General features: G+C 45.2%; 1 protein-coding gene across 2 annotated transcripts; it reads right to left on the bottom strand.

The window, feature by feature from the left end:
* Positions 1-12,744: 12,744 nt before the first annotated feature.
* Rasgef1b (RasGEF domain family member 1B) lies at positions 12,745-47,635 on the bottom strand. 2 transcript variants are annotated; one of them, XM_052198285.1, is made up of 14 exons: positions 47,489-47,635; positions 37,302-37,484; positions 35,789-35,911; positions 35,167-35,304; positions 29,813-30,028; positions 29,253-29,327; positions 27,730-27,825; positions 27,521-27,623; positions 24,831-24,910; positions 24,116-24,211; positions 18,795-18,890; positions 18,207-18,330; positions 17,295-17,367; positions 12,745-14,128 (listed from the first exon to the last, which is right to left on the bottom strand). In XM_052198285.1, the coding sequence occupies exons 2-14, from the start codon at positions 37,476-37,478 to the stop codon at positions 14,104-14,106; spliced, it is 1,422 nt and encodes a 473-aa protein (XP_052054245.1). In that variant the 5' UTR covers positions 37,479-37,484; positions 47,489-47,635; the 3' UTR covers positions 12,745-14,103. The 2 variants fall into 2 exon arrangements, with proteins under 2 accessions (XP_052054245.1, XP_052054246.1); XM_052198286.1 differs by having other exon boundaries at positions 29,813-30,025.
* Positions 47,636-72,089: the final 24,454 nt, after the last annotated feature.

Here is a 72,089-nt window from a genome sequence, read left to right as displayed (position 1 = left end):
ACTTCCTGCTCACTCCTACATGATCCTACTTGGTTTCCAAAGAAAACGGAGTGCTCTCAGTATCCGTAGTGAGTATACCTGGAGATACATGCAGACGGTCACAAGATGGGCATCCCTGTCACACTGGAGATGAAGAGAAAACGTGAGGAGAGTCACAATGTTGGTGCAATGTTGGTGATTTGAGAACAATGTCAAGACTGTGTGGAGCCCCCCAATCTGCTATCCCCCCACACCCCACACACGAGTTAGCTTCTCATCTTCCACCTCAGTATGCTATTGCTTTGGTGATCAGTTCTTAGGTCAACCTTAGTGGAAAGAGACAATGGAGAGATTCAGGAAAAGCATTTAGGAGATAAAGAAAAGCAAGAAAAAAAAAGAGCCTTTCTGATATATAAGTAGCTTAAGTTTTATTGAGAAAAGGAGGTAAGTAGGTGGGTGGTGGACAGAAAGGTGGATGTTGTTCTGAGAGAGGAAGTGACCTTTGTAAAATCGCGTCGGTGTCTGCCCCACCTCCACCACCACCACCACCACCATGCCTGTACTTCAGGATGCTGTCCATGTCTCTGTCTGCCTTGCTACTTCTCAGATTGTATCTCGGTGCTGAGAGAGGCAATGCCTTGTTGGCACTCGCAACCTACACACTGTGTTTGCAGACAGTTATCATATCATTAGTCACTGCCTAGCAAGTCCCGCTTCCATGTTTCCACATCTGGGTCCCTCCCAGCCCCTCAGCTGCGCCTGCCCTGCTCTCTGATCTCGTTCCAACACTTCTTCCTTCTTCAGACCCCAGAGCTCTTCACTGACAGCGTCTCATCTCAGGTAAAAGATCAAAGTTATCAGGGGAGGATCGGGGGCGTGTTGTGTGGACTCACAGGAGAGTCGACACTTTTCACAACAGTTCTAAAGCCAGAGCCAGCATCAAAAAAAACTCCATTACTGCCCACCCCATTTTCACACAATGTCTAAACTCTTTTTAAAGTATGTGTCTACTGCAATTCAGACCCATATATTTTGAAAGCATAGCTCTAAAGTGGAATTGAATACATTTAGTGCTGTTCTTTCTCCTCATTAGAGGAAAATCCATCCCAGAAATCATAACTTTTGTAGAGCGAAGAGGAACAAGACCCAAAGAAAGAGGAAGAGGATCACAGGAAAAGACCTCAGCCTTGGGTCAGAAGACTCCACTCTCTAAGGCCTTGGCAAGCAGTCATACTAGGTGCAGACATGAGCCTGTTGGAATCCTCCTCTATACTCCACCCCCAGCCCCACCCCAGTCACAGTTCTGTACCAAACCTCACTCTATAACGCCATGGCTAAAACCTCCCCAGTAATGACCTTGACTATGAGGCAGAAATCACACTCTGTACTGGCTGGTTTTGTGTGTCAACTTGACACAGGCTGGAGTTATCACAGAGAAAGAAGCCTCCCTTGAGGAAGTGCCTCCATGAGATCCAGCTATAAGGCATTTTCTCAATTAGTGATCAAGGTGGGAAGGCCCCTTGGAGGTGGTGCCATTCCTGGGCTGGTAATCTTGGGTTCTATAAGAAAGCAAGCTGAGCAAGCCAGGGGAAGCAAGCCAGTAAGAAACATCCCTCCATGGCCTCTGCATCAGCTCCTGCTTCCTGACCTGCTTGAGTTCCAGTCCTGAGTTCCTTTAGTGATGAACAGCAGTGTGGAAGTGTAAGCTCAATAAACCCTTTCCTCCCCAACTTGCTTCTTGGTCATGATGTTTGTGCAGGAATCGAAACCCTGACTAAGACACACTCCTTGTTTTAATACAGAAGGCCTTTGATAAATTGAAAAAATAGCAACCCAATTCCTCCATTATATAAATACACTTTTTATATAGTGTGGTGGCTCCTATAGACTCATATATTTTAGTGCTTAGTCCTTAGGAGGTGGCTCTGCTTGACAAGGATTAGGAGTTTGCCTTGTTGAAGGAAATGTCTCACTGAATGAAGCCTTTGGGGTTTCAAGTGGTCAAGCCATTGAATTTTCAGCAACTTAAGAAATTCATTTGGGATGCAGGATCCCCGCAAGCTCAAGGCCAGCTCTGTCTAAATAGTGAGTTCAAGATCAGTCAGGAACTACATAGTGAGAGACCTAAGAGAGGAGACAAGGAGACCGAGAAACAGAGGCAGAGAGAGACAGAGAGAGGCAGAGAGAGACAGAGAGAGACAGAGAGAGGCAGAGAGAGACAGAGAGAGACAGAGAGAGGCAGAGATCAACCAGATTGCTGACCTTAATATTTAAACAAGGACAAGTAAAGCTCTGCCAAAGATCTGCCAGTGGCAATCCGTAACATTCCACCTGTAATACGCCCAGGTCAGGAGGATGCTGCATTGCCCTCCAGATCCTGGAGCATCACAACGCCATTTCTCCCCACTGGGATTCCCGTGAGATTGCTTTCTCCCTTGAGGTAGCTTGCTGGGGGCTTTTACCTCCCACCAGTTAACTCTTGACCTCTTCCCTGTTTGTGTTCTGAGTTCCTATGAAGCTCTATCTATCCCTCTAAGTTTGTGCTCTATCCATACAAAGACTTGACTAGTTGTTTTGAAGGAAGAGGGTCTCTCGTCTCCCCCATGAAGGCTGCTGTTAATGTTCCTCCCACAGGACATCATGTATGGCCTTCTATGTCCTGCACCAATCCTCTAAGCTCCTTCCCCATGCCTTGATGCCAACGGCTCATACCCTACACACAATCTCCAGAGAATGTCAGCGCCTGTCACACTAGAGGTTTTCCATCTTCAGTCTCTTCCACCAAGGTAGCTCAGCCAACCAGTAGGGGTGCAGGTACAAAAGCGAAGCAGATTGGGGTGTCCCACAAGCTCCAGAGCACGCTCGGGAATCCAGCTGCATCAGGAACGTCACCTACACCGTCCTCTCACTCAGATTCTTCCCATCTTACAGGATGCGCTCAGCTTCTGGTTCCTGGTTAGGAACGATTTTTAGCATATATTCTCTAGAGAAACTCTTACTATGTTTGTAAACTATATCTAATTACCCATTCAATAAAGTGCCCCTGACCACCTTGAAAGAGAGAAATAATCACTCCTTCCTCCCGCCACGGCTGATGTTCATTTGTAACAATGCCAATGATGACAATTAAGCAAATCAACATTCTGTAACTGACAAACTTCCCCTCATAGATCAGTGAAGGGTGTGGTTGTTATTATCTATTGGTATGTCTCCCACAACCACTAGGGATGAAGACCATATTTGTTGATCAGAAAACTTTTTGGTATTGACTTGAAATCTGCCTCTTTCTAATCTTCTTGCTGAAAGAAATTCAGGCCCTCTCACACAACAGAGTTAATTTCCCATTAAATTGGGAAGGTTGTAAGTCCTGACAACTCTGCATCCAGAGAGAACCAAGATTCCCCCACCTTCTCCCTACTCTAAAGTCTGTCAGTGTCTGAGATCCTGACAGCCAATACTAGAAATATTGTGATGATACAAAATAAATGTTTAACAGTCAACTGACTTCTTCATTAAGGCACATCTGGTTTTCTTTGCTTGTTTTCTTCACTGAGACTAAAATGCTCGAGGAAAACACCAGTGTGTGTCACACTGAGGGGTCTGCATAAAGAGGGCAATCAGCTAAACACCTCCAGGCTCCCTCAGGTAGACCTTTGGAGTCTGGTTTTTCTCCTGAATTAACAATTCATTGGGTCTGAAGCTGAACTGAAGGTTTAGCTTTGGCCTATCAGGCTGCAGCTCTGAATCTTGTTTTATTCATGATTGCCACAAAAGAAAGGTTTTTTTTTCTCCTCAATAATGATGAATCAGTTTGGTGATCTGTTCCATTGTTTTCCTAATTGATAAGAAGAGAGAGGGCAGAGCCAGAAGCCTGTTAACTTGTCACACACCTGTATCTACAGAAGCCTGTCACCTCCTCTGTCTTAGTCAAGGTTTCTATTCCTGCACAAACATCATGACCAAGAAGCAAGTTGAGGAGGAAAGGGTTTATTGAGCTTACACTTCCACATTGCTGTTCATCACCAAAGGAAGTCAGGACTGAAACTCAAGCAGGTCAGGAAGCAGGAGCTGATGCAGAGGCCATGGAGGGATGTTTCTTATTGGCTTGCTTCCCCTGGCTTGCTCAACCTGCTTTCTTATAGAACCCAGGATCACCAGCCCAGGGATGGCCCCACCCACAAGGGGCCCTCCCCCCTTGATCACTTATTGAGAAAATGCCTTACAGCTGGATCTCATGGAGGCATTTCCTTACCTGAAGCTCCTTTCTCTGTGATAACTCCAGCCTGTGTCAAGTTGACACACAAAACTAGCCAGTACACCGTCACACTGACATCTAGGCAGACACAAACTTGTTGGTCTTCATCCTGTCAGGACCATCATCCAGTAAGACTAATTGGTATGATGCCATCTGAACTTATTTACTCATACAGTGATATGCTTACTTTTACCATTGCTGAAATAAATTTTAATGTGCATTTGAAATGGAGAGAAAATTATACAGCAAGCAAGATCATAATTTCAAGGGTCAGAGTCAGATAAATAAGAGTTCTGCCAATTAACAAGTTTTGTAACCTTGGGCAAATGTTAATATAGCTGAGTCATAGTTTCTTTATTCCTTTCATAAGAATGATTATGGTTTCCATTTCATAGGAAAGCTGAAAATGAAATTATTAACCTGAGATATATAACCAGTCTAGATGTCCATCAACAAATCAAAGGACAAAAAAAATGTATGGTACATACATAATGAAATTTTATTCTGTGATTTAAAAATGAAATTTTCAGGAAAATAGAACTAGAGATCATTATGTTAAAATAAGCCAGACTCAAGGGAAAAGGAGACACAATAAATACTATTTTCTTTCAACGCATAATCTCGATTTAAATCTCTAGAGATGTATAGACACGCAGATGCATATTACTTAGACATAACACAAAACACAAAGAGGAATTTAGTAGAGAACTTATGACATAATAGTAACATTTTGTCTTATTACTCCAAAGTAGCATGAATGCTAAAGGGAGATTAGCAGATGGGGAAGGATCAGGAGGCTTCATGGAGGAGAAATTTTGAGCAGAGAGCTGATGGCAAATGGTGAACAAGGCAATGTGTTCCAGGAAGAACACGCCAAGTCCAAGAAGTAGAAACAGCTCAGCTCAGTGTGTCCACTAAGAAAAACAGAAGATGTAAGTAACAGAATCAGGGATATGAACAATCACGAGGGGGGCCACAAGGGAGAGAGAGGATGGGGCTAGAGGGGCAGCAGATCTCACAGAGCTCATGCAACCTCGTACTTCACTTTGGAGAATAGTAATCCATCTTCAGAATATGAGCAATGATACGGGGATGTAAATGAACTCTGTTCTGAATGACCACCCTCACTGCTTTGTGGTCAGTAGGCCATAAGAAATCAAAGTCTGGGCAGGTACTGTAGGAATTTCACAGAAGATGGTGCTGTCTTGACATAGGAAAACTCTTGGATGTGGTGAGCAGTGGTCAGTTTCTAGACATATTTGAAGACACGGTCTTCAGGGTGGGTGATGAAAGAGGATTAAGGATAACTTTGAAATTTGACAGATTTATTTATTAAGATGAAGAGTTCACAGGAGGCACAGACCTGAGAGGTGTGTCGCTCAGAACAAGCTAACAAGCAATTCCAGATTTCAATAGCTTAATCCACACAAATCTCTCCTTCTCTCAGCTACATGTCCAAAATGAATTAGAACACTTCTCTGCTCAGGGTATTCCCCCAGGGAGCCAAGGGTGTCCAACCCTCTCTCTACCCCGGCATATCTTCCCAGACCCCAGAAGAGTTAGAGACTGCCTTGCAAAGCTTCTGCTGGAAAGTGAAGTCACTTCCTCTCCACAAAGTTCTGCCTAACTTCAAAGTGGGCAAGGGGAAGGGCAATCTACTGTAGGCCTGGGCATGCCGGAGTAGGAACCATTTGCATGTTGACCTTGGGAGAGTAAGAAGTACACATGTTTATAAACCCAGAACACTGTCCGGCAGAGGCAGGAGGATTGCTGCAAGTTCACTGCCACCCTGGTCTGGGGGAATCCAATGTCCTCAGACTGACGAATAATGAGCAAAAGACATTAAGTCGCCAGCAGGATACATTTGTTAAGAAAATCAGTTTTCTCTCCTGCTTGCCTTGTACTTGTTCTCCTATTGGTTCTTGTTGTCACCTCATCTCTTCCCTAGAACTGCTGTAGGATGGTGTCTCTGAAACCCTGGTCCTCCTGTGTGCAAGACAAGTGTGCTACCAATGAGCCACATTGGCAGTTTTCTGCTCTCCTGACTTCGAACATCTGTATCCCATCCTGGAAGGGGTGAGGAACACTAGCCATATGCAGTCCCGGAGGTTGACATTAGCATTTCGGCAGGACAAGAAGAAGACAGTCCTGGGCTCAGGCTTCAGAACTGGTCCCCTCACCAAGTTGCTAAATCACACGTGCCAGGCCATATAAACTCTCTGGACCTACCTCAGTTCAGCCTGGCTACAAAACAAAGACGTACCGTTTTCTTTGCACCCTCTGAAGTTCATCCTGATGAGAGTTGGTCCTCAGGAATAGATAATAGTCATTTCTAAGATGAGAGTTTAGCTGCATTCACTAATTGCAGAGTCTGGCTCAAATTCCCACTAGCGTTCCCTTAAGATCTAAAACAACTGAACGTGACAAAACTCACACTGGAGAACTGCAGAACTAAATTAAAACCAACCAACCAAAGAAACGAACAAATAAGGCTGAGGTGATAACTGTACCCTGCACCAGAAACTTGTTTGTCCTGTAAGCGCAAGGACCTGCATTTGATCCCTATAACCCGGATTTTAAAAATGGGCATAGTAGTCAGACAGTGGTGGCACATGTCTTTAATCCCAGCACTTGGGAGGCAGAGGCAGGTGGATCTCTGAATTTGGGACCAGCCTGGTCTACAGAGTGAGTTCCAGGACAGCCAGGGCTATACAGAGAAGCCCTGCCTTGAAAAACCAAACCAACAAAATGAAATAGTCATGATGCTCTGTGATAGTAATCCTAGTGCCGGGGATGTGGAGAGAGGAACATGTCTGAGTATTGCTTATAAACTGGGGAGCTCTAGTCCAGTGTACACACACTCCATCAAGGCCACACCTACTCCAAGGCCACACCTCCTAATAGCGCCATTCCCTATGGGCCAAGCATTCAAACACACAAATCCAGTTTTATAATGAGGAATGCAGGTCTGTTACCAACATATTCCTTCTTACAGAATACCCATATTGAGAGTTCGGCTCATGTAATAAGCAGTTCTTCGGGGGGGGTGTTATTTTATTTTTTTCAGGCAATGCTCAGTCTGTTGGAGGAAGTGTGTCACATATATACTTACACAGTAGAATTGAAGCCCAAGGGAAACCGGCAGCCTCCCAACCAAAATCTCTTGATGGAGACCTGCCGGTCTCCTCCCTTGAGACTTAATCCAGTTGAGCTGGCCATCTTCTAGCCAAGGACCATCCTGCAGGAAGGTGAATTGACCTTAAAGCATGCTCAAGAGACCTAAGAAAGAATGCGCCCTTTAGTGAGATCCTCCTCAAAATCCTTGCCCCACTCTCCAAGTCCTCAGGAGCCTCCTCTGTGGGGCCGTCCACCTCTCTGAGTCCTGAATCAGAAAAGCTTAGCTTTCCCCCTTGTCTTCTCTTCTGTCTCTTTCAGGTACTGAAGAGAGCCAAATTATATTTTTTTTCTTGTTTTCTGGGCTTCCCTATGCTTTCTCTGAAGTTCCCCTTCCCAGCAAATGTGGTCTCGCCCATCATCTGGCTCCTGTCATGCCTAACTCAAACAGCACAGTTCTTTTTCTCTCTCTTCAGCTCCCATCTACGCACCTCTATAAAAGATAATTCTCACCTTCTGTGATCTATAGATTCCATCCCTTGAACTCAGGAGACAAGAACCTGAGAGTTGCTGGCTTGGGCGGCCTGAGTTTCCTGGCCCTAGCTCCCTAGAAAGGTGTCGTTCTTAAAAGCACTCTCATATAAATGTGGGGAACCTAAGAACCCCTTGGCTTATCCTCTTTCTAACTCCCCTGTGCTCTTCACAACGGCCCTGTTGGGTTTTGGATAGAGTGAGAGCAGCTTCTGCTAATTTACTTTCTAGTATTTTCACAGCGTTCCAGGGTCAGTTCAGTAAGTGACTATAACTGAAAAGCAGCCTCTAAGTTATCCAATTCCATTCACTTACCAAACACCTAATCTAATAGTGGAGAGTTTGTGGGTTCCCCGGGGAACTGCTTTCTTGGCTCATTGTTTTCTCATTAGGTTTTAAATGAGTTCGAGTGCTTCAGATGCTCAGATACTCAGGGCCTCACCTCTTCTCAAGCTCTCTGGCTCACCCAGAGCTGTCTGCCGGGCTGTTCCCGTAGCCTCCACCATCACTCTCTGGTGTGCTTGTCTTCTTGTACCTTTAATCTGCTCTCCATTGCTGAGTCCTACCTGGATTACAATTCACCCACAAGGAAAGCTCTTATCATCCAGGGATGATGGATTTATTTCCTTTCTGATGTCCTTTGGCACAGGACTTTGTCTGACACTCCTGCCATACTCAACATCCCACCTCCACCTCCGTCTGGACAGCCTTCAAAGGAGGCCATAGTGTGTCCCCAAAAGGAGGCTGACAAAGGCAGAGCTGGCCTGGGGCCATCACTCTGTAAGTCTTGGTAAGCCAGAGCCTGACTTTTGCAAATGACAAGGTGGAAAGAGGCGTCTTAGGATCTTTTGTATATATCTGGATTAGCAAGCAGTTGTAACAGCTTCTGTGACAAAGATGTAGCCCACACAACAAAGTCTTTGTGTAGTTCTTATGTATTTTCAATCCAGAACCTTTGAAATTATGTAACAGATCTTGCATACGTTTATTTTCAATGTCTGGACTGGGCGACACCACTCTTCTATGAAGAACTATCTTGTTCTGTAGCCGCTCCAGCTGGGGTGAACTAAGCTTCTGTCAGGCCTTCATCTGCTACAAAGTAGCCATTAGCCCCCACCCTCTCTCTCTACAAACACAATTAGACAAAACACAAAGGATCCTGGCAGAAGGGAAGGTGGCGGGCAACGTGAAAACAGAATGCGACATCTACTTGCCAATTCCCCTTTGACTCTGAGCAAGCTGAGAAAATCGATTCTAATACTGAAGACCTTTAGACCCCAACAGTCAGTCCACTCCTCTCCAGTCAGTGCGGACCCCATCATAAAGATCCAGAGAAGGTCCTGGAAGCCCCAGGAAACTGAGTTGAGTGAGGTTTAGCAACTGGTTCTTACTCTGCGTGTAGTGGGGTTTTTTTGGGTTTTGTTTTTGTTTTTGTTTTTTGTTTTTTGTTTTTGTTTTTGTTTTTAAGAATGTGCTTCAAACTTATCCCATGTCCCCATACCATGTCAATTACTGTGCTGGATTTTTATATTATCATTAAGGTTGGACCTACAATCATGTACTGATAGCTAGAGGGGAATATTAACAATGTACCTCTTTTTAAAAAAATAAAACACACTGACTTAGATTTTCTTTGCTAGTCTCCGTAGGGACAGTGCCACCCACAACAGTTATATTAGAACCCCGTTGATTTATTTAATTTACTAACACCAGACATGCTAATTATTTAAATGAAATCTGTGACTGCTGGATGATAAGCACTCTATTTTCTAAATCATGTGTGCGTTCTCCAAGTACACATCACCTCCATATCACCGCCGATCTGTACTTAGGATTCGTAATCACTTGAAAACAAAACAAAACAAAGGCCAATGCTGGTTCTCCAACCACTTTGTCTCAACTACATTGACAACACATTCTACTAAACTGACTTTCCCACGGTGATTCATTAGGAGAAAAATGAGTTCACACTAACTTTCATTTCCCCAAGCCAGCGTAGGTGGAAAGGGAGAAAACGCAGGCTCGGCAGAGGGCAGAGGTAGGAGGCTTGTTGGTGCTTCGTGGGGGGCGGGGGGCACACAATTTTACTTCTTCTTCTAATTAGTATCTGTCTCCTCCAGTTCGCTAAATTAGGACCTCCACACATCTCTCTAGAAGTGCGAAGTTGCACAACTTGGGCACTCACAAGTATGATGACAGTTAACACTCATCTAAGACAGCTGCCTCTTACTGCCCAGATGACTGCACACACTGGGATAGAAGGAAGTAAGGCACAGGCTCACAGGCTGCAGACACTAAGCCTGTGGATGGATACTAGCACTGCAAAGGGAATTGGCTACCTAGGAATTTCTGCATTGAATTAAGTGAAAAGAAGAGAGAGAGAAAGGAGGGGAAGGAGAGGGAGAGGGAGAGAGGGAGAGAGAGAGAGAGAGAGAGAGAGAGAGAGAGAGAGAGAGAGGAAGAAGAGGAGGAGGAAGGGAGGGAGTGGAAGGAGGAAAGGGGAAGAAAGTAAGAAACTACTGAAAGAAAGAAATGAAGGAAGGGACGGACGGAGGGAGGGAGGGAGGGAGGGAGGGAGGGAGGGAGGAAGGAAGGGCTAGAGAGATGGCTCAGTGTTTCTGAGCACTGACTGCTCTTCCAGAGGTCCTGAGTTCAATTCCCAGCAGCCACATGGTGGCTCACAACTATCTGTAACGGGAGTCAATACCCTCTTCTGGTGTGTCTGAAGAAGTTGACAGTGTACTCATATACATACACTAATCTGAAGGATGGAGGGAGGAAGGGGGGGAGAGAGAGAGAGAGAGAGAGACAGATAGACAGACAGACAGACAGAATAGGCCTTGATTCTTAAGTACAGAATTGGGCCCTGTTCTACTTCACACAGAGCCAGCCCGCAGTTCTGAGTGACAGTCCCCCGAGCATAGTAAGGCTTAGAGACAAACCTCCAACCCCACCCTGCCTGCAGCACTGAGTGGACTCAAGTGACATGAAGCAAAGAATTGAGGCAATTTTTAGTCTACAACAAAATCTTCCGGCCTGAATTATCCAGGACAGGGCCACCTTCCCACCCCTCACTGGAAGCCCAACTCTGGCCAAAGTGTTGCCTTGCAAACGTGCTAAAGGTAAATAAAGCCAGGGACTCCCCACCGTTCTATTTCTGAGTTTTATGTTTAGTTAGCAGCAAGTAGTTTTCAGGTCAACGACCACACTCTTGCCCAGGGAACACATTCAAGAATTCCTTTGACCCCTCGGCTACAGCAGAAAATTGGTCCGAATGGCCTTATTCCCTGGCCGCAGTTCTCCTTCCCTCCGAACAAGGAGACTGCTTTTGGAATACAGGCAAGCATTGCCTTGTATTGAGAGCCACGGGGTAAATAAAAGGCATTGGTGAATCCTGGGCGCCTCCCAGAATCCACAGCTCGACTCTAATGCTGGAGTGTAGATGGGAGTCTGCACACGGGAGGCAGGTGCATAGCGGGGAGAGGACTGTGCCGGAAGAGAGAGCTAGAAGACAGGCAGACATGAGGCGAGCACAGGTTCCAGGCAGGTAAACAGCAGGATGAAAGTGTAAAACGTCCAATGGCGTCGGACAGCAGATTGTGGTATCTTTGTTAGCTATGGGAAACAGGCCTGCTAGGGAATTGGGCTGTGTCCTCAAAAGAAGGGCTTATTTCAAGTTACATACTCTCTCCCTTTATTTACCTGCAATCCATCCTCTACTGAGACCCCCGACCCCAGCCAGACCCCAGGTCAAAGCCCTGTGGGTTTGGAATAAGTGGTAAGCAAGCCTCAACAGAACGGCTGTCACTGGCCAGAGCTGTTTATGCTTGCATTTACGGAGGCTTCCAGTCAGCCTCAGGAAGTGGAGATGTATCTACCAGAGTGCCGTGAAGGCCACGCGTGGCCCAGAAGGCAGAAATGCTCCGGTGGTCTCCATAAAAGTTCACACGGGGTTTGAACCTTCTCCTGGTTCAGCTGGATAGTAAAACAAGAGCATGGTAACCATGGTAGCAATGGAAAGTCTGTTTAAACCACCTTGGTATCAAATTTTTAGCTGGAGTCTTAGGATCCACGACCTCAGCATCACAAGGGCCCCATTCCAGTCTTGCAGGTTGAAAATCTGCAGAGAAACGAGATTCCTCAGGCTATCTGCAAGGACACAAAAGCTTGAGGTGCCGTGGTGGTTTAAAACTTGGGCACTGGATTAAAAGGCCTACTTCAACCCTGTGCCTCTCCTTAGCTCTGTGGGCTCCAACAAAATATATCCATTTCCTCTTCTGTACCTTGGTCCTTAAGTGGCACTATTAGGAGGTGTGGCCTTGTTGGAGTGGGTGTGGCCCCGTGGGAGGAAGTGCATCCCAGGGGGCGGGGCTTTGAAGTCCTATGCTTAAGCTCCACCCAGGGCGGAGGAGGAGTCTTCTGGTTGCCCTCAGATGAAGATGTAGAACTCTCCGTCCTGTGCCACACCTGCCTGGACTGCTGTGCTGCCCATTATGATAACAATGCACTAAACTTCCGAAACTGTAAGCCAGCCCCATTAAAAGTTGTCCTTTATAAGAGTTGCCTTGGTCAAGGTGTCTGTTCACAGCAATGGAAACCTAACTAAGACAGTAACCGAGGGAGGAAATGTCAATGTTCCCATCTGTGCCTACACACCATAGACTGCTTGTGGAAAATATTAGTGATTGAAGGTTGCTTCGGATTTTTTCGTAGACCGCAAACGCGCATCTGAGCCTATATTATTCCTGAGGCCTTTCCCTCGGGAGTGCACGCATTTGAACCAATCGAATGACTACGGCTAGGAGCCCATCTCTCCACCCCTCGATTCCATCGAGAAAGCAAAGGAAGACGCCACAACGCCCGACTGCAGAGCGGAAAATGTATTGATGTTGTGAAGGAACGACGTGGAGACAGGTCAGGTCCATTGAGATGATGCACAGTGAAGACATGCTGATTCTCGGGATGGCGTCAGAAGGGTTAACAAACATGGCTGGGACTTGGCATTGTGCGTTTCTATTAGGGGATCACTACTCTAAAGTTTCTCCTAGAGTATCTTAATGGCCGCCTGCAGAGCAACTGCAGACCTAATTTAGATGTTAAGGTTGATCAGAGTTATCAGCAACCTGGTTTTCATTTGGTCACTGCTAGGAGGGGGGAAGGTAAATTTTCTTAATGTACTCCTTGTTTACAGGTTTAGCCACCAACTGACTCCAGAGGGTAATGAAAAATAAGTTAGGGAAAAATGACTGTGGTTAGGTCATGGATTCTTTCCTCGCAAGACCCTTAAAGTCATAGCATTTACATTTACGGGCATGGGGCAGCATCATGGAAAACTAAGTTAACAACAACAACAAAAACAAAACCTACTGAAAAATACATCTATAGGACACAGTGGTCAGCTGTAAACAGCTCAGAAGGGTAAAGAAAACACGGTCCCTTCCTGCAGGATGGGCAATGCAACAGTGACCCTTCCTGCAGGGTGGGCAGTCCGACAGTGACAAACTCTGCCTTTTTTCCCCCTTAGTGGCTATTTTCCTACCACAGTGTTGCGCTTCATTATTATATTAAATAACTTATAAGGGTAAGAAGGAGTTTGCTAGCCAGCAGCCAACTCAAAGCCTTGGAGGAAGAGGGGGTGGGGGAGGAGAGGGTGTTTACAATACCGCACTGGGTAAGGGGGATGTCTGCAGTAGAACCCCGCCCAGTCTTTGCCCTCACAGGAATACTGTTCAAGCTGAGGTCCAGGATCCAAACTGGGGGTGGGTGGATGAGAGGGGTTCCCCTCCCCCTCTCGCTTTTTCATTTAAATTAACAAAGAAGCATGGGCTTCCATAGAGCCAGCACTCAGCTGTGTAAGTTCCATTAGCAGCAAATGTTCAGGCCAAAAAAAAAAAAAAAAAGTAACAAACAAAAGACAAGTCCATCCAGGTGCAGAGCTGTGATTCACATGGAAATTCCAGCAGATGAATCATGCGCAGAGCCGGGACTTTCAGAGGATTCTTTCTCAAGTGTCTTCAGTGAAGATTTCAGTCTCAAAAGAAATCCGAGTCAATCTGTCAGCTGTGGGAAGTGAATTTCCCATCTGATCTACAGCTGGGCTCCCTTGCAGGGTCTGGGGGGCCGTTCCTAGTACTGGATGCCAGAAATCAAAGGCCAGCCCCCCTCCGGGGTCCGTCTGATTCAGCAGTAGCAGCAGCAACAGCAGCAGCAGTACTTTCCAGATGTTAAACTCTGCCCAAAAGGCTGGACCTGTGGAAAAAAGGAAACCGTGTAAGGCAGAGGTCCAGTTGTGTTCACCGCTCCTACATTTTTAGACGTATTTTTTACAGAGTTCAAATAATGGGGTAGAAATCCAGGACTGATGTCTTAGTGGTCCTTTAGGCGGACCGCTGGACACTTAAATAGTTATTAATGGAGACAGCCAAAGCACTGCCTACGGTAATCTCTATCTTGAGTGGTATTATATTAAATCAAAAATGCACACCATTAATGACAATGAACTCCTATGTACGTGTGACACGTGTGTGGTACAAAGGTTTATGTTTTAGTTAGGGCCTCAACTGCCGTGATAAAATACAATGACCACAAGTGACTTGGGGAGGAAAGGGTTTCTTTGGCTTACGCTTCCACATCACGGGCCACCATCGAAGGTTGCCAGAGCAGGATGCTGGAGGTCAGACTTTGATGTAGAGGTCATGAGGGAGTGCTGCGTCCTGGCTTGCTCCTCATGGTTGGTCAGCCTGCTTTCTTAATAGCCCCACAAAGGGCGACCAGCACAGGCTGGCTCTGTCCGCAATGGGCTGGGTCCTCCCACGTCTACACGAGGGCCAACTACATGGAGGCATTTTCTCAATTGGGGTTTCCTTGTCCATAATTATTCTAGCCTGTGTCAAGGTGACATGGAAATTGCCAGCACGGTTTACTTAGTGGATAGGAAGTGGGACCGAGGAGCAAAGGGTGAGCGTGTGGACGGCAGGGGCAGCCGTGGGGACATAGGGACACGCCCCTGTCTGTACTCAGCCTCAAGCGGACTGCACAGAAGCTATGAAAGACACAGACACACCACACTAATGTGACAGTGTGTGGCAGGTGACCAGAGAGCCAGGAGTGCCTGAGAGGCATAAGCTCAGGAGCAATTTCCACCCAGGGAGGAGTCCGTGCAGAGGCCGTGATTACGGTTAAGGCTGAGCACAGGTCTTAGATACAAGGAGGAGCCCACCCCTTACGCTTCCATGGAAGGCAATTTTCACATAAAAACTAGTCTTTTACGCCAAAGAATGCCTCCCACTGTGCGCACAAGATGTCTGCTCATCAAGCCACCGCCACAGCAGCCACAGCAGCTCTACTGTTACTATGCTGGAGATTGTGATTTGTAGCCCAAGTTGGCCTTAGACTCATAGGTCAGGCTAGCCTCAAACGTGTGGTTCTATTACCCCAGCTTCCAAAGACCTAAGATTCTAGGTGTGCCAATGTGCCTGGCTTCTACCCTTAAACACACTCTGACCAGAAAAAGATTATTACTGAGTTTACACAACTGTAAACAAATCCTCCTATGCGTGTCTAAATTCAGACAGGACATGGTCTTTCTCACATGACGAGAAAGTCTTTGGTTACATTTTTTGGGTTAACATATACTATATACAGTGCACAGAGCCTTGGGGAGAATTGTACAATTCAGTCTTTCCTGTCAATCCTTGGATTTGCAACCTAACTACTGAACTGCACCAGAACAGAGTAACTATAAAGAAATTATGGGTAGGCTTGGGTTTTTATATATATCTAGAATCTATGAATAATTCAGATACTGAGTATCTTGCAGAAACAATCTATCTCCCTCTCCACGACAAGGTTTCAGATACTAGGAGTCTTACCAAAGAAGAGGGTGATTACAAAGAAGAAATGTGGCAGGCAAAGTTCACCCTAAAATATAAACTAAAGGAGTTAATGTTCCATTTTCCCCCTTTGCTTTTGTGAGGTCTGGTCTCACCATGCAGCTCTGCTGGTCTGCAACTCAGCTCCTCTTGCCTCAGTTTCCTGAGTGCTGAGATTATAAATCTGCCCAGATTTGTACTGACTTCAGTGTGTGTCTGAACCAGTCATGATCATCTTGTGTCATATTGTGCCATGGCTGCTTTGGGGCCTATTAAAAATAGCTTACATGCTTAAAATACAAATACTTGCAAATTTGTTTAAAAAATACTAATAGAATAGCCAAAGTTTTGTTATTTTTTTTAACCTACAAATTATATTTTAAGTTCAGATTCTCTCTCTCAAACCAAAGGAGGCCTGGTATCTGATTGTTAACTGATACCCCCAACTCTAACTGATGTTGATTTTAGCCAGTATTTTTGTTGGGACCCCACCCAAATAGTTTTAAGATAGAACTATTCAAAAATAAAGTCTGAACTTTTTTTTTAAGATTTATTTATTTATTTATTTTATTTATTTATTTATTTTATGTATGCGAGTATAAGTACACTGTAGCTATCTTCAGATGCACCAGAAGAGGGTATCAGATCTCATTACAGATGGTTGTGAACCACCATGTGCTGCTGAGAATTGAACTCAGGACCTTTGGAAGAGCAGTCAGTGCTCTTAACCACTGAGCCATCTCTTCAGCCCCAAGCCTGAACTTTTAAACAAATTTTTAAACTTGTTTTGTTGTACTATACCATGGGGTAATCTCAATTCCATATTCCATTACATCATCAGGGAGGAACTGCAATCCTGCTATTATCTGCCAGTGTGAAGAAATAAAAGGCAATATGACTGAACGGTGGCACCAAGAATCCCAGGCCACAGAGATTCTGTAACCTGAAGACAAGACTCTGAAGTAGAAATTCCCGGTTGTGGTGTTTTTTCTGGAAGCTGTCTTGTGAGAGGATGCTTTGCTGAGGCAGCTTGAGCTTGGGAGGGTGCATGGTGTTTGGAAAGAGTGTAAGTAGAGATCCACAGACAGTGAACGAATGAACGAACACTCCCGCAGTGCTCCACCTGCGGAAGAACTTCTCATGGTGTTCCAGCTGATTCCTGTTGCTTCTGTTGACTCAGACTGACCAGTGGAGCCTTGCAGTTTCTCCTGGATGGAGCCACTACTACTGATTCATGTAGGGTGTTTGCTATTAGACTGGACTTCTGGTATTCTAACAAGGAGTGGAATCACCCCAAGGAACTATTTCTAAAGAGGCCCACAACCTCCTTGTCCTATTAACATTTTTCTTCCCCACCTCTGGTTGGTGGGTTAGAAGGAAACTTGAAGCATTTAAGAACCCGAAATAGAGTAGGCTTTGAAAAATCTAGACTCTGACGAACAGGTAGGTGGGGCCTTCCTACTCAAGACTCGCGTATGACTTTCCTGAGGTAAAGCCAATGTTTCCTACAGACTAGCACAACTATGAGACGAACTGAGACTCACCTTAAAGACTTCCATCTGTCCTTCTCTATATTATTTTCGGGTCCTTCACTCTCATATGAAGCCAAGTAGAGAGCTACAATCAACCAAAGGAGAGAATGCATTACAATTTAAGTTGTCTCTTGATACCATTAACCCCACGGCTGGAAAGGCCTGCTCAGCTTGAGCCCAAGCTCCACTGTGCCCTTCAGACATGCTGAGTTATCCTGAAGGACACAGTAGCACACAGCCATGACTGGTTATTCTAACAAGGCTCTGAGGCCCTTAATTAACCAAGAACGTGTGAGGCAAGAAGCTTTCAAAATGCAAACTGTACAGTGCTGTCGTAACTCAGACTCATAGTCTTTCCCAAAGGAAGGCTCACGGCCCTTTCCTGACGCCCTCAGCTCTTTCACAGAAATTACCTGTAGGCTGTTTAAATCCAAAAGAAAATCATCTCAAGATCGTAAACGCTGTTGTTAATCTTATTTATAGAGAGAATCGGCTGCTCTCCCCACCCCCAAACAGGCAATATGAATTCAAAATGTCCGCTGGACATTGCTGCAGATACTGTCCACAATCCACAAGGATGTAACCAATCAGTAGGTAAGCCCCCACCCATGAAATGTCCTACACCAGGCGTTTTCTCTCCTTCTACTGCCCAGTGTTCTAACAGATGAAGACCGTCCACACCTTTAGTAGCTTTCCAATTAAGCCTATCGTTTTGCAGAACGGGCATTAGAAAAGATGTCTAATGCCCCATGTTTGGCTGATTACAAAGTGAAAACATTTTAAATGATAAGACTTTCTGTGCAACAGAAAGAAAAGGCTGAACCAGCTCAGAGGCCTGGCATCATACATAAGAGGCAGCCAGGTACAGGCATTTCTCTGGGGGAATCTGGGGGAATCCGGGGCAGGTGCAAGCCAACAACTCACCATCTTCACTGAATATGGGCGCTGAAAGCAGGTACTGTAAGACCTTCCGGTCCCGCTCGAACGGACACTCCACCTGTTTCCATGTCATAAATTCACTCACTTGTTTGGCCAGTTCCCAAAATTTCTGAAAGAGAATTAAAGGATTTGAAGGGTGACCGTCAAGAATGATCACCCTTGCGGGACACAATTCCATTTGAAAAGCACCCAGTTTGGGAACATCAGCATCATCTTCTCCCCGTCTTCATTTAATAAGCATTGTATTTGCTAGCGATGGAATGGAAGATCACTCACATTCCCGCAAGTGACAGTGCTGCCGGAGAAAGGCCGCTGTGCTACTTGGTGTCATCAGTGAGTGTGCTCTGAGCTGCAGAATCTGCCTGCAAGGCTGGGGCACCAAGAACCAGCCCACTCTGACTTTTGGTTTAAGATTTTAGTTTATGACATAGACTCTCATTGTGTCACACTGCTGCCCTGAAATTCACTATGTAGACCCTACTGGCCTTAAACTTGTGGTAATCCTCCTGCCTCTGCCTTCTGGGTTCCACCACGCCTGGTCCCTTTTCTGATCTTCACATCTTTTCTGCTCACCTCGAAATTGACATGGCCATTTGGAAGCCGGTTGACACAGCCCTCGTTGAGGAAATAAATGTCTTTGATTAAGAGACTGAAGAATGGTATCACAATCTAGAAAGAAAAAGATTCGAGGTTGTCAGGATAAATCAACACTTAGCCTCTTGTTACAGATATAAGGGATGAACCGGCAATATTAACCCGGATCGCAGGGAAGGCCACCGAGAATTACATTCGGTACACTGTTCTGCACACTCCCTGACACACACTTCACTGCCTGCCATGGCTTGGCCTAGGGTGCAAATGCCACGGTACCTAAGCACAGTAGGGTCTCACACAGTAGGGTCTCACACAGTAGGGTCTCACACAGTAGGGTCTCACACAGTAGGGCCTAGCCCTGTTGGCGAGTGGATGGCCCAATACTTTTTGTTCAATTTTTCCTATTTTCTTCAGTGTTTACTTCGATAAAATTTAAAAGGTTCTTGCTGAGATAAAAGCACTTGAACTCCATTCATTTAGGGACCCCTTAATTATAGTAGTCTTAAAGGGGCATGATCCATCTCCTTCCTATGTTCCGTATCACCCTATCATTAGACATCTTCGTTTTAGATGAGTGGGGCCTTTTGCTGGGTTTGTTTGGTTGGGCTGGTTGATTTTATATTTTACTCTTGATGCCATTTCTCAAGATAATGGTGACAGCTGAAGGTTTTAAGCAATAGTTGCTACAGTAGAAGCAACTATAATAGTTGCTACAGTTTCCTATAGAAGAAGGCTTGCATGAGAGAGCAAGTCTCCGCATGCTGTCCTGGAAAAGCCCCGTAGAAGAACCTGGCACTGTCTGTTGCCAGACAAATACACTACAGGTGAGGGGGAGATGAAAATGTGTGAATTAAAATTAAAGACTTCAAAAGCCAGTACGCTTCTGTAATGATACCTTCTTGGCGGGGATGCTGCGGTTTGATGAGGCGGTAGTTCCCTGGCTACCCTGGAGTAGCAATCTTTAAAAGTATCCTGTGTCGGACCACTCCCATCTCAGCTAGAGATCGAAGTTCTGATACAGTCATTTTAATTTTTTTTCTCAAATGCTATGTATTTGAAAGAGTTTGCACTGTAAATAGCGCATCCAACAGATTATTTGGGGGAATTCTAAAAACACCAAGATCAGGTCTTTGAAGTCTTCTAATCTCATGACTCATGGATGAGAAAACAAACTTTTTGGCTCACGCACAAAGAACAAGCACCAACTTTCTTCTAGAGAGAAATTCAGATCTCTTCTCTGAAGTCTTTTTTCAAAAAGTCACAACACCTTTCATTAGTTTTGTTTCATTGATCCTTGAGGATAATAGATGTATCTTCTGCGTCCCCAGCACCCCTGACGACCTCATACTTGTCTGCAGAGCCCGTGAAGTAGCATGTGCCAACAGCGTGTAGTACACACTTCCTTCTTCCTCTCCTGGCCCTGGCTCTCACCTACGCTAACCCTTGCCACTTTCAAAGAACGCTCATGGTGGTAGGCGCTGGTCTACGGACTCCATCACACATCAGTGTAAGAACTGTCTCCACAGTTGGCTGGTACTAAAAGCTAGGGGTAAAATGTAAGGATTTTGTTTGTGCCTTGTTTTGCTTTAACTGTGCGTGTTGTTATTCTTGGTATGGCCTGGAAGACACAGACCTTACATTTTTAAGTGGCTGGCCCAGGGCATCGAAAGAATAATACTTCAGGGTATGTGAAATGGAAGTGACAGTGGCCACAGAGGTCCACGGGAGCACGGCCATGCTCACTGATCCACGCACTGGCAGGGTCTGCTCTCTGCTACAACCCAAACATGAACACACTCAGAAGACAATGAACATGCATCCTGGGACAGCCCCAGGAAGCGGGAGGCACAATGAAAATCAAGACGTGGTCATTTACAGTGCTTTTACAGGAGAAGCTTCTGTGCTGTCCCTGTCCTCAGGTGGGCTGTGGGCCTCATTCACTGTCTTGTAGACTTAAGTCTGCAGTTCTCAGAATGGCCACTAAACCGTGGGAGGCAGAAGGATTCCTTCTGGGAGTTTTGCATTCAGTGTCCCTACGAGATGCTTGACTACTGAGTCATTCTTCAGGAACACGGAAACACAGCCAGCAGACACAGTGTGGGGCACTTGGCTGCTCTATTTCTCATGCTTGTGACAAGAAGGGAATCTCAGACTTTAATCCCTCGTTCACTCCTGAGAGTCCCCATCAGCTTTGCACAGGGAACTGACTGGTGTAGAATATAAGCACTCAAGGGTTTTGTGAGATCAGTAAGGGGAATATGTCATGTTTTTATTAGGTCTTACCACTATCATTAGTGGGAAAACTAAGTAGCCATATATAAACTAATATATATATACACACACATAAATAATATACATATAGATTTTATAGCCATATAGATTCTATGGCCATATAGAAACTAACATATGGGTACATTATATACTTATACATTCTATAGCCATATATTATATAGCCACATATAAACCAATATATATGTATTACACATATATATGTAATAAATTATATATATATATCTTATTATTATTGATATATATAATAATATATATCTTATTATTATTGAGAATCATGTATTCCTCCTGGATGTCCCTCCAAATCAATATGTAACCAAGAATAACCTTAAACTTCTCTAATTCTCCTGAGTGCTGGGATTTCGGGTATGTACTGCCTCATGTGGTTCTACGGAAAGCTGGGGGCTGAACTCCAGTCTTTTTGTGTATCCTAGGCAAGTACTCCATCAGTGGAGGTACAAAAAAAGTTTCCCCTTTAAAACTATTCTGAATGCTGGGGCTAGAGAGATGGTTCAGCAGTTAGGAGCACTGACTACTCTTCCAGAGGTCCTAAGTTCAACTCCCAGTACCCACATGGTGGCTCACAACCATCTGTAATGGGATCTTATGTCCTCTTCTGACATTCAGGCGTACAGACAGACAGAGCACTCTATACATATACATATACATATACATATACATATGCATATACATATACATATACATATACATATACATATACATATATACACTGGAGAAATCTTAATATAATCATATATATTCTGAATTCATTTGGGCCTGATAATCCCAGCTACTAAAGATGAAGGCCTGTCTGGGCTACTTGGTGAATTCTTTCTCAAAAACAAACCAGTGCAAACCAGTGAACTAACAGCTGGGCTTTATTAGAGATATGGTAGAGTGCTTGCATGGTGGGCACCAAAGTTCCAGGTTCCACCCCAGTACTGTAAGCGTGAACTGCTGGTAATTCAGAATCAGTCTTTGGACTTTCAGGCCAATTCTCTGTCTAGAAATTGATGCTAATGAGGAGGACCAAGTTTACAGAAACACAAACAACATAGGGAAGGGGCTGGAAGCCATGGAAACGCATGAGAGATGCAGGGGTAAAGACTGAGAGACTCCGTGTGCCGAGGACCCACAGGGAGGGGAACTATTTAGAGAACACTTAAGGGCTCCCACACGGAAGACAGCTTTGCTTTGTACCATAACAGGTTCCTGGAAACGCGCTACTTTGACCACAGAAACTTGAGATTTGGAAAAGATCAAATACCATTATTTGAGATGTACTGCCCAGGAGATTGTAAAGTGGGCAGTTTACTTTGGAATAAAGAAACTCCCTCAGCTCAAAATAAGGAAAATAATCTCATTTTTAAAATAAAAGGATAGATCTGCCCAGACGTGGCTTTTATGTCTTATCTTTTGAGGCCAATTATAAAAAAGGAACGGTATACTTCTTCAGATGGTTGTATTTATGGTTGGCCCATCAGCCACAGGCACAGCCTATACATTGACACAGAACTGCCCTTTACAGATGAAGCAGGATGACATGACTTAAGTGACATATAATGTACATCATCACATTTGTTTGCCTTTCTGGGGGCAGCTGAGAAAGTTGCACAAGTGACGGTGGCTTCCCTTGGTGGCTGCTGTCAGAGCTGCAGCCCTCTGTCATTCAGGACTCACAGGCACCTCCCCACCTTACCGACGGCCGTGTGGAGGCTGGGGTCCACCACAGGGAGCTATGGGGTGGTCTCACTGCTTCCCCGCGCCCCTCACTTCAGGACATCGGGGTCCTCCCTAGCTTTTGCGCATCGTCACTAGGAAGCTTAACCCACTACAGATTGGCTCTTCTTAGCAAAATATAAAAGCTAGCAAACTGCCCGGCGCCCAGAAGTTTCCTCAGTTAAAAATTAAGTTAATGCATTTGTGATGTTTCTCAGATGTCACCGGAGCCAGCATTTCAGTTCTAGTGGTAGAAACATCTTTAAAAGGAGTTTAAGTCTTAGGTCATTAGTCCCGATGATTCTGTGGGGAAGTGACTTAGAAGTCAGGGGATATTTTCTCCAGTTTCTTCAGGCTTAACATGGTTAAAAATACTGCTTAACATGGGGGCAGAATTTAAAAGTTGACAGCCGCCACTAAGAAATAAGCATTAGCAGCTGGAGAGGTGGCTCAGCAGTTCAGAGGACTGTCTACTCTTCCAGAGTGCCTGGGTTCGATTCCCAGCACCCACATGGCAGCTCACAACTGCAGCTCCAGTTCCAGGGGGATCTGACACCCTCACACAGACATACATGCAGGCAAAACACCAATGCACATAAAGCAAAACTCAATAAATCTTAAAAAGAAAAAGAAGTCACCAATAGCTGTTATCATAACTGAGCATTTACTTCTCAAACACCATGACAGACAATCTGTCCTTCCCCTGAGAGGAACTGAGACAGAAATGTGTCCCAGAGTCCAGAACTTGTGGTATAATGAGTGGGGGGGGGGAGGACTGGATCATTAATTCTTTTTAGACACTGCTCCTGTATTGTTTCATGCCACCTACATATCCAATTAGTCACCGCAGGCCTAACGCCATAGCAACTAACCTACTTTCTGAGAATAAATGGCTTGACTGTGGGAGGTAAGCTAATTCTTTTGAAAGAAAGGTTACGTTAAGTGAACTACCTTATGCAGAGCTTAAATGTCTTTTTCCCATTAAACCAAATTGCTCTCTAATGCTATTAGTCCCCTTATCATATGACTTAACTAACTGCCTGAAGTACAGCTAAGATGCTACAGAACGCATCAGAAACAGAATCAGACAAAGAACGTAATATACAACTGCACAGGTCCACCCCACAGCACTTCTCTTTGTCCACTGTCACGCTCCTCTTCCTCGTGGCCTTCTCCTCCCGAGGGATAAGATAAGTGCACCTCTCTCAGGTCCGAGCGGGTAAAAACAATGCCAGGTAGTATTTACATCCCGACAAGTCTATAGATAACAAGTGACACTCTTCCCAGCATACCTTCTCTCTGCTACTGTGAGCAGTGAGGGACCTCTGTGCTGCCCCTCGGAGAGCTGTTCTGTAGTTGTAGAAATTGCTTGACGGATCCATCTGATGCTGTAGAAAGAGAATGTTTTTAACCACTCACCTTCCAACTTACAAGATCATGCCGACACATACAAAAAGTCACAGTAAGTTAGGAGATTCATTAGAAGTATGATTTATTCATCTCACACACACACACACACACACACAACATATAACTTCAGAGTTATATGGGCATGGCTGTTTGGGATAACCAACTTTGCCCAGATAGTGGTGAATGAACATTCTAAGGAGATAAAGACACTGTATAGTAGTACAAAAGGCAAAGGGGACACAGCCCTTTCTCTATGGTTCAGAATCCCAGTTCTCCTCTGGCACATACAATTATGTGACAGAGAAGTCAACATTTCTTCTATCAATTACTCCAAAATGTCCACCTCTGTTTATAAAGGACCAGCCCCAAACCAACTTTATTTTGCCCTTCTCCAGTCTGAGTCCCTTTTCTACCTCTGGGTCTGAAAGTCTTTCCCTTTTATGGTACCCTCTGATGGAGAAGCAGCATCACGTAGCTGAATTCCATCTTACAGGAGCACCGCTATCCATCCCAGGCTGCCCCAAAACTCAGCCTCCCGAGTGCAGGTACCACAGGCATGCTCTATCCACTCAATGCTAAGTCACCCCTTTCACATACCTCAAGAATGTCAAACTTTGCAGTCTTCACTTTGGCCCAGGTTTTCTTAAGTCGCGAGACCGGGCTCATGTTCATACCAGCTTCCGGTTTAAAACAGACGTGAAAGGAAGAGAATGGAAAACAGAGATGTAAGACACCAATGTAGCTTGTTCTCCTGCACTGCGTATGTTGCGAAGCATCGGCAACTGAGTTCTCCAACAGCCTCCAACTTTACATTTCCTTGCTAACTTTCCCTCGGCTGAGAAGCAGCATGCTGTGCAAGGGCTAGGCACCCTTCTTGGGATATGTAGGTCATATTCAGGGACTGTGACCCTGCCGTGTTGTGGCATGTGAGCAGCCAGGGTAACTACATACACAAATGGTCATGACTGCAGCACTTTACTTATAGACGCTGACGCTGGTATGGTTTGGGTTTTCTGAGGCAGGCCAGTCTGAACTTTTCTCTAGAACTAAGACTTGAGTTCTAGATTCTCCCTTTTCAGTCTCCCATGTGTTAGGACAAAAGGTATAAGACAGCATACCTGACAAGATGCTAAAGTCTGAATTTATATTATATTCATTTGGAAATTCTTCTTTTTTTCAATCACTTCAAAATATTAGAATTCTAGTGAGCTCATTGGCCATTATAAAACAAAACGGAACAGTTGGCAACTGGGCCACAGGTTGTTATTTGTTACCCTGTTTCCTGTCACCTGACCTATCATGCATGGTTTCCATATATTTCCTCATATGCTCACTACACATTCCTTCAAGAATAACCTCAGTTCCAGGCTGGGGGATTTTCCCAATGTTATCTGGTTGCCCCAGTAGCAGAGATCATACCAATGTGGCACCACAGGCCATACCTGTCCCATGATGCCACACTGCCTGTCTCAGTGATAACCTATGTACTACTATAGCTACTTGGTACCACACTGCAGAGGAAAATGAGTCTACATGTACCTAAATGAGTACACATATTCATCTCTTGCCACCAATATTTCTATGTTTAATAACTTAAACTGATGGCTAATTGATGCAAAACACAGACACAGATCTTAAATGTTCAATGAGATGAATTTGATAGGTGGACCAGGTCATCTATCTCCATTCCAATCAAGTTATAACTTTCCATCACCTGGAAAGCGCCTTTGGACCCACTTCTGATCAGCTTCCACCTCCTCCAGAAATGTCAACAGTGGTCAAAGGTCATCTATTGCCAGACATTAGTTGGCTTTGTCTATTCTAGACCTCCGCACATGAGCGGCATCGCAATGCACATGCCCTGTCGTGCCTGACCTGGAAAAGGCTCAGCACGATCGTGAAACTCATTCAGCTTAGGTATGTTCCAGTGATTCATCTTACTGCTGCAGAGTATGTATTGTCTGAATACGCCAGGTTGTTCAGTCATTTACTTGCAAATGGGCATTTGGGCCCTTTCCAAGCTGGAGCTATTAGGAACGAAGCTTCATTTATAATTCTAGCACAAATCTTTCTGTAGGCGTACTCACTTTTTATGGGCCAAATATGTCAGTGTTGGAACTTCTAGATTACAGGGGAGGTTTTTGATTAGCTTTATAAGAAACTGCCAGTTGCTAAAGCCATAAAACGATCCAGACTCCCTCTATTCCTGTGTCGTTCATTCCACATACCTCTTACCCTGAACAATATTTGGTACAACTAGTTTTAATTAATTTAAGTTATTTTGGTGTATGAGATGGTCTTTTGCATTTCTGATGGTCCTTTTATATTCCTATTATCCCTGGTTGTTTATCTAGTGCAATTGTATGGTTCTATGTGGGTTATGGATACAAGCTCTTTGTTGGCTATATGTTAATATCTTCATCCATACTATGGCCTACCTTGGCCCTTTCTAATTGGTAGATGAAGAAAACTTAGTCACCCTCTATCACTAAGGATGTCAGCCTTTCAGATACCCGGACTTAGATGCCCACTCTATTCCTATGGAGTCAAACATGGTCAGCATTTTAATGGGGGGAAACAAAGGCAGGTGATAAAAGACAAAAAAGGGGGGGTTAGTGATTTATCAGGAAAAATATTAATAAACTACATTGAGAAGATCCTCTAGCTTCAAAATGACCCAACTCTTCTTTTTCTTTTACACAACTATTTGCTGAGTGCCTGAAAGTGTATAAATGGCCGTCCAGTGTTAAGCTGGAGCCACAAAGATTTGCTTCTGTGTGTGCTAATGAGTAGGAAGACACACAGTGTCAATCAACTCCCCGCCCCCCAGCTCCATGATCCTCTGGAGAGACCTGGAAGACTGCGGTCATGAGCTGAGAAGTGTGGGCAAGAGGGAAGGTTGGGTTTCTTAGGCCATCCTCAGGCTAACGCTGACAAAATGGTGAGATTTCATCTGGGTCATTTCCATCATGCTTGGTATACGAGCTGCCCAAATACCTCTAGACTTCTCATATTTAGACAGATGTTTCAGTCCTCAGCTTTTACATTTAACTGAGAATGAATGAACTAAAGACACTGAATGAATTTGAGCTTGCGAAGGAAAGATTATATGCACTTGTACTAATTTAGCTTCATAAAACATTCTGAATGCTTCACAGTAAGTCTGGATTAAAGAGATTTTTTTCAGGATTTTCAGCAGATACATTTTGCAAGCCCCATAAAACTAGTATCACGTATACACACACACACACACACACACACACACACACACACACAAAATCACTCACAGATAATTGCCATCAAAGAATTGAAGTTTCCAATGTTGAAACACTCTCGCGCCACGTCGATGAAATATTCAATCATCCTCGCTCGGTGTTTCTTCTTCACAGGCTGTAAGGAAAACGACTATGAGCAGACAGGAACGTGACACACAGGCCCAACAGATAGAAAGCAAGCGGGAAAACTGGATTTGAGGGGAAAAAATGCACTGTCTCACCATGCAGATTTCTGTAGCAACCAAGTAGCTTAGACGATTGAACCATTCTACGTAAGCTTCTAAGTTTCGTGTTTTCTTCCGTTCACTGTAGCAACTCTACAGAGGAAGCAACATGGACGGGTGAGATCTGCAAATACGCACTGCTGTGTTCACAAAAGTGTCCTTCCTTCCCTCCCGAGAAATGACGTGACTCTGAAATGGCGTTACTCCCAGTGGCACCTGCCCTAAGACCCTCAATTCCAAAGAAGGATTTGCTGGTTACTTTTAACTGTCCACTTGACAAGCTAGAATCGTCTGGGTCTTCCCAAGTTCGTGGGAGACTGACTCAATGGTTAATGGACGTAGGAGGGCCCAGCCCACTGAGGGCAGCACCATTTCCTCTAGGCAGGCGCACTGAGCAGCACGGCAAAGAACCACTTGTATGAACAGACCTGTCTGCACTTGTTTCTCTCTGTTCCTTCTCCCTTTTTAAAGGTTAAAGTTTTATTTCTGAGGAACTTGCCATTCTTAGAGAGAGAGCAAGATAAGAAAGCAAACATGTGACGCTCCCTTCACCCTAGGAGTAAACCAAAGCATAAAATTCTTCTTGAATCCTGGCATGTTTCTGGTTTTGACTGGACGTGACTAGCTCCTTGGGCTCCCGATTTCCCCAGAATCTGAAACTGTGAGCCTAACAAGCCAGGGTACTCTGTCAGAGCAACAGAAATGCAATTGGATCCTTCCTCAAACAGCCTTGGGCCACCCGTAACAATTGCTATCAGCCCAGCAGGGAGAGGGAATCCGAATTTCGGAGCACCATTGGCCCAAAGAGAGATGGAAATCTACACCACCATGCTCTAGAGCAGGGTGAATGCCAGACTGTTTCAAAAGCCTCAGTTCATCTTATCGTGGAGTTCAAGGCCAAGCTCGAAAAGGTTCATTAATCCTCTTTCCTTCCTTTCAGAAGACACAAACAAAACAGTCCACTCGCCTCCTATTGAAAAACAGTCTTCACTTCCCATACCGAGAGAAGCTGGTCGGTGGGGGAAACAGCTGTTGGCTGGTGTCCCAGAGAGACTTCATCAGTAGATGTGGCAGCCTCAGATAGCCTAACAATTCAGCTTGCTTCTAGAGGTCACTCTAGAAGGGCCAAATATGTTCGTGGAATGTATAGTGTATGTCCAGTACCATGTTCTTTATATGTGAGCAGATTTACATCCAGAAAGGGGTGGGACCAGCAAGAGCTTTGCTGTGCAGGCTGGGTGCATCCTGGCTCTCCCGCCCCTGCTGCCGAGTCACGGGCACACCGTTCTCCATGGTTTTCCTTCTGGCTTTAATCTGCTAAATCTATTAGGTTCTTATCGTCTTCTCTCACCAACATTGTGTCTGCCTGCCAGGAAGGGCTTATTAAATTCCCCAATAAGGAGGAAGTGATGGGGTAGGACTATTGTACAGGCACTCGCAGACCCAGCCCAAGAAAAACTACAAGGAATCACAAAACAGCTAATGAAAAACACAAAAACAAACAACTTGGTACTGATTACCTTATCGTTGTCCAAAGGGTCCTTCTGCACAAATGCCTGAACAAATTCTTCTGGGCCAATGTAATTGAGTCTCTCCTGAAACAAAAGCAGACAATATTAAAGAAAATGAGAAGAAGACGGATACCCACTTCCCTCTATTAATTTTGGCACTACCCTGCATTTCTTAAGGCAGATCATAAAATGAGCTTTTAACCCTGAATGCTTTCATCAGCTTCAAGATGTGAAGAGAGGCAATTCTCTCCTTAGGCCAATGTTTCCTAAGACAGTTGAAGAAGGAAGGAAGTAATAGGAAAATAACAGGAAACTAATCAGAGACAGAAGATAAAGGGTCAGGAAACTCTGCTTCTACGTCTTGTTTAGTATGTGTTTATGGGTAAACTCCTAGGGTATCAGAAACATCCGTATTCAAATGGCCACACAAAACATGCTCTAGCTGTTGTGTGGATGTTTTTCCCTTTTGAGTTATTCTGACCTCTCTCCTGATATTATTATCAGCAAACAGTCTGGATGCCAAAGCAAACCGTCTGCGGCTGCAAAGGGCAAAGACGATAGTGCCTCACCAGCTCGATGTGAGTCAGCTGCTGGGCCAACGTGTAAGGGTCGCTGCAGACGGTCATGATGTCCCGCTGTATGGACTGGGGCTTGGTCTTCAGAACTGTGAGTCGGTCTGTGGCTGTGGAGCTGAGTTTGGCCAGGACTTCCTCATACTGGCTGAGGGCGGCAAGTTTTCGGATCAGACACTGCATCATCTGCTGGACGTTCTTCCGGTACGTCTGCTGGGAAGTGAGGGACGGTGTTTGTGTGAGGCTTCACACACCCCGTCTTCTAAGCTCTAGCAGCTAAAAACTATAATTCAGGCTGGGCCTTGAAAACACCTCAGAAACTTCAGCTTAGCTATTGAGGTGATCTAGTGTAATAAGACTACACATGACTAGGCGTGCTCTTGTGAAACTGTCCCTGCTTACTTACGTTACACTAAGCCACATGGATCTGAAGTTGGACCACCGCCTTCCCATGTTTTTACAGTCACATGTGTGGTTTCTCCGTGCCTATAATTTCCTTATTCTTGTTCTGCCAAGTGCACAGCAGCTACGCGACAGGATCGCACCACCGCTGTCCATGTCACCTTCCTGATCTTCCCCATCCACTGTGGAACTGGGTATTCACTGGCAGTCTGACCTCTCTCTGCTCACTCCCATTCCCTCCCGTGCACGCGACAGCACTGATGTTCACCACCACTCCCTCACAGGGGAGATCTCTCGCCACAAAGCTGCCACCGGGTGCCACTTTGTTGACTGCACCAGGCTACATTCAAGACTCTTGAGAGACGTTAATAACAAAAGTATTTCCTGTATTATAGGTGAATGTTGACCGCTTGCCTTTTAAAACACTTGTTAAAGCAAAGAAATGACTTCCTAGTCAACCCACCCTTCCTTCCCCCTTCCTCCTTCCTTCCTTTTCTTCTTCCTTCCTTCCTTCCTTCCTTCCTTCCTTCCTTCCTTCCAGTATATTTTTTTGATATGGAGTTATTCTGATCTTTCTTTTCTGACCTCCCACTGCTAACAGCAACCATCCTTCCTTCAAGGTAAACTATGGCGCTCATGTTGGCAAGCGCCAGGCAGACTGACTCAGTGGCATCTGGACACTGGGGCAGACAGCTCCACAGGAGAAAAGACCGGGGAGTCTACAGATGCAGGCGAGTCTATGCTTATGCCTCCGTGGCTTTTTAAAAGGTGCCTGGTAGCATCTGCCGAGATTTGAAATTTGAACATTGTAAGCCTAATATACATACATATATTATATATATATATATATATAATTTGGCTTAGAGTATGTTAAACACACACACACACACCTGTAGATATTTACATTAAGGAAATTACAAATCTGAAAATGTCTAATTCTCAAGTAGGCAAGATTTAAGAGCAAGCACAGCCTTCTCCATCTTTTTCTTCTCTACCTGGTACTGGCAGCTTTTAAATATGCCCATTGTATAACATTTTTCCAATAGCAGATGAAGTGGGGCACGAGGGTTGGGAGTTCCCGAGAGCGAGTTTGATACCAGCAGTCTCAGGGTCCCCAACACAAGAGACTTTTGGTGGAAATGGCCACTTTCCTACTGCTCCCCACCTGAAGGTCCCAACAGAAAAAAACAGGGGGCTGAGCAGGTTGGCCTGCAGCGTGGGGCAGGTCTCTGACTAGGCTTGGATGAGGCACAGTCTGGACAGCACACTGCAAACACCCTTCAGATGATTCCAACAGGCAGCAATGGATGGGGAGCGGAGCTCTCCTCAAAGTCTAGCAGGTGAAAGATTTGTGTTCTCCACTTTAAAAAATGTTGTCTTTGGGAAGGTGGAGGTACTGCAAGTCACAGTGAGGCAAAAGCCACAGAAAGATGTGACACAAAAAGCACACAACGGGTGGACTGAGTCAGTGTGTGGAGGGAGAGGGAGGGAGGGAGGGAGGGGGAGAGGGAGAGGGAGCACTGCGACCCTTTCCAAAGCTTCCTGCTTTCCTCAGATTCCATTTGAAAAGCCAGGCTCTGTGAAGTTAAGCATCCTTCCTCACTGAGTCATGAATTGCTAAATATGTACTTATTCTTCTTTATAACTTCAGTTGCCAGCCACAGTCATTACCTGGCAAATAAAGGCTGAAGTCCTTATTACAGCGGCCAGCCCCTTAAGGAAGGGAAATTGCTCACCGCCTACTCTGGTCGTTTGTCATGAAATTCAATCATTAGTTTTATTTTGTGTTTCTTCCAGGAGAGTCCTAATAAACCACTTCATCTGGGGGCAAATCCCCAGGGGAGAAGCATATTAAGCCAAATTATGTGGAACTGTCCTAGCAGATTCTAAAGAAAAAAATTATATACGGGGCACACCTGGACTCACTGACTGCCAAAAAAAAAAAAAAATACCCTGAAGTCACAGGCAAGAAGCCACAGGTCCTAACTCCAACCCAGGCTTCTTCCACTGGGAGGAATAATGTTTCCCCGTTCTCGTAATTGGCTTTTTTGTTCATTTGTTTGTACATCCATCCATCCATCTACCATCTACCTATCCGTCCATCCGTCCGTCCATCCATCTACCATCTACCTATCCGTCCATCCGTCCATCTACCATCTATCTATCCATCCGCCCATCCATCCGTCTACCATCTATCTGTCCATCCGTCCTTCCATCCATCCATCCATCCATCTACCATCTATCTATCCGTCCATCCATCTGTCCATCCATCCGTCCATCCATCTGTCCATCCATCCAAATACACTGGAGCCAAGTACATGCCCAGTGTTAGACAGGAGTTAAAGAAACCATCATGAACTGAGTGGGCATAACCTAGAGTCCAATGGAGCAACGATGAACTACAAATCCCAGAGTGCCAGGAAACGAAAGGCATAAAAGTCAAGAATAGGAGGGTCTGTGATTGGAGTTGTGGGAGGTCTCTCTGAGAAGAAGAATTTAGGTACGTGATAGCAGGGAGCCTGCCAAGACTAGAGCGCAGCAAGGGCCTTTCACACATTAGCACAAGGCACTTAGTGTCATGATTTATGGAATGAGAAGGAAGCTAGGAATTTAGGGGACTAGCCAGAGCACACCCAAATCAAGCAACTGTTATGTGTGGAGCCAATTCCTAAATTCTGGATAAAAGCAGCCAAGAAATGGCAGCTTCCCAGAAGCCCTGGCCAGTGAAGGCAGACGCAGCCTCCATCTCTGCCTGAGTTCAGTGTACTTCCTGGCAAACCTTGTTTACCTTTAATAATGCCTGTGGCACACCACTCTCAAGCCAGCGGGCCTCTGCGTGCTGTTAGCACAAGAGTATCAGCGAGAAGTCAGGGTCAGAAGGATATCTGTTCCTTTCCTCCATCCCTCAATTCCTGAAGTCCTGACCTTGTTGATAAAGACCAGAACTCAGTAGGCAAACAAATCAAAAGGAGCATCTTTTTTTTTTTAATTTCTATGATAAGAAAGCCCAAAAGCCATCAATTTAGCATTTTCAAAGCACAGCATTTTATCTTATCATCATCATCATCATCATCATAGTGGATAGAGAGATGGCTCAGTGGTTAAGAGCACGGATTGTTCTTCCAGAGGTCCTGAGTTCAATTCCCAGCAACCACATGGTGCCTCAGAACCATCTACAATGGGACCTGATGCTCTCTTCTGGTGTGTCTGAAGAGAACAGTATAGTCACAGATATAAAATAACTAAAACAAATCTTTAAAAATAATAATAATAATAACCAGGTGTTCCTTTTTTTGTGAAGAAACAAGTTTAGACGCAATTTCTAGCTCCTATCTCTAAAAAGCAACAGATAAGAGATTGACCGGCAGCATCAATAGCTCCATATGATTGAACCTAACTGAAAACTGACTGTGACTCAGACTTTAGCCTCAGAGAAGGGGAAGCCTAGGATGGCGCTCATCCTTTGACCAGTTTGTCTGTCATAAGCCAAAGACACTGGGCCAGCACTGGCCCCGCCGAGCGGCCAGCAGCTGCCATCCCTAACAGAACGCTTACGGCAGACTGCACGGTTGGACATTCCCCTTCGTGGGTGTCCATCGCCATCTCAGCCTAAGACAGGCAAGTGGACCAGAAGAGTCACAACTGGCGGGGCGTTCCACGTGACGCCACAAAGGAAGCGTGAAAGCGTCAGCTCCTGGGCTGAAAACCACGCCAGAGAGCTAAGTGCTCGGAAGAGCTGCTTTTGCCTCCTGTCATGAATCTTAGGTTAGGGGGACGGCAGTAAGACAGAGTGATACGAGTCAGGACAGGTGCTGTGAGCTGTCATCTCTGCAGCACGGAGCTGAGAGAACCCCTTCTCCAGGGAGCTGGCATGGAGGCCCAGCGCAGCGTCCCTCCTCTGGGACACCGCTCACTGCCAGGCTCCTCCTAGGTGACAGCGTTACATCCGTGCCGAACTTGTTCCCGGGAACTTATCTGCCACACGGAAACCTCAAAGTTATCCTTGCCCAACAAGCTTCAACACAAAGTTCGCCCTCCAGGCCTGCTTCAAATAACCCCGGATCTACTAAAGCTGGTTAGCACCTGCCTATCAAAGGCTCAATGGAGGGAAGTGATATTTATGGAGTATGACCTAAGAGACTTTGAATCTCCACTTCTTCTGGGTCCTACCCTTGAAGTACCTTCTGGCACCAGAATACTTGGATTGTTTCCTGCCACCCCCAGCCCCGGGAATCACCTTTGCTAATTATACAGCAGCGCACCGTCTCTCTTTTATCAAGGAGAGTTCACCGTAAACACTGTGAACAGCATGTTAAGTCCCTCCATGGACCTCTTTGCTTTCTGTTTTTCCTGTACGTCATCACACTGCCTTATGTCTGCCCCAAATTTCTAAGCTTTTCACTTAATTCCCAGAATAATTAGTATGTTTCTTACCTGACTATCTGTAAACGGCTGCATCTCCCTTAGATCCGGAACGTACAAGCCACAGTAGTCCTTGCCAGATCCACTCACACCAAACACTGGCATACATGTTTTCCCCCTCTACGGCCTGGACTGTCTGTCTATTTCTAATTATGAGTTATTAATATGCCATTTGGCTCTATCCACTCTAAGTATGGGCGGACACACAGAGATTAATATACGAGCTGGGTCAAACCTCTGCAGAAGACAGACTGAAGTGCAATCAAATCAAAACGCGCCTGGCACCATGAATTAACACGAACACCGCCCCCAAATAACCACATAAGACTGCAGATCACACTCATCTGAAGTGGACTGGAATAATTATTCCCTACCTGACCTGCCAAAATGCCAATGCAGGCTACACAGAGGGCTGTGGGGCCGTCCAAAGTAAAAAAAAAAAGCACTGAGGAGTTCTGTGGCAATCCAGCCCAGTTCCGGCCTCACGGGGAAGCACCAACGGCCTTTCCTGAGCTTCAGTGACCAACCTCCTCGCCGCTGGCCATCCTGTGTGCCAGGTCCTTCAGGTTCCTCATCACCCTCTCATCCCGGAAGTCATAAGGAAACGTTTCCGTCCACTCTGTCAAGAGTTGAAGGATTTTAGGTGCAATTTTTCTCATCTGGTTCTAGGGAGAAAAGAAAATCTGCGTCAGAGATGTCCATCACCGTGCTCTGCATTAAATAAACAACCAAGTAACAGGTGTCCCTGGCTGACGGCTAGCGCGGCAAACTCTCTCGGGTGATAACCTCTTCGTGTTAACACCAAGTGCAGTCAACCAAGGTGGGACTGAGGGTCCTCTGTGACTTTAATACTGTCCTTTGGTTTATCTTATTTTAATTTTACAGTCCTGGGCATCTAACCCACAGTCCTACACACAGGAGGTAAGTAGTCTATCACTGAACCACTTCCTGAGCCCTACGCCCCGATCTTTATACCCTTCTCAATTCCACATACACAGTTGTGGTGCCATGTAGCGCATCAGTGTGGGGCTGAGCGAGGGTTGCTCATGGAGATCACACAACCTAAGCCCGAGCTAGCCCATCGAAGAGGCCCGAGCTAGCCTATCGAATGAAAACAACGCACGTCCAACCACTCACAGGCCGCCTCACCTTATCGCCATCTGCTTCACTCAGACGCTGGTGCTCGACACACAAGTGGCACACCTTGGCCATGAGTTCGTACGGGTGCATGAACAGTCGAGAGCTGAGCAGGAAGGTGAAGATGTACGTCCTCTGCAGCAAGAGAAGGAAAGAGTCGTCACCGTTACCACCTCTGTGAACTCACTCCATCCCTGCATATTGCACTCTTCTTCTACATCGAAGCCAGCAGGCCGCAGGTTGCAGAAAATGCGTGCCACTAAAGCAGCGTAAGGTCACTTTCCCTCCGCCATCACCGTATCCTTCCCCTTAACACACACTAAGAATAACAGAATAATAGCAGAAGTCCAACACCTGGAACAATCCAGAGGACATTTCCTTATCTGTCATCGGGAGCCAGGACAGATTCATTTTCTGGTGTCATCGAGAGAGTGGCATTCAGCCCAGAGAGGCAAGACTGCCTTAAATATGTTGACGACATCGAATAAGGTTATATGTCCAGAAATCATCTCCCGTAACCAAAAACAAAACAAAACAAGACAACCACCCTACTCCCATCCAGTCAAGCATTCTGCAGTGTGCTTGGCGCAGCACACCCAGCCTTTGCATCACAACATTCCAAGGCTCACCTGCAGGCATCCCAGGGGTTCATCCCGCCTAAGCGGCTGGATAAGGGCGCAACGACACTACCTACTTTTCTTTAACCACGCTGTCTCCCTAGGGGCCAGTGAGGAAGCCTTGCCTGTTTGTCCTACAGTTCCAGACTCCTGTGAACAGAGGAGCCCCACAGACTGTTTGCTCTCCACTTCTCAGGCGCCTTCAGAGCTTCACAAACACTCACAGTACTGAACAAGGGATTCCTTTTACTTTTGATAACAAGGTCTCCCTGGGTGGGAGCATATTTGAAAACGCTATGTAATGAGTCACGCAGAGATAGCTCAGTAAGGGACCTTACGCGAATTACCATTGGCACGCGCACGCTCTCCTCTGCGCAACAAGGTTATTATTGTATTTGTGAAAACTAATAAATGTGGTCCCTAGGTATTTCTACAAACTTACTATCAATAACAGCTGCCTAGGAAACTCCACCTCCGTGTCCTTCTACATTCAGACACAGTGGGGACGGGGAACCTGCTTGGCCCAGATAGGAAACCAAGGAATAAATATGTGGTATTGACCTTTGACCTCTGCCTCTCCGAACAAAGACTGAGATGTCATAGTAATTAATTATAGGAACATCCAATCCTCTCTCTGATAGCATTTTTATTTGCAGAGCAAGATGCAGGCTCTGAGTAAGTCTATGGGCATCGCTCCATTTAGGCTGCCTAAAATGAGGTAGGCAACCTAAAAAGAAACAGACAGGGGGGCTTTACCACGGTCTCATCCAGCCCAGGCTCAATCTGGTCTTCAGAAAAAAATTCTTAGCAACCTAGATAACTGCCCAGCAAAGGCTGTGTCCCTGCAGAGCCCACTGCGGTTTCTAATCCGTACTGTTGAAGGGTTTTTGAGGAACAGCAACACCTACATCAGGATAGTAATCCACGTTGGGTACTAAGTGCTGGATAAGTGCTTCCAGAGACCCAGACAGGAGGTTATTGTCATGGTAGTACAAGCCACCACAGCCGTCCTCTGCAGACTGGTAGAGGTTTCGGTTGTAGCCGCTGCTGTCAAACATCGCCGAGAAGGGAGGTGTTTGAGGCATGCTTTCCTGAAGGGAATAAAAGAAAACACAGTGATCAGCGGCATATAGTATGAAGCGGGAGATTCCGTCAGTAATTCTTACAACAGAAGACAGGCAAGGTAAGAAAAGAGCTATATCACACCGTCAGAAGCATGAGGAGCCAAACTCACGCGTATGTTCAACCAAATATTATGAAATGCCCGGAACCAGTCATGATCTGCGCAAGGCCATTTACCTCCCCAGGCCTTTACTGTCACTTGTGAACCAGACTCCAGCTGGGTTACGACAGGGTTTTCAAGTCAAGACTTTCCTGGGATGAATTAGATAAGACCTAAGAAAAGAAACTCTGAGGGGAGGGCACTGGACGTGTGGATGGCTATCAAAGCTGATGCTGCCAAGACTAATCTGCAAGAGACCTGGAATTAAAATGTGTAGTTCGTGCCTTTGTCTCTGTGTGTCTTGAGTGTGTATTTATGTTTGCACATATCGGAAAACTTGAGGCTGGCTCCCTATCTTTACTAGAGCATCAGATAATTATTTGACCTTTGACCTCATCAAATCTGGGGTTTGAGGTGCTGCATGTGTAGCGTATGCAAAGCCTCTGACCTTGAGGAGAAGCTTCATGTTTAAGAACAAGGAGGACTGACCCGCCTAGGTAAGTTACTCTGTCAGTCACAAGGCCCCAGTCCGATGCTGCCCAATGCAGGCCAGGAGCCGTTGAATTATTACTTGGATTTTGGGGGACCTAGGGCAGGGCCTTCGAGAGCACTCAGGTTTCTGGCTGGGTGTCTGGACAATGGAGGCATTCAGGACTTGAAGAACCAGGGGATTCAGGGCTGAATGCTGTGCCCAGGACAGACCTGGGGCTCAGGACTGACTGGGAGCAGCTTGTGGGGTGGGGGTGGGGGGCAGGCAGCCAGCACCTGGGCAAATCCTTCTTTTCAAGATGCTGAAAGGTATTTGCATCTCAATGAGGGAGATGGAGCTCAGTCCTCCCCCAGCATCCGTCCCACCTAGGGATGTGGGGGATGGGCTAGGAGCCTCATAACAAGGTGGGGTGCATGGGGTTGGAATGGGGTGTTGGGAAAAAGTCTATAAAGCCAACATGGCAAACAAAAACAGCATCTGGGAAAAGCAAGAACCAAGAATGATATAGAGCTGTGCTGGGCTGGGTGTGGTGGCACATACTTTTTAACCTGAGCACTCTGAAGGCAGAAGCAGGCAGGTCTCTGTGAGTTCAAGGTCAGCCTGGTCTATGGAGTGAGTTCCAGGACAGCCAGAACTATGTGGACAGATCTTGCCTCAAAAAGAAAGACAGTAAGACAGAGAGAAAGAAGCTTCATGTAGTGGCCTTGTCCCCAGTCTGTGTCCTAGAACACCTTCAGGAGGGGGGACAGCCACACAGGGGTGGCAGCCACGCAGAGTCCTTCACACACAGACTTAAGAGTAAGACCCCCCGAAGACGGGAAGCTTTTCCACCCAGAACCATGAAGTTTCCTTGCCATTTCTTTCACTTGTTATTAAGTGAATCTACTCAAGTGTCTCTGGGAGGCGGTTAACCGGGACTTGAGAACTCCAGAAAAATCAAAAAATGATAACCATTCAAAGGGGTCGCAGAAACTGTCATCTGTTTCAAGAGGTAGAAACTAGATTTCCTTTTAAACTACAATCAGTTAGAAGCAGTCATTTGGAGGATCAGGGCAAGCCTGGAGGATTTGGAGACTGAGTGACTGTGACCGAGGAAAGATGGTCATAGAACGAGCCATGTGCCCGCACAGCCACATCCAAACTCCTGTTTCTATGAATGTGACCGAGGGCTCAGATAGGTGAACTCAAGTGACCTTGATCCCACCCATAAGCCAGTGCGGAGAATTTCCAACGGTTCCATAAAAACCAAAACTGATGGAAATAGGAAGAAAGTGATTGTCAACAACCACTCTACTGGAACGTGTCAAAGCAGAATAAATTGTTTCGGTCGACAGTTATTCAAACAGCATATGAAATAACACAGCATTATATGGTGGGTGGCACCCGGGACTCAATGAAATACAGAGGGATTTTTCTTGTATTTACTTTACAGATTGCCAGCAAAAGAAAAAAAATGTAATGAGTCAAGTGACAATAGAAAGATCACGGGACCTAGTGTCCCACGGGGCCTAGTGTCCATCAGGCATCCTTGACGACCGCCAGCTTACAGCCAAGCCAGGCTCTTTCTGAAAGACTAACGGTGGCACACAATCACAAAACCAGCTGAGCGGTACGGAACGTACTGTTGGAAACTTGAGTTCATACACCTAAGAAGGTAAGCCTCGCAGTTTGGTTCCTCAAGCTTCGTCAGCCCTGTGATCTACATCAGTAGCTGGTGTTTGTGCAGTCACACCCAGACTCCACATCTGGGCCTTTAGTTGCATTAGCTTCAGTTCTGGAATGGAAGACTGAGGGTCAGATGATGAAATGAGATTGTTTCTTGTTAAGAAACTAAACTTCATACCCAAAGTACCAGACATGAGGATCGGAGCCTTCCGGCTGCCCAGGCTCCACGCTCTCCCTCTGGGGAAGATGTGCCTCCAGGCAGATCCAGGCAGGGACAAACTGTCCTCACCTCTGACTCCATTCATCTTTCTACCTCACTGCAGTCGTGATGCCTCCTCAGCAGCCACTGTCCTTCCTTGCAGTTCTCACAGCTGGGGGTGGGGGGTGTCCATGCGCCTATACGTCACTCCTCCCATGCATTCTAAAGTACAGCCAGCCCGCCAGGGTCCACTCCTTTTATACAGAGTCTATGCTATCCAATATACCTATAAATGGGGACTGCTGTCTTTTTCCAAAATTTGAGCGTATAAAAGCTCTCAGGTAAGTCCTGGCTTGATTTATAACTAACTCAAACCCCAAGAGTTAATTCCCTTGAAAAAAGAGACTTGTATGAGACATGCGGAAATTGGTTGACTATTCAAATCACCATTTAACATATATCGCAGGCTGGACAATAACTCTTACTCTAGAGTTTCATTTCTAAGTTGGTTACTTGGAACTCAACACACATTCTAGTCAACTAATAGCACTGACGTCTTTCCTCTCCCTGACTGTCCTCACATGAATGCACGGGCGAGTCTGCATATATATCAGTGGAGCTCCTATCAAGTGCAGGGAGCTGTCCTGTACAGACCCTACATGTCTTGTGTCTACTCGAAAGCAAGAGGGTAGGATGGAACATCAGAGAACCTTCCTGGAATACATTTAGGACCTGTTGGGGAGTGGTTCTAATGCTTTGATTCAATCGGGAATCTGTGTATCCAAATGCTAAGGGTCCTTGTCCCCAATTGGTTTTTAATCAATCAATAAAGATGCCAATGGCCAGGCACTAGGCAGGACCCTTAGAGTTGCACCAGTTGGGATGCAGAGAAGAATGGGGGAGGTGGGGGTGAATTGACAGGATGAGGTGGGAGACAGACGAGGAGAATTGCAGAAGAGAGCTCCCAATGTCAGATTTCGGGTCAGTGACCACTGGCTACTTTCCTCATTGGGCCTGGGGTAGCAAGGAAAGGTTTGAGAGTGCCCATACTTTGAGGTAGCCAAGGTATTTTAAAAATAAGCTTGTGTGTGTGTGTGTGTGTGTGTGTGTGTGTGTGTGTGTGTGTGTGTGTTTCATTAACGCAGATCCAAAGTTGGCTCCTGGGTGGGTGCATGTACACAGTGCGCAACTGGCCAGGAGCCAAAGCAGTGTAGCAAAAACTCATACTACAAGGACCAGCTCCTTATAAATCAAGTGTGTGTGTGTGTGTGTGTGTGTGTGTGTGTGTGTGTGTTGGGGGGGATAACTAATTCAACTGAGTTAAAGATAATACAAGAATGCCTTGTCTTTGAGGCAGAGTTCCTGAAATAGGCTCCCTGTTCCTAACAGGGCATCACTCTGGGTAGAGAGCACAGTAAGATAACAGAAAATAGATTTTTATTTTATAAAACAATAAACTAGGCTAAAGGAAAAACAATACTTTCTGGTCACTGAAATAGGTCCACAGATTATAAATTATGCTGGAAAAGTTTCTAGGAGGAACAAAACATGCTCAACCCAGTCAGAGAAGACGAATATCTTCTTAAAATTGATTTGGTAAGCTGAACTCAGCTGTCAGACATCTTACAGGGCTGTTAATTTGGGCACAAAAATAGATCATGTACTTCCAAGGACCCTCAGGAAGTTTGGCCTGACATTGATCCCCCCCAAGCAAGGGAGCAGACTGTGGGTGATTTACAGGATGAATGAATCTGAAATGCATGCCTAATGGCTTCAGACCAACGAAAGCTCCAGAGGAAAAGCTGCCTTTCCCCCAGCGAGCGAGCGAGCGGCAGGCAGACTGCCTCTGAATTAGCAACTGCTTCTGTGCAATGTTATTTATGACGAAGCAGGTGCACTGGGGATGAGGCGGTTTCAGGTGGTAACTCCAACTGAAAGAGAGGTGGCCATGTGGATGGGCGTGGGGTGACATCAAAAGCCACTCCTCACTTCTGCGGCAGATGCTTTGCAAATCTTTCCTAGAACAGTGCGTCAGCGTCTCCTTCACTCTCAAGAGAAGACAGAAACACTTTTCTGCTCTATGTCATAACAGGACGAGGTGTTTACAACCCAAAGGCTCTACACTGATTACAGTGTTTTAGCAGCAGCCTAAATGCTAGACAAGTGTCCCAATTTAAATAAGTAGGCAAAGATCTCCTTCTCTCAGCTAAACCCTGAAAGCGCATTTGTTTAGTGGGAAGAGAGTTCATTTGATACCTGGAACTTGACCTTTCTCAATTCCTGTCTAGATTCCAAAGGAACTTCGCACCTTGCATATTCAACAACTCTTTTGTTTTCTCAGCTGACACAGCAGGCACTGGGTATAAGCTCCTGAATCCTTCTAGGGAATGTTCCAGACTGATGGCTTCCTTTTGGTGACACCAGACTTGGGAATGCAGACCGGCCCAAGATCCAGGTGACAGTGGATCTGAGCCCAGGTGAAAGGCCGCAGTCAAGCTTCTGACTGCCACCTGAAGGGCGGTGTATTTTTAAGCTTCGAAAAGAAGAGATGCTTCTCTTCTCCTTTCTTTCCATAGACTGAGAAGTTTGGCCTGACATTGATCCCCCCAGATCAATTTTAGCAGGCTACAGCTCCACTAACCCTCTTTAGAAAAAGAGGCATTTTGTTAAGAAGGCAAGCGACTGAGAGTAGAAGGGTGGTGTGGCTGGATGACCTCTGCAGGGTGCAATTTTAGAGCTAAATTCTAGAACGAAATCCAAAGCTCTACAGGGTTCCTAGCTAAAGGAGAGAGATTACTTATTTAATAATTTTTTTTAATAATGTGTATGTGGGGTAGTACTCGAGGAGGCCAGAAGAGGGCGTTAGATGCCCTGGAACTGGAGTTACAGGCATTTATGAGCCAACAGGGGTGCTGGGAACTGGACCTGTTTTCCCTCTGCAAAGGAATGGGGATGTTTCTTGCTTTGTTACATGTTTCCTGATTTGTTACATGTTTCCTGATCTGTTACATGTTTCCTGATTTGTTACATGTTTCCTGATCTGTTACATGTTTCCTGATTTGTTACATGCCCCCACCTCACACCCTCACTCTGCTCACACACACACACACACACACACACACACAAGCCAATTTACATTTTGCTTTATCAGCCCCTTAAGTTACCTAGAATTTTTCTTTTCTTTCTTTTTTTTAAACCAATCCCTAATTGGCAAAGGAAAAGAATTCTGTCAACTAGTTAACATTTTCAGTTGGAAGAAAAACAAAGGTTAGATTTATGATCTTTTGCCATGGGGCGGTGTTAGCAATTTATTAAAGCACAAAATGACATTTTGGTACATGGAAACTCTGAATAGGCCTGGAGTGTCATTGAAAACCTTCCTACAGAGTGTATGTAGCACGGGAAGCCAAGACATGCTGACTTCCTTCACGCCTTAAAAGCCTTTACCCTCTACAGCGTCCTTGCAATTCTAGAGCTAAGCAGTAGGTGGAGCCTGGGTCCCTGTCTTGACAGAGCTGGTGCTTTCCAGCACTTACAGCTGATTTATACAAACAAGGGAATGGCAGCTACTGTACAGGGGATGCGAGGGTATCCGCATACAATTGAGCTTGGGAAACAAGTAAGACATAAATCAGTGGCCTGTGCCCATCCGCTCTATTTTCTGACGCCCCAGATGCCTGCCCATCTGTGATGAGAATCAATTATTTCATTGAAATAATAAGACTAATCTCCAAAATCACCATTACCTAATCAAGTGTTGCCACAAGGCCTACAATCCTAAGAGAATAGCCTCTTCTTCACTGTCTGATGGTCACCACAGGCTGCAGTGACTGTGACCTCACACTGGCTTGTGGGCTGGGGGTGGCTTAGTGGCACAGTTCTTGTGCAGCACGTACAAAGAGAGAGGGTTTCACCCCAGCCCAAGAGCAAGGGGCAGAAAGAAACAGGAAAAAAGACAACTGGGAAGCCAGCAATTTTATTCAACTTAAACATATTTATGTTTGAATATCTCCATGTGCCTGTCCTATTAAACAGAACAGATGAACTGCAGATTATGAAAGATATATGATAGATCTGAAGTTAAATCATAAAGTATCAACTTTTATTAAAATATTTTCCTTTTCTGCGTCTCCTTTACTTCATTGGGGAAATGGTTCAATACTCAGTAGAGATATTTGTAAAAAGTCAAATTGTTATTTTTCTTTGTATTTTATTATGTAACATGGTAAATGGGACAACTTAATTTTGGGGGCTGAAAAAAACTATGGTTTTCTCCCATAAGAAAGGCCCAAAGTGGTCCTGAAGTATTTTCCTTTTTACATGACTAAATCTTTTTGCGTCTAATTTTCACACCAGGGTTCCCTAACATAATTTCAATCAACTGGATCATTTCTACGTATATTTTCACCTTAAGAGGAAATAATAAATATATAAGTCTATGAAAACGGATTGGTGAAAGAGAAATTGGCATCTGGTTGAAAAGAATGGTGAGTTCATAAGCTGAGATAGTTTTCTGACCCCAACTTATTGATAATTAGTAATTTTTTAAAATATTCTCACAATGAGGAGAAGGAAATGGCAATTCAAGAAAACAGGAAATTGCTATCTAAGTTCACCCAAGAAAGAGCGCCGCTCAACACACCCTTTCATCGCCGCACTCAGAAGACACCTGCCCATGTATGTGACAGGCTGCCTTCATCCTGCCTGGGCCCACTACATGGATGGAGGGAGACTGCAACAAAATAAAGCAGCTGCGACAGACGTACAAAGGCCCCATAAACCATCTCCTTTACCTTCCTGCTTCCACTTCACAGATATCACAGCTCCATAAAGAAGGTGGGGGTCTCGTGAGGGCTCCCATCTGCCCAGACATTCCCCAGGGCAGAGGTCTGCTAAGCTACAGCGGTCACCGTAGAATAAGCAATGCCCACACATATCTAACGTTTGTCTAACGTTTGTAGGTTTAACCGATGAGCCAATACAAGTAGGGACAATTGTACATAGTTACACTGTCCTGGAAAAATGACAGGATTGGAGACGGTTATACTTAAATCCAATTACTTATCCCCCACCCACTACCCCCAAATCCTCAACAGGACAATCAGCCAGGGTAAAGAAGTCACAAGATATCTTTAAAGCTTTTTCATTTTTTTTCCTAATAAATCCAGCCATCAGAATCAAGCTTCTCTTCACCCTTGGCTTGGGATTCCTGACTCTTCTTCAGGCAAAGGCTGAGCGCCTACCTTTCCCTATCTCCTTCCCAAGTATTCTCCTCGGAGGTCATCCAGATTCGCCAAGTTCAGTTCTTTTAGGTTCACCTCTGCAGAGTGAACAGTGTGGTCCCGTGGTTTTCTATACGATACTAGGGCCCTCCCCGGCCTGCACAGGTCCACTTGGCCCACAGCTTTCTCTGTTTTCTTACCCACTTTCTTCCCTTTATCAGAGTGGTACTTTACTGGTTCATCTGGCCTACAGTACTCTATTAAACCATGAGGTTAACGATATAAGAATGGGACATTAGGGACAGTAAAAGGAATTTTGTGCTGAACAACAAACATGTGGATATTCAGCTATACATACTTCAGGATATGCTAGATTAGATGCTAAGGTTAGGGAGAAGACTTCACAGATCCATTCGGATGCGGATCTTTGCACAAGGCCAGGCCCGAAGTGTGGCAGCATAGACCCCATGTGCAGCACAAATATGTCCTAGGCCAGGATCCTTAGCAGCCAGAAGGGCTGGCACCTCCAGGAAAACAAAGGCTTGACTGACACAGAAGAGCCAGCCACTTGCTCACCAGAGGCTGATGCTATCACACTTGCCAGCAGATCTGCTTGAAAGGGAAAAGCAGCCCGTACTGTTGGCGAGCCCTGACTTCTGTCAAAAATGCCCTGGGTCCTCAGCAACTCAAACATGGCTCCCTGCCCCAAATAAAACTGTCATTAATGAATAACACCGGTTGTTAACCGGTTGTCATTTTTCGTCTCTGCATCCTCGACAGCCAGGCATTTTTTATTCCTTTTAAGAAATCAATTCTCCATGCGCTTTGAACCTCATTTGTTGCCTCCCAAACCTTCGAATCAGCTACACACTGTCTTCTCTTTTTAAACGTCCTTGTTTAATCCTCTTCGCAGAGGCTGGCCACCCTGGTCACAACTATGCTCCAATTAAGGCACAGTCATCGCATGCCACGCTCCAGCTACTGCGCTTGTGAGGAAGGAGTAATTATTCACCATCTGAGTCTGACTGTGCCAGACATCACTCAAGAGCTCGATAACCTTATTCCTGGATTCTTCCCCCTTTATCCTCCCAGCTCAAGTCCAGCCCTCCCTGTGAGACACCATCAGGGCTAAATATAGCTAGCTCTACAGCAACAGCACACCAGCAGTTCCAGGCCATTGTCACATGGCGCTGCTGACGAAGGACTCCCTGGAGACGCGTTCACCCAAACATCCATACACAAGTATGCGTGCATATTTATCCATATACACCATTCGCCCCGAATCCATGTGCAAACAGGCACATTTACATTCAGAAAAGAAAACTGCAGCCCAGATGCTCTCCTTGCGCCGATTAACATACTGTTTGAGAACATCTCCCTGCACTGTCAGTGCCTATGCCACAGGGCTTTGCCTGAACTGCACCAATTTGGATGGGATAAGGTGGCAAGCAATAGTAAAAGCACGCACACACACACACACACACACACACACAGAGAGAGAGAGAGAGAGAGAGAGAGAGAGAGAGAGAGAGAGAGAGAGAGAGAGAGAGAAACACCTCCGTTTCCACGTTTGCCCTTTTCTCTTGTACAGTGCTGAAGTTATTCCCGGGCTCTCCAATAAAGAGGAGCCTCCCGCGCTCAGCCCATGAGGCTACCGGGTACCCCAAGCCACGTTAGTACCACCCGGGCTAGTGTCCGAAGGCAACTCACCTGGGTCGCAAAACAAAACAAAAGAAACTGGCTATTTGTTCAAGTTTGCGTACAAGTCTGGGGGAACACACAAGTCTTGTTTCCCTGATTGATCCTAAGAGTCGGACTTTAAATTATAAGGAAACTGCAGCAAAAATAAACAACAGCCTGAGCACTCTCAAGCACCCTAGGAAAACTAGCCAAAAAGTATGTGGAAACAACCTAGGTGTGCACAGGCAGCCTGGAGGGAAAGCAAAAAGGATGAACGAGACTCCAACTCAAACAAACCCTCAAGATCTAAGATCTCCAAACAGAAGGCCTGGCTGGGGCGAGGCGCAGCACGGCGTCTCCAGATCCCCAGATCTCCGGATCCCCGGATCCACGGTGCTCAGCCCCGCACCTGTTGGGATCGCAGCCCGGGGCACGGAAGCAGCAGGCGCGGGGACTCCTAGGTCTCTGGCTTCGCCAGCGCTCGCCAGCCGGAGAACTCCCGCCGCGCCGGGGCGCACTGGGCAGCCTGCGCCGAACCGGAGCAGCGCCGGCGCAAACCCGGGGCTCCGCGCAGCCCACTCCCGCCATCCCGCTGCGGGGTCCCCTGGAGCACCTACCCGCACACTGCTCCGAGCCTCCGCCTCCTGGCTGCCTAACCGAAGCGCCCCCAAAGGCGAGCTCAGGACCAGGAAGGGTCGAACGCCGGAAGAAAGGAAAACCCGCCGATCCAGTCGGGGTCCTTGTTTATACTGAAACTCCAGCCGGAGCCGCGCACACCCCCTTGCTGGGGAATGCCCGCCTCCTGCCGCAGGCCACGCCCCCGCCGCAGGCCACTCCCATCCCACGCTGGCCAATCGTGGCGCAGCTCTCCGCCCACGCGCCTGCAGCGGGCGCTCGGGGACTTGCCTGGGTTCCGCGGGTTGGGACTCCCGTGACGCTGCGGCCATACCCACCCACGCTGCAGAGGCCGGCTGGTTTGCTGGCGCAGCGGGTCTCGGCAGCCTGGGCAGGGCCCAGTCCGGCGAGCGTTTCCTCCTTCGTGCCGCTGCCCGCGGCTGTTTGTGCAGTCATGTGTCCCCGAGTGTGTATTCATTTGCCTTGTGTGCTCTACCTGTAAATACCGGCTCGACTCGTTGTACAGTATCTATTATCATAATTATGAGCTGAAGGTTACTGTCTGTGTAACTTTCAGAAAAGAGCTGAGAGGAACCACGAAACACTTGCTGAGTGCTGGGTATTGTAATAAATGCTGGGGGCACACTGGTGGCCACAACCCTGATCCCAGAAGCTTACTGGCTACTGGAGGGCAAATGCTAAGCCACTCAGTCCAAGTGTAAAATTACAGGTGTTAGAACTTTCGCAAAGGAAAGGAACACACTCTAGTAAGTAAGGCTAGTCCTCAGTGAAGGTTTTTATCATTGTAGCCACATACTTAAAGTTACCATTGAATACCTGATAACTATTTTAGAAAAAAAAAAATTAAGAGCTCAAAACTCTCGTACACATAGAAAGGTAAGGGAAGAAGTTGAAATAAAGATAGCCATGGGGGGGGGGGGGTGTACAAGATTCGGAGACTTTGCAGCTGCAACCCTGGGTAAGAAAATAGGCTCTGTGAGCTTTGATTCATACACAAACACTGTAGGACCATCCTATGGGGCTGTAATTGGCCTTATTAAGATGGAACATCATGGTCCCTCCTCTAAGGTCCCTGCCTCTCCTTTCTGGGATGGAAAGAGCCACCTTTAACCTAATGTCCATGTTCATTGATTGTTCTTGGCTGGTTCCTCCCATACCTCCAACTTCACTATCCTATGCAGGCCTTCTACAGATACATCTCCCCGGACCCAGCAATTTTTTTTGAAACCCTGAGCCTTTTGTTTGACTCTGGTGTCTGTACTGAGAAGGAGAATGGTTTCAGACAAGAAGCCACACTGAAGGTCCATTAACAAGTAGACCATATGACACTGGGCAAAGCACACTCTTCCTGCTCACAGAGGAAGAAACTGAAAGGGCTGGACTAAACCAGGATTTCTTAGTAGTGCCAACAGAAATGCCCTTCGTGATGCCTGTGAGCTCTCGGACCAAGAAGGCAGCCCAGAAGACTGCCGTTTTACTTCCTGAAGTCTTTCCAGCTAAGCAAAAGATGAAAGTTCACTTTAGATTCTAAAAACTGTGACATTGATACTATGTTTCCTTTTGTTTCCCCTGTTCTGATCTTCCCGGGTCCTTCCAGCCCCAGCGTGACTACTGCTATCTGTGGATACACCTTAGGAACCAGCATTCCTCACCATGGCCCTGTCTCTATCACACAGACACCCGTGAAACCCTCCTCAAGGAACTGTAGGCCTCTGAGACCCTGTTTACTCACACGGAGAATGGAAAGAACTGAATTCTTCAACTTCACACGCACGCGCGCGCGCACACACACACACACACACACACACACACACACACACGACTGATTAGCATAAAAATGTAAATATTAGTAAACTCAACAGTCAAGTTCAGGCAAGAGAAGAACCTCATTCCAGCACTGAAGGACAGAGACCTGCATAACACTGCTACCACACAGGGACTGCATAGCTATGAAAGGAAGGGTTGTTTGTCCCAAGCCACTTCTTATACTCAGGCATGCAAACGTGCAAGTATCACCATGAATGGTACAAGTCCAACTTCCTTTCTTTTTTTGACACTTTCATTTCCAAAGAAAAATCCCAGCTTGCATCGTGCTTTATTCAGAGTATTTTTCAACCTACCTTTTGGGAACAAGGACACTATTGATTGCCAGGTCCCAGGAGTTATTTACCTACATGTCAATGTGCAATCTCTGCCGTCGCGTTTTCTTCAGCTTTTAAATAAGTCACTCTGTCTTATTTATTACTGTTGTGTGTGTGTATAAGGTGTGTGGGTGAGAGCTAGTGTCTGTATATGTCGTGTGTGTGTGTGTGTGTGTGTGTGTGTGTGTGTGTGTGTGTGTGTGCTACAGCATGGGTGTGGAAGCCGGAGGAAAACTTTTGGAAGTTCATTTCTGAGTCCCAGGGGTGGAACACCAGGGTCAGGTTTCCATCGCAAGAGCCATCACGCTGACCCAACTTTCACTTTTTTTTTAGCTTTTTTTCTCTGTGCTTTAGATTTGTGTGTGTGTGTGTGTGTGTATGTGTGTGTGTATGTGGGTGTGTATGTGTTGTGTATGTGTGTGTGTATATGTGTGTGTATATGTGTGGTATGTGTGTGTATGTGTGTGTATATGTGTGTATGTGTGTGTGTATGTGTGTGTATGTGTGTATGTGTGTGTGTTTATGTGTGTATATGTGTGTGTATGTGTGTGTATATATGTGCATGTGTGTGTATGTGTGTGTATGTGTGTGTGTTTATGTGTGTGTGTATGTGTGTATGTGTGTGTTTATGTGTGTATGTGTGTGTATGTATGTGTGTATGTCTGTGTATGTGTGTATATGTGTGTATGTGTGTATATGTGTGTGTTTACATGTGTATGTATGTGTGTATGTGTGTGTATGTGTGTGTATGTATGTGTGTATGTGTGTGTATGTGTGTGTGTGTATGTGTGTGTGTGTGTACGTGAGTGTAGGTTCCTACAAAGACCAGAAGACTCCATGCCCTGGAGCTAGAACTACAGGGTCTGTGAGCAGTGAGAGGCCTGGTGTGGCTGTTGGAATTTAAACTCCTGTCCTTTGCAAAGGCAATGATCTCTCTTAAACACTGAGCCACCTCTCCAGGCCCTGAACTTCTGTTTTTAATAATCTATTCATGTTAGCATACATTGCTGTCATTGACTCCTTCCTACCCACTGTTGAATGGATTACCAGACCTGTGCTACGTCTGATTGGGTTATGTTTAATCTGTAGCAAAGCCACGAGAGGCAGGTGCCATTACTTACACTGTGATAAGGAGGACTGACACTGAGGACACTAAAGAAGCCACATGCCCTGGATCCAGCGCTCTTGTTCTTCCAGCTCCAGTGAGGCACTTGTCGCTCATGAGAGTTTGCAAAGACTGTCGAAAATCTAAGATGTGTATTTAAGTTAGAAAACAAGCTGTTTTCTTGCAACCCAATGTTTATTATTAACCGAAAATAGATACAAGTTTAATTCCATTCGTTATAACTTGCAATTTCATTAAAGCATTTGAGCCTTCAGTGAAAATGAGAGCATAACCATCTTCGAACATCAACCCTCCTGTGTTAAAAGAAAATAAGGTGCCAGAACATCAGTCAGGATCGAAGAAGAAGAAGAGACGTAATGCAGTGTATTATGAAGTCTCGGGCGGTGGAGACCCTGCAGGGATCCAACCAGACTGGCAGCTCCTGCTGGAATTCTCTTTCTTTTGTTGTTTTATTTTTGAGAATTTCATCCATGAGTATACTGTATTTACACTATGTCCACCTATTCTGCTTCCTTTTCCAACTCTTCCTGTTCTTCCAGCCTATAATCACGGCCGCTTCTATAATTATCATAGAAGAATTATTATATACACACTACATACACACACACACACACACAGAGAGAGAGAGAGAGAGAGAGAGAGAGAGAGAGAGAATCTGTTGAGTCCAATAGCACCCAAATCCATGTGTTTACAGCTGACCTCTCAGGACTGGGAAACCTAAGGAGGAGCTTTGTCTTTGGAGACAGCTGATCCTCTGTCCCTAGGCACTCCCAGACTGCCTGCCTGTAGCTTTTCTTCTAGACTGGGGCCTTGTGACATTTTCCTCATCGATGATGACACATCCATTTGTATGGTCTTGTGTGGGTCACCACAGTGTTGAGAGTGCATGGGGGCAGCCTTCCTGTCACGGAGAAGCCAGTGTCTCACAGCAGCCATCAGGGTCCTCTGGTCCTGACCAGCTTTCTGTTTCCTCTTCCCACATGGTCCCCAAGCCCTTAGTGCGAGGTGTCCCAGGTGAGCTGGGACCCTCGTGCTCATTTGTTCCTGCATTTTGGTCGTTTGAGGATTTTTGCCATAGCGTTTATCTACTGCTAGCAATGACATCTCTCTGATGAGGGTGAGGACTTGTAGTTATCTATGGTGTACGCATAGATACTTAGCATAGGGTTGGAAAAAATATTAGTTTAGCAAAATGACTGTAGTTGGATCTCCTCTAGAGTCTATGACTGCGCCAAATATGGGTTCTTGGCAAGGCTTAGAGTACCAGGCATAAGTTCCTTCCTACTGAGAAGCTCTTAGGCTCAATTAGACAGCTGCTGGTTACCCTCAAGAATCAAGTGCCTCTATCGCGAAGTTAGAGCTACCTTACCAGGCCCAGGCGCTTCTTTACTGAAGTTCCCAGACTTTATAGTTGGGTAGTATTCTGAATAACTTTTCTCCCCTGGCGGCTTCCGACACCATGGGTTGTTACAGATCTGTAAGGGCTTTATGAAGTGGCCATGGAACGCCTCCAAGTGTGTTAACATACTCTCGGTCATTCTGGAACATGGGTATGCATGGTTGAAGGTATGAAACCTGAGCTTTAGTTTGTAAATGGAAAGGAACAAAGGCCCAGGTTGTCGCAGTACGAGTCATCAGTGAGCCTGGACCCTGCCTGTTCTTCCAGCTTTCAAAAACAAGGAAAGTTTATAAACCCAAACCCGCTCTTGGCCAGGATGTGTTACACGGTCTGTCATGCATGTTGACAAAAGACTGAGAATCTTACACAGCAAAGCCATGAAGAATGAGCAGATAAAGTATTGATAAACTGCATCCAACAGTTTCTGAGTGTCACTTTGCCACTGAGTGTCACTTTGCTGCTTGTTAATCTGTAGTATATTAAAAGAGTTTCTTGGTGACATACAAATGCAATAATATTTTTCTTTAACAGACACAAAAAATAAGGAAAAACCCCTCTGATTTCTACAGGATTTCACAGATGAACCACTTTCTGTTAAAGAAAGTCCTTTCCTATTTTACAACCCACAGATTTTAAAGAGAGGCAGCAAATGTAACACCCCTCCTCCCATCCCTGACTCATACACACCACAAAGGGGGGGACACTGCCATTGTGTGACCAGGACACTGGAGAGCACAAAGTTTACTTCCTGGGGTCCTCTGTCTTTAAACTCTCACTCTTACTCGGTAGCAATGGAAAGATGAGTTACCGTGCCAAGGTCTTGGGGCAATGGCAATAGCTTGGCTCCAAACCCTAGAGAAAATCCCTCATTTCCTTCCTTGATCTTGAGTGAGCTTTCCACGGCTTTTCTTTTCTTATTGTCTGAGGACCTACAGCAGAAAGGGAAAGAGGTATGGCTTGACGTGCTTTGGTTTTGTACCCTCTTCCCATGTTGACCTATGGAAAGCCTGCCAGTGACTAACCTAGCCTAGAACATGGCCATGTCCGGATTCCATAGAAATACAATGGTGGGGCCTGGGGCGGGGGCGGGGGGGGGGGGGGGGGGAGGCAGGCTCCAAACATTCACATCTCTGGAGCACAGCAAGGACAGGGAAGGCAGGATGTAAAACTGTATTTACTTGTGATCCTAACTCCCTGCTCAGGGCCATCAACTCTTTCATGACTCTAAAATGAGCCCTGCTGCTTTGGAGACACTTCTGTGTTCAAACAAATGACCAGGGCAGCCTTGGAACAAGCATCTCCTCAACACTTACCAACATGTGTCAGTTTGCAAAATTCTTTCCCATCTCCTGAACTGCCTTGGGCGGGACACTTCGAGTTATTCAGTGTGACAGCAGGCAGGAGAGAAGATAGACAATTCATTCTCTGAGAGCAGAGAAAGGATTATATCCAGCCTGCTAAGGAAGACCTCATTCCAGTGAGGAAGAACTTGAATACAGAAGACCACTTGAGGGAGTTCCTTCTGCAGATCCTGGCCCAAGCTTGCCACTCTTTCTCTCAAAGGCCATAATGTTGCACAAAGAGTGTAACAGCTGCATGGGAAATTCCACCTCGCAAAGGATAGTTTTTCAATTCCTTTACCGATGTGTAAAAATTCTAAAAATTCCTATAGACAAGAGCTGCCCAAACAGTTCCTTTAATAAGCATTATTACTTTACTTACCAATTCTTATTTATCCATAGAGAATGGTTACACGTGATGCAAAGCAATGTTTTTCTCTGTATAGTAAAAGCTGATGTAACATGATATGATCACAAGGTCACGGAGCATGTATCTCTGTTGATCATGCAATATGCAATAGCATACTTTTCTGCATTGACAAAGAAACACCTTATAAATGTGGGTCTTTGATTAAAACGTATCAACATTTTGAGCTGGAGTGTAGCCATGCATGAGCCCCTACGGGCATTCCTCATTGGATATTTCAGGTGCATTTCTCTATTTGTAACTTCTATGTGGGCAGGATTTGTCTGCTTTCTTCTGAATGAGCTGATTTTAAAGTGAATGAAGAAAACAATTCTTTTATGATTGTTTTATTTGGAGACAGGATATCACACATCCTGGACTACATCAAACTCTCCACAAGACCAAGGATGACAAGCAAGTTTTATATTTGATATACTTTCAGCCTTTTACAGTAAGCTTTCTTATTTTTCTAGACGGTCCTTTCCTTTTTAACTAATTATCACTCTATGTCCTAGAACATTGGGTAAGAGGGAAGAAAGGAGAAAATGAATAATAGAATAAGACAATTTTTAGAGCTGGAAGGAATATTAATTATAATCTCTTCTAATCTTTCCTACTCTCATGCCACCAATCAAAGCATTTCTGAGATGAAGAAATTGAGTTCCAGAGAGAATAAATGATTTCTCCAAGGGTAACAAGATAATAGCAAAGTTACACTTGTCCAAGACCCGGATATAACTCAGGACTTCAAATACTGCCTGATTTGACTTGCTAATTATTATCCCTGCAGGGCTAACTCTGTGGGGCTACCTTGACATTATAGGAGTAAAATTTGTTATCAAATGCTGAGGACAGATAGTCTAAACTAAAGACTCTTGATGAAATGACAAAGTAGAATTTTCTAGATACTGCTAACACATTGAAATTCTCTAAATATTGCTAATACTGGTAACTTATGATCTTATTTACTGTCTAAGACAATAAAAGAATAAATTGTTTAACACCTTTACCAGTAAAGTAGAGATTTTTTTTAATTAATCTATTAGTTAGACCTCACAAAATAATGGTGGTCAAAGGGCTTCTTCAAGTAGCATTTGCTGTTGTGGTTATGAAAGTACAAATCTCAGGACTCATCTCCTTTGTAGTCATATATCCAATCACAACATTACATCATCCTTTAAGTCAATTAGACAATCTATCTAAAGCACTGACTTCTAGGTGGTTCTGTGAAGTTAGACCTGTGAAAATACCCAACTACTCATTCTGACATGTGGATAAACATCATTTCAGTAGTAGAACCAGCAGCATCCACATGGTACATCCGGATGATGCTATGCATGGAAAAGCACAGAGTTGAGTGCATTTCATACACCTACACACATAATCCCACACACTCACTCACAAATCACAGGAACATATCCTAGAATTCAACTGCATTTCTCTAGATGGCTGAGAGAATTCCTGTCTCTAGGATCAGCTGAGTCTGGGTGTGGGAGGCCAGTAGGGCTTTAACTTAACCTGAAGAATTCAATTCTTCTCATGAAGAAAGATTTAGCAGATTTGACAGTGTGCTTATTATGATCATTAGATTAGCAAGTAAATGGTTACTCTTTATTTTGTGAAGTCCTTAATAAAAAGAAGAATTTATCATGAAAATTAGACTTTTTCCCATACAGCTATATTACATAACCTTAAACTTGAACACATTTTTTATTGATGAGGTTATGAATTTCTCTCATTTTGTTTCTACTTATAGATCATTCACATTTATAGAGTGCCTATCAGTAATCCAGGTAATTGTATTGGGTCTGACCGTGTGCAATGATATTTCACATGACATAAGTTTGTTAAAGAATATGATGTTTCTCATGTGATTCATCAAGCTAGCCGCCTTCTGCATCTTGATGTGACTGCGTGGGTCCCACTCTGTGACGGGCACTGTGACACGCGGTTAGCACATGAATAAGCTGGGATTCTTGACTGAAACCTGGTTAAAAGTCAAATCTCTCACAGTCACACGATTAGCATATGATGAGTGTTTCCAAGGCCTGAAATTAACTGGTGATAATTTTAGAATCTACAATTACCCACACAATTGTCTCTAATGCGCTGCCTCTGAAGAGTGGTCAAGGGTGGGAAGAGATGGAAGCTAACTCCGGCTTCCCTAAGCACAGAACGAATGGTGCATTCGCTTGAGACCCAGTCCAACAGTGAAGAAGTGTGTTGGGGTTAGCAGATGGGCGGGAGGGAGGAGGGACATGGCTGCCACAGAAGCAGCGTTTGACAAGAGTGAGGACTAAAGAGAAGACAAGTTTTCCAAGCCAGACCAGAGTTAAGAGATCATCTACATTTTGAAGGAACAGAATCTGAGGACCCCTAAGGGGTTCTCTCCTCAGGTAGGAATTTAACACCTCTCACAGCAAGACAAAATCTCCTAGTCTAGACAAAGTCCCACGGAAAAATAAAACATGTGCCTTATGTTCAGTTTGTTGTTTTATAAAAATTCACAGCAAATTCTTCCCCTAAATACCCTGGTTAAAAAGTCAAACACCAGCTGTTACAAGTCATAAGCCCATTTTTTTTTCGGATGTCCAAAACACTAACATGCTCCATTTTCCTCCAAAACAGTTGACCTGGGACACGGTGTCAGGAAAACATCTCGAAATAGAGGTTGTTGGGTCAGCCCTAGCTCCTCTCACTTTAAAGCTAACCGTAACCTTTCGATTCCGAGTACACAACCAAATAAAAATGAATAAGAGTTTTGTTCTTTCTCTTGATGAGACAGATTGTTGTGCACAGTGTGTCACAGAACAGCAAACTCGAGGAAAGAAAGCCTCACATTCAAGGGGCCTGCTGAGTTTCATCACATTAGAGAAGTTCTCTCCCTCCATGTCTCTCTCTCTCTCTGTTTCTCTGTGTCTCTTTCTCACTGTCCCCTCCCCCAGCTCTCTCTTTCCCACTCACCCCACCCCCTTTCTGTGGAAACCAGGTTATGGAGAAGGCCCAGTGGGTAAAGGGCTTGTCTCCCAAGCGGAGAGCCCCGAGTGTGGAGCCCCGAGCGTGGAGCCCTAGAACCCTTGTAATGCCTGACTTGGCAACTCACACCAGCAACCCCTCTGTTCCAATGGAGGCATGGGCTCCAAGTATCCATAAGCAAGACACTGGACCAGAGAAACTCTAGTATAGGCCTCAGTGGTAGCTGATGACACTCTTTGCTTTTGGTTGCTGGAAAGTAGGGATCTGTCCAAAAGACTTTACCTAATAGCTGCAAGGACGCTGGCCACACACAGAGGTGGGCAACAAGTAGCCATGTGGGGAATAAGATAACCCAAGGTAAGTTGTCTGTAGATGAGCAATGTGCCTACTTTCTACATCGCTGACATTTGGGTCAGGTAGCTACCTTCTAGAATGCCTGATAGGGGCGGGGCGCTTTTCTGGGATGTTAATGTAACAGCTTAGCTCTATATGACAGTAGGTGACTCAAACTTACTGTATAAAGGCACAGTATCATCCCTGCTCTAGGCTGGTTAAAAGACAGTTAAGATGCAATTTCTGTGAGAGACAGTATAATGTAACAGTAATCTTGTATCTAATTCATTTCCAGGCCAGTCAGGTAACCAACTGCCCTGCTTGGCCTGCGACCAGTCAGGTCTTAATGTCGAATTTCGTGTCTTAAAAAAACAAAAACAAACCTTTTTTTTTTTCTTTATTTTACATCAGTGAGTGCGTGTTGGCATGCTGCTCGTGTGAGGACACAGGACACTTCGTAGGAGCTGGTACTTTCCTCTGTGTGAGCTCTGAGGAACATCTGGGATTGTCAGGCTTGAAGCAGGAGTCTTTACTACGGGGTCTCCTTCCTGGTACTAGGGCAAATATTTAGATGTGAGCAAAAAGGTGTGGTTGATCCCCTAAATTGAAAGATTACTAAAAAAAAAAAGTTTGAAGTCCAGGCTCTGGGGAAGACATTAACAAAAACCACTGAGGACAACACAGAGAAGGTGGCTGCTATCATGAAGTAGCCACCTAGGAATGCAAGGCAGGTAGCAGCATCAGAGGTCTGGACAAGCAGTCCTCACAGAGATGCCCACTCCTGGGACAGAGATGTGCTCGCCAGAGGTATTCTGGGATAACCTGGGAATGCTGCCCATCTTTCAGAAGTAAAAGATGGAGCTAGCAGTGAATGTTGTCAGGGTAGGGTCATCTGAGTTCAGTTTTAAGTATGAAAAGCACTTTAGGATCCCTGGAGGATATTAAGTCTCTCTAAAACTATATGTCTATTTTTGATCTTCTATTAGATGTAGATTGAGTAAAAATCTCCAGGTGGAGATGTAGTCCTGTTGGCAGAGTGCTTGTCTGGTATGTAGAAAGTTCTTGATTCCATCCCCAAGGCTCACAAACTGGAACACAGGAGGATCAGACATTCAAGACATACTCATTTATATAAGCAAATCAAGGCCTGCCTGGGAGGGAAGAGAAGATGGGGCGGGGATGTATAATAATATAATCTTAATAGAACGATTAGAAAAGGCACAGGCTAACAATAACCCTGTCTGTACTCTGCTCTGATGACATGGCAAGATAATACTTAGCATATAGTAGCTGCTCAATGCTTAATTAGTAAGTATGTGAGTTAAAATATTACTGCTTTTTTATATATTATGTTTAAGCCCTAAATTTACTTTCCCTGAATGGTTTCTCTCTTTTCGGCCAACCAATCCATAAGCCTGAAGTAATTATAGATCAAATGGGCCCCGGATCACCCGTTGGCTTCAGGCTTCAGGGCCAGACTATACCTGCTGCTTCAAAGACACACTTTGTACGCCTTTGCCTTTGCTCTGTACCCACGTGTTAAGCGCTCTGCCACCTAAGTTGGGGTGAGATCTGTTTCTGCTTTAAGCTCTGTGTGTTAGGATGGTCAGACTCTAAAGAGGGATTGTGGGATGATCAATGTTAAGAAGGCACGGAGTCGTGGTCTGACAATTGCACTGTTTTCATTAGATGATTTCTCCCCTCTTCCCAGCAGAACTTCCCATCACTTTCCTCCTTTCTGACCATGCTCCTTTCTTGGCCACGCCCCTTCTTGAAAGCCCAGGGCCTTCACCTCAAAGCCTACATCAAGGCCTCTGCCTCTTCCTTTTTTTCCCCCCTCAGATCTTCCTTTTTCTCTTGCTGCTTCTAGCCCCACTGCATTCTGAGACAAGAGAAAGTTCAGCCTACCAGATGACTCCTCACTGACAGACAAACGTGATTTACTTCAAGGTCAGAGCATCTCCCATGTTGTGCCTGCTGTGATAGGAAGCAGAGTCTTCCTTTGGTTCACAATGGACAATGGTTCACTATGTTTAAGCGATTTGAATCCTCAAGTTTATCTATTTTTTTTTTACATTTTCTATACATAATAACTCAAATGAGTAGATTATTTACCCACAGGGGAACGATCCTGCCTAAGCTTTCCTCCCAACGGCTTTCCTCAGACGAGTCTACATACAGAGGAAGAACTTTTAGACCCCACAGATAGAGCATTAATAACTGCTGCTTCATAATAATTAATAAAAAGAATAACCTTTATTCTTGTTATTTTTATTTTTCGTTTATTTGTATGTGTGTGCCGGCACCCTCAAATGATGAAGCAAAGCATTGCATCCATGGAGCTGGAGTCACAGGAGTTGCCCACTATGTGGGTGCTGGGAACTGGGCTCCGGTACTCAGCAAGAGCAACGAGAGTTCTTAACGGCTGAGCCATCTCTGCAGCCCCTTTGCCCGCCTTTGGAAATCTACTGTCAATACCTTAATCTTCAATTGCAACATAAAACCTTTAAATAGTTGCCGCAGACTAATAGATCATAACAGTTAACACTAACAAACGTAATTTCTGCGCACCAACTGAATTCTAAAGTAGATTTTAGGGACCCAGTGTTGTAAGCCCTGGTGCCGAGAGGATGTGCTTGCAGCACCCAGCAATGCAATCCCTTTAGCACGGGGATATTTTTTTCCTGTATACGCTAGTGTTCTCTGAGGACATTCAAGTTGAATTTAAAGAAAGGTGGAGAGCACAGCGAGTATTTATGCACATTTTTGTTGCACAGTTTACTAATATACGTTCTTAACCTTGTAACAATTATATACACCACCCAGCCTTATCATCTCCATCATCATCTAAGCGGGACGAGTGAAGGAGAGGGGAGTTTGACTTCACGGAATAAGAACATCACCTAACAACAGAGTCGAGATGCAGACCCAACGAGACCTTATTCCGCAGAGCATGCATTCTGTATCACAAGCAGAGTTTATAGAACAGACACACAAACATTGGCCGACTTTCAAACAAGTGTTATACCAAAAGCGAAACAAAGACTCCGTGCTTTCCATTGAGGTTTGGGGCAGCCATTGTTGCGCAATGATCAAGACTGCCCACCATGGAAGGAGGAAGAACCCGCACAAAAGCCCCACTCAGGGCTGACTGGAGCAGACTCCCTCTCACCCCAAGCCTCACGCCTAAGACTCCTCCACTACGCTGAGGCTTGTTTTGAAACTGAGGTTAAATGATGCATCCAAAGTCATTAGTACAAACTCTGGAAATTGGAACTTAATAAATGGAAGTTAATTAAATACAATTATCACAACTATTCAGAAGCCTCTTCCAGGCCTCACACCTCAGCCTCTTTAGAAGTCAGGGGATCCCAGCACTTAGGAGGAGGGTACAGGAGGATCAGAGGTTCAAGGCTAACCTGGGCTATATAAAGAGTTGGAGGCCACATAGAGAAACAGACTATTTCAGAAAGCAACACACACACATACACACACACACACACACACACACACACACGGGTGTGGGGGGAGTGCTTTTTCAAAACATGTGACTAGCTAGTCATGATGTTCACTTGAAACCTCAGTACTTGGGAGGCTGAACACCGAGGCAAGAGATTACTGTGAATTCAAGCTAGCCTGGGCTACAGAGTGAAGTCCCTTCCCAGAGACAAAGCAAAATAGAAAAAAAAAAAAAAAGAAAAGTGTGACTGTGTATCTTCCTATTTTGCATAATTTCACTTTGTGTTGTTGAAAAACTATTTGAAAATTATAAAAATCCTTAAAAGACTCTTGCTGGTATCTTCTAAATAAGTATATTATTATTATATGTAAACCACAATATATTATCCCTGAAGAATATCCAATAATAGCCCCTATCATCTAATTTCTAATACATATTTAAATTTTCTAAGTGATCCTCAAAACTACCTCCCCCCAAGAACATTTTAAGCTTCATCAAGAAACAAGAAAACTTGTCCAGGATTTTCCTGATCTTTTTTCTGTCATTTTTAATTGTTCGTCCAACCTCTATATTAATCTGAATGTAGGTCTTTGGTTTTAGTGTTGTTCACTTAAACGCTGTGGTGAGAATGCTTTAAAGTCGATATTACGTAGACATTATCAAACTTTCCATGACCACTTCCCCTTCCGAACGCGCTGTGGCCTCCTCGCTTTCTCTAAGGTATGGCCAGCCCGGTGGTTTTCAGCTGTGGCTTCACTTAGAGAACATCTACAGAGTCTTTAAAAAATATTTGTTCCTGAGTGATAGCTCGAGGCTTGAACAAAGGGCTTGCAGATCTTCCTGGGTCATTTTCATGTGTAACTTAGACTATGAGTAGTTTGGACTCCACAAAGTCAGATGTCTAATTATTATTATTATTATTATTATTATTATTATTTTGTTAGCATTCTCAGTGTTACAGAATGCCTGGCTGACAACTACTCAACAAGACGTGAGTCTCAGCATAGAGATGACTGCAGCCTCCCTTCAGGTTCCAGCCTTTTCATTTTTTTACCAAATCCATGCTATGAAGCTAATGTGCTTAAGGGGGAGGGAACGTGAGGGTTTGTCTTAGTTGTAGTTGGTTACTTCAAACATACTGAGCAGTTTCCAACCATGGGGAGGAAAGCTAGACTTTGGACAGCTGCACCTCAACGTGTTCCAACTCAATTTGAGCTAAGTCTTAAAACAGAATAAGCAAGTGTAGGATTGCTCAGTGCGTGCGGCCACCAGACGCCTACCAATCAGATACGAAGGTGGTAGAAATGGCCACCTTCCCCTAAAGAAGCCTGTGTCCAGATCAACTCAGGAAGTGGCTTACACACTTGCTTACAACACGAATGAAGTGAAAGTCATAAATGACCCAGTGGAAAACCCATAAATCACAGAAACTGCCCTTCGTATCTGAGAGGCTTCCACACAGAGGAAAAACGTCACTCTTGTTCATACAGCAAACTAATAAATCCAAAACTTACTGTTTGCTCCTGAGATTGGCAAAAATCTTCTGTATTGTGAAGGGTTATGAAGGAAGGCCCCTTTTTGCTGTTTTGCTTATTTTGTTTTAAGACAGGATCCCACTGTACAGGTCAGGCCAGTCTGGAACTTACTTTGTAGATCAGTCTGACCTGGAACCCTTGACCCTTCTACCTAGGCCTCCTAGCATTGGAACTACCATTGTAGGCACCATACCTGACCAGGGCACGTATCTGTTAAGAAATTCCAACTAAGGAACATGAGCCCACAGATACACTCCTCTTGCCCTGTGAAATAACACACAAACAAGCTTGCCCATCCTGTGACGGGGAAAGATTAGAAGAAACAGACATTAACTGAATGTCTGTTAGCATAAAACTGATAAATACATTCTGAGGTGTTCACAGGAACAATCACCTTATGGGAATAATGGAGGCTCACCACAAAACATTGGGGATGGCATTGCATAGTAGACAAGAGAGACAGAAACAGAGACAGAGACAGAGACACAGAGAGAGAGGAGAGAGAGAGATATCTATATACTTACATATATGTGTACACACACACATACATATATGTGACACGTAAAGCACCTTGGAGGAACTGGAAAGTGGTTGTCTGGAGGAGGAAGCTTGTAAGAGGAAGAGACAGGGGAAATTTTTACAAGTTATCTTTTCACATCTTATCCTGTTTGATCTATGTAAATATATAACAGATTCAAATTTTCTAATATTTTAAAAAATATTCTTATACATTCTTGTATAAGAATATATATACGCACACATATATATTACATAGAAACTATTCCATATATTCATACAGCCCTTGTTGTGGTTGTAGGGCCCAGAATTACATTTCTTTCTAGTTTCACTAAAAATGGAAGTGAAACTTTGCATATTTCTCATACTCAGACCTAAAAACAGTCTAGAGGAAAATTTCTCCTGATCTTTTCCCTGGACTTTGCCTGTTTCGCTCCATTTAACAGTTCAGAGTTCACACCCGTACATGGTTTAGTCTCTCTGAAGCTAGTGTTCACATTGAGGTAATGGTGTTAAAGTGAAGTTAAGTTTTTTTTCTCTTAAGAGGCATCTGTTAGGCCCTACAAGAGACTGGCTGGGGAGAAAAACTCTATATAAGAAAAAGGGGGGTGGGATTCTTCACAGATAAATCAATAAAATCAAAAGCTCTGGTGAATGATTTATTGGCCTCTGGCATCTACTACTCAAGGTTATGACTTATCTTGTGCGTGTATTCTCTAGTAGAAAAAGAATGGGACTTTTGCCCTAACCCTTGCCTTTTGCCCAGTGCGATACATACAATTGCGCATTATGAGTCTGGCAGACCATGGGTCTCTGCGACCCTGCCGACTGGATACCTTCCCTGTGCCTTCACTCAGATTCTTAACTGGAAAAGGAGAGGTGGCGCCTACTCCGAATGCACTGAATTTTCATACCAGTAACACCCGTATGACAGGGTTTTGAAAGTGAACATTGAAAGTGGCTCGAATACTTCTGTGATCATGACAAGGGCATCAGCAGATGAGACCAAGGAGGATCCTGGGAAATGAGCAAAGGAAACTGATTAAGGTAAAAAACAACACAACACAACACAAAGTCAGACCAACCTTGGCGAAAACCAATACCAGTCAGAAGCATGAGCAAAGTCCAGCTCCCGCGTAGATATTCTAGCCAGCTGCCACATTTCCCTGATCCTTGGCTTCTCTAGCCTCAGCCTAGAGGATTCTTTGGAAATGTGAGGAAAGGGAAGGATCTCTGAGGACTCCGGTCCCCGGGGATGGAGACTCACTGAAGAGGAAGGTAGAGAAGGCACAGAGGACAGTCGAGGTGCTCATCCTGACCTGACTGCGGCAGTGTACAGAGGAATGGGGTGGAATGAGTGGTCCAGTAAACTTGCCTAAGTGTCTGATCTGCCAGGGTTGTTAGACATTTATATCTATCTCATTTAACCACCATGGATGTAATTAATGCCACTTCCATTTTCTAGTTTAAGAAATGAGACACGTAAAAGCTGATAGTTTCCAGAGCCTTGATGGACCCTGACATGATGTGAACCTGGCTTAACCACTCTCTCTCATACCACAGCTATCGACAAAGATGATGTGGCTCAAAAGAAGAGAATTAATAATAGTTAAGGGAATACTGATAATGTGTGTTTGAAGTTTAAAAAATGATTTATCCTTGCTGAATATTTCCTTTTCTGAACACGGAGAGTTAAAGAGTGTACTGATATCAAGATGGGCTGGTTTGATGTGTTTCCTTTATGAGAGTTGGCCTGAAGTTCTCTATGACGGACCCTCAGGGTGCTCTATCAGAAGGACCAGAACAGGGCTTGGAAATGTCGGATAAGTGCAGCCACCTAGCAGTGTGTGAACAAGATTAATCAGGAGCTCCCACTCCTCTACACCAAGAAAGCTTCAGCAAAACATACAACACGTATAAAGGCAGGCGATCTCGGTTCTGTGCAGTGTTCTGAGGGACGGAATGACCATGTTGCTGGCCCTCTCTACTGTTTGACATGAGGTTTACTCTTAGTTCCATGTCAAAGATAAAGAGACTGAAATACAGAGAAGATCCGGAAACATGGTCAAGTTTCTAAAAGTGGCGCGGCTGGCATCCCCACTCAGGCAACTGGGTAGAAGAGCTTTCTAGTGCATATCACATAACACTTCTCAGAACCTGTCATCTAGGGCTCAGTTTCCAGAGCAACTTTGATGTCTAACCTAATGCTCTGAAATCATAGTTAGACAGATAGGGATTCATTTATCTATGAATAGATATTATTCATAACATAAATGAAGTTATTCCATTATTCATATCTATTTTTATTATAATCCTGTTATGTAATGGTCTTAATATTAGCAAAACCAGACATGATTACTGTGATCCTTAGAGTCTATAGAGGTTGCAGGATTTTCCCTGTCCAATTATATTAGTGCAGAGAAGGTCTGTGATTAGACAGGGGAAAAGGCGTGGAGCTAAGAGTTATATAGAGAGGGAATGTCCCAGAGGAGGAAGAGAACCAAGATGGCTTCCGACATGCACCTGTGTGGCATTCACCAGCCACAAGAAGCTATGATTTTATAAGGTTAGAAATGTTGGGATAAAGCTTTTATCATTATCAATTGGCTCTAAAATTATTGTATTGACATCTTATAAATTGTGATATTATTGATACATAAATCTGATTGGTTAATTAGGTTTTAAGAATCATGATTCCACTGGGTAATCAGGTGATGAGATGGCAGATCATGGGGTGTGTGGGGCAAAGCGAGAGGTATTTGGGGCCCCCGGCCGGCAGGGGCGGGAGAGTTGGCAGGTAGATTTTTTTTTAAAGATTTTCCACAACACTTAAGCCATTATACAAGCAAACAAAAAGTCATACATGCTCATGAGTCCTTGGAAGAAATAAGATGTCACAGTGAGGGCTGGAGTGACAGCTCAGTGGTTTAAAACACCCGACTGATGTCCCAGAAGACTCAGGTTGAATCCTCAGTGCTGAGATAATGACTCACAACTGCCTACAACACCAGTTCCAAAGGATCAGATGATTTGTTGTTGTTGTTGTTGTTGTTGTTGTTGTTGGCGGCTTCTATGGGAACCCAAGCACACAGTCGCACAGACAAAACACCCATACACATAACATACAAGTTGGATTTAAAAGGATGCTACAATGTAATGATTTTAAAGATTTAAAGATTTCCAAGTAGGTAGGTATGTGACCTAGCAGACAGCAGTGAGTTCTGAAATAACGACCTCAGATTATAATCTAGGCTCCTCTTAAACTCTTTAGCATTTCAAAATCTCAAGCATCAACTGAAAAATAGGGCTAGCTGATGGTCTCCGAGTCACCAGGAAGATAACACTGCCAGAGGGCAGTCCAGGATTCCGGGTGCTGCTGCTGTGTTTCCAGTGCTGCTGGCTAGTATCCAGTAGAAAACTGGGTAAAAGATTGAGAATGGGAATAGTCAGACATCAGGAATAGGGAAAATACAGAGTACTTGAGAAAAACTGGGGATTTTACTGCTGCTGAAAAACAGTATTGACTGGATGGATTCTATCCTTTCAATGGGGTTATTCAGTAAGATGGAAAGCCTGCAGCAAGAAAACAGTCTGGAACACACGGGAATCTAAAGCCTTGTCTGGCTCTGCCCACCTCTCTGGGATTCTCTCATGATGCTGTCTACTGTGGCATGTTTTTCTGTCCTTTCCAGTGTTTAAGTGGTGCTTCCAGCACAAATCCTAGGTTGGACCATCTTCTAACACACATCCTAGGCTGGGCCGTCTTCTAACCAGAATGTAGCATTGAGGTACAGTAGATGAAGACCAGTGGAAGTAGGCTGAACCTGGGTGTTCAAGGGTAGTGCTTAGTAGTGATGAAGAGCTTATAGCTATAGAGACAAAAGAAACTTCAAAGCCCCTCACAGGGTTTTAACCTGATTGCTTGCTGCCTCAGCTTAGAGAGAAAAAAGGCAGGCAGCCTGGTGAGTCTGTCCTCTCATAAAAGGACTCTTTCCTGAACCCCGAGAGTCTTGGGAGGGATCTGTCTGTGAGGGTTATATCCTGCTGCATTTTTCTGGCAGAAGTGTGTTTATGTGCCCTTAGGGAAAGCACTTCAAAGCTTGAGAAGATACTTCAGAAGCAGATCACCATCCATCCACCACTAGAGCAAACCTGGCTGAGGGCTGAGCTCTGGGAACCTTGGGTACACAGCCAGACCATCAGGCAGGAAGGTCATACACACTAGCTTACCCAGAACACCAACTGTATGCTTCTCTACAGGGGAAGAGGGAGGGGCTGTGTGGTGAGGCTCTCTGAAATCTGGGCAGGGGTCTCTTGGTGTAGGTGAAGCCTAGACATCAGTTCCATTCTTCATTTAATCTCCAGCTCTGTCTCCACACTTGAGACAAGGCCAGCAGCATCTTCTCAGGATTCTGCAGAACAATTGGCCTGCTCTGGCTACTGCTCTTGGGTACCTCTAGCCCTGGGAGTCCCATGAGTTAACACACTGACTTATTTGACAAGTTGAAAACAAAGCAAAGCAAAGCAAAGCAAAGCAAAACAAAACAAAACAAAATAAAACAAACAATGTTTCCAGGATCCTCTTCTTGATTCCTTCTAGGAGAAATTCTAAAATTCAAAGGGAGCTATGTTGTAAGCTGGTGATATGGAACACTGTGTATAGGCAGTTCTAGGAAGCCCGGGTTAACCAGAAGGAGGGTTGCCACAGTCTCTCCAAAGGAGGACAGTTTTTATTGCTGTTAATGATGGTGATGGTGTTTTGGTTTTCTCTCATTAAAAGAGACAAACAATTGGTCTCAGGTTTCCAGAAGGATTCTGCCGGGTCACCCTTTCATCTAGAAGCCCATTGAAGCTGGATACCAATTCATGGTAACAGAAACGTAGGCCCCTCCCCTTCTGTGCACACAGATACTGACACTGGAGGAATGAGTAGGAGCTACACAAACGGCCAAAGGAACCACCAACGGGGTGGGATGGGCCAAGTATGGTGGCAGAGGCCTGGAGCCATAACATCCAGGAGGCTTAGTCAAGAAGGCTGTGGTTTAAGGCTAGTCTATGCTATGCGAGAAGACTTTGTCTCAAAGCAAACAAACCCAACATAGAAAGAAACGAGTGGAGACTCAAGAAATGGAGGGAAGGAAGGGAGAAGGGAGGTGAGGAGAGAGACTGAGACAGACAGACAGCAAGAGCGAGAGAGCGAGAGACAGAGAGAGACAGAGACAGAGAGAGAGAGAGAGAGAGAGAGAGAGAGAGAGAGAGAGAGAAGCTTCTCAGGCACAAAGACCTAAGGAAGAGCATGACCACAGGAAATAGAGCTTAAGTTTGAGCTAAGAAGCTTCTAAGCACAGCCCAGCTCCTAAGATATCAGTGACCCTTACCACTGCCAAGGACAGGGAGGAGTGGAAGGCCTTCCCTTCAAACTTAGCCTTAAAACTGTGCAGCAGAGGTGCTGTTTCCTCCCTCTGGCATACCAAATGTGTCTTAAAATAGTAGATTCTCAGGCGCACCTCAGGAAAGCTTTCTACCACCCCTACAGTACCATAGCTATAAGAAGCAGCTATAGAATAAAATACAAAAAGCATGGAAAAGCACTCGTCTCTCAGGAAACCGATGCCTGCTTCTTCATCAGGAAAAGAATTGGATTGTTTGCCTAATGTCGAGAGACAAAAGACCCCCTGCCACCCTGTTCTCCTTCTATCTCAGAGACAGAAAACACCTCCTTGTTTATTCCATGACCTGTGACTGCCGTACCTAGACTTCAGCTCTAGAAATAAAAAGACGAGAAAAATATCTCCAAACAGGTTTTCAAAGAAGGGGGCCCTCTCCCGGCAGGCAGGCACTGTGTGCTGTCACCCTCTTTCTTCTCTGCTTCCTCCCTTTCATCTTGACATCTCCTCAAACGCTACCTGACAGCCTGCCGCCCTCACCCGTGAATGTAAGTAATTTCCTTATTGACAGACTCCCATTCTCTCTGACATCTGCCAGCACTCTCTGACACTTGAATAAGTATAAAGACATTAACAGTCTGGCGCAGGTTGCGGAGCTGGAATAGTAATGCCTGGCAGGCCTACTGCACGAGCTGCAGGCAAAGGGACCCCCACTCCTTCAAACCCCCGTTGTCCTTCTGCCTGGAAGACAGAGCAGAGGCATAAATGCTGATTCCTCGCTCCAGTGCGCTGGCATTTTGGTGTTTCCTTAGGCAGGCCAGATTGGACATTAAAGGAAAAGAGAAACACACACACACACACACACACACACACACAAACACACACACACACAAATGCCTGTTTCTGAGACAGCACACATAAGGAGTCAGCAAGATGACAAGGCTCAGGTCGCCGTTTTGTGGGATGAGTTAGTATTTTAAAGGGGTTGGTTTAGAAAAGGGGGCAAAATCACCCCTCCCACCAAGCTTACACACAGAACGTTTGCATCAGACTTTTTTCTGATAATAGCAGATTCGTCCCACATACTAGAGCTGGCAAATGCCATATTCACACCAAGGATTTTTGAAAGCAAATATGTCATATCGAAGACAACGCCGCCGCCGACGATGATGATGATGACGATGAACGACGACGGTTAGGAAAGAACGCCCTGGCAGTCTTTGTTGCTAGAATCTGTTCATGGGCAAATGGCAAAGCTAGTCACATGGAAGGCATTAAACCATTAAGTGAGTCACTGCTGTCTTAATTCTTTTCTGAAGAGAGCTTGTTTGGGATCGATCAGAAACCTGTAATCCACCCAGGTAAGGCTAAAATTAGTACTAAGATAGGGAAGCAGAGCCCTGGGTGAATGGGACACTTTCTTGAGTCAAAAATGACTCAATGTGACCTCAGAAGGAGGGGGAAAAAAGAATTAAAATGGGCTTTGCAGGAGCCCAAAGTCCCTAACCGATGAGCCAGCAAGAGTAAGGGGCTCATGGGTCTCTGCGCGCGCACCTTCCGGGGCCGAGCCCACCACTCCACCACTCCTCCGTTTAGCCTCATGAGGACAGGATGCCGCGGCTGAGATGGGAAGCTGACTGTGCCCAGGACACGCTGCAGCTCCTTCTGCCAACCACCTTCATGTTCCTGTTTGATCTGAGCCTGGGGTCACTGTGTCAGGACTGCAAGTCAGGGAGAGAAAGTAACTCACAAAGAACTTGACGCATTCTCTGGAATCACACAGGGAATGAGGGCCGGGCCATAATTTGAACCGGCACTTTAACTCCCACGTTCGTATGCTTTATTCACATTAAGTTCCATTCCCAGGGAGCTGGGTCCACACTGCCAGCAACAAGGCAAAGTAAACCCGGAAAGGCGGCAATCAATCGCCTTCCTGAAGCTGTAGAAGCTGACTGTGGCCTTGATAACGCTGCTGGAGACCTGCTGTTGAAGCAAGAGCTCCAATCTGCTAATGGCTCTGAAGTGCTTCGGGGCAGAGGCTCCCCCCTGAGAGGCAACTCCCTTAGGACCACAGTAGGCACCAAGGCCAGTGATGGTGGATGGGTGTGTCTACAGGTGATAAGATGGGGGGGGGGGTTAGTGTAGTGAACTAAATTAGGAGTCAATTAACTTTGGGATTTGGGGTCAAGGGGACTGAATAGGCTGGGCTATTTGACTCTCAGTCTCTTCATTTATAACGCAGTATAGCTTTATCCATAGACCGTGGCCTATAAGCTAAGACTTCACAAAGCAAAGTACCAAATGCTTAGCTAAATGCTCAAAAACAAATGGCGATATATTCTTAGCATTGATGCATTTAGGAGCACATGGGAAGCTTCTATCCCTGTTGTTCTGCTCACCATGTCTCCTGGACATCCTGGGTAACGTGACATTTGTTATTAATATCAATGGGCTTCATCTAAGAGTGCATCTTTGTGATTTAACACCACTCAAACGTCCTGTTCAGATACATCCCCCCAAAACCAGTTCCCTGTTGGCCCTCGCCATGACACTAAAAAGCCGCCAACCGTCAAGCCGGGCTCCCAGCTTCTATGCTTATTGCTTCATTTATGCTGAAGTTTGGGCTGCTCACATTTGAAGATGGGCTCATTAAAGCCCAGAGAGGTTGAACAACCTGACAGAACTTTCCCAGTTGTTCAGCGTCACTTCGATGGGCGGGTCATCGTCACCAGAGCCTGTTTGGGCTAAACTTCTGAGCTAATGGATCCCTGTCCCACCCGCCCTTATGGTGAATCTGGGAATCTGGCTGTTGTGAGATTCCCACCTCATCAGGCCCGGGCATCCCTTCTACCCTCAGTCTTCTTTCTAGCTCACCTTGCCTCTGACCGTGTCACTAGATCACGCTCATACGATGCTTTCACTATGCCTTAAAGAAACCCTCCATGACCCCCGCTCCCCCACCATGAGCTGAGGATGACAACTGTGGGTCAGCCTTGGTGGGGATGAGATCTGTTTCCTCCACAAGTGTGCACCTTAGCGTTGATGCCCCCTCCCCTGCTGCCTTCTCGAGATGCTCGGTAGAACGCCGACTCCAGTTGGCCATAAATTCATGCCCTTGATCACAGAGACGTCACCACTCACAGATGGCTGCCCTGTTTATTGTGAGGGCTCACTGAATATTTGTTAACCCAGTGAATGGAATTATTTTCCCAGCTACCATGATGGTCCCCTACCTGTGCTATGTCACCAAGGACACTCTGAAAGACTGAAGTCTCCTTTCAGGCTTTCTGAAGATGTTCATTTTTGTTTTCAACGGGAAGATCTGAATAAGTAAGTATTCTTACGATTTGTTATATTTTATTTAATTTTTACTTATGTATTTATTTGCTATGCTGAGGGTTGAACGCATGGCCTCCAACTCACTAGGCGAATCCTCTTCCTTGGAACAACATCCTCATGCCCCAAACCTGTAATGTTTTAAAGTTAGCATCTGTCAAGTCAGGGTTTTAAATGTTTATGAAGCAACGCATATAACTCTGCTCTTCAAAGATAATAATAGTATTTATAAAATTTTCATTCTTAGTGTTGGAACACCAACTTAAAATAGGGTGACAAATGACTCCTCACTCTGGCCAATAGATGCCCAACTGAGACAGGAGTGTTAGCCTAGCTCAGAGGCTCTTCCCGCATGGATCCAGAGACTTGCTGTCCACTGCAAGCTGTAGGACACTATATACGTGTATTCCTTTCCTTCCTATCTAGGCGCTTACCACAGGCCCAACCTGCCCTTCAAAGATTCAACCCAGTCCTCCCCACACCCCATGCTTTCATAGGGCTTCCCAGTCACAAAGTTTTTCTCATTGATGCAGCTTCCCATAACAATTTAACATGTTAAGATATGGTTTGTCCTATGCGTGTTGGGTGTACTGGTCTTCACTGGTTTATGAGAGCAGGGTCCATCAT

Source organism: Apodemus sylvaticus, chromosome 11 (genome assembly GCF_947179515.1).
Source record: "Apodemus sylvaticus chromosome 11, mApoSyl1.1, whole genome shotgun sequence".
Lineage (NCBI taxonomy): Eukaryota > Metazoa > Chordata > Mammalia > Rodentia > Muridae > Apodemus > Apodemus sylvaticus.
This window is presented reverse-complemented; position numbering and strand designations above follow the sequence as displayed.

Bases quoted from the DNA above. Each gene is read 5' to 3' on its own strand.
- Rasgef1b (XM_052198285.1), bottom strand. From the start codon at position 37,478: ATGCCTCAAACACCTCCCTTCTCGGCGATGTTTGACAGCAGCGGCTAC. The intron at 35,912-37,301 runs GTAGGTGTTGCT...CTCTTGCTGCAG, and splicing joins ACGTGGATTACTATCCTGAT to AGGACGTACATCTTCACCTT. The intron at 17,368-18,206 runs GTGAGTTGTTGG...GGTTGATTGTAG, and splicing joins GCCCATATTCAGTGAAGATG to CTCTCTACTTGGCTTCATAT.